The following is a 72,089-nucleotide window of genomic DNA, read 5'->3' as shown; positions in this document are numbered from 1 at the left end:
AATTTCCACATTGTCAGTGAGAGCTAGAAGTGAGACGAGGGGAAACTTCTTTATTCAGAGAGTTGTTAAGAATTGGAATGTGCTGCCAGGAAGGGTGGTGGAGATGGATTTTATAAGAGGTTTGAAAAGGGAGGTGATATACATATGAAAGTGACAAAAATTGAGCTGGAGAATAAGACTAGCTGGATAGCTCTTTCAGGAGCTGGTACAGACATGATGTATCTAATGGTGTCCTTCTGTACTTTAAAATGTTACGCCTCTGTGATTCTATATCAACCCTGTGCATCTGGAGAAATTGTGGCATATGCAGGCTACCCTGTTGTTTGTTGAGGATGGAGGACAGATGACCGACGTGTGGAAACTGGAATTATAGTTCTCTGACAGGGACCTGGAGGCCCTGGCTGCTGGGATTGTTCAGAAGAAGAACTTTGTCTTCCTGGAGGACCAGCCAAAGAAGCTGCAAAACTATGCATGCCTGCCTGGATAGAGATTGCTGCTCGAGTCAGTGCCATCTCAAGGAATGGAGAACCAAACTTCAGTGCCATAAGGTGGTGGATTACCTGCTCTGCTCTACCAGAATAAGTATTATATTCTACTACCTCAAATTCTCTTTATCTTTGCCATTGCATCCCACCTCCCACCAATGCTCATGCTCTGACAACCCACTGTTGCATGCAAAACATTTGCTCACTCCATTTCATTGCCCCAAGTCCTTCCACACCATTAACCTTACATCCTCTCCACATTGGCTCCTCACTCCCTCAAAAAACCTCAAACCACTTCCCCACATGCATCTGCACTAACATCTATGCCATCCACTTGTGTCTTACTCCTTCATACACAACCCCCATGTCAATGCACGAGAATATAGTCCATAACAGGGCAGAGTAATTTTGCATAGCTCAGAGGGCGGGCTGGCAATATTCACATCCTCACTCTATGTGAGGAGAGGATCATGCCCTCACAGGACAGAAGTGGTACTGTTTCTGTGGGGATGCAGAGACATCCATATCCAGCAAGTAAGTATCACTTGATGTTGAGCTGAAATACTGAAATTAACCAGGCAGTCAGTGTTATGCATCAGGCACAACTTGTGAACTGTGGCTGTGTGCATTCTGCCTATTGAGCCTCACAGGTACAGCCAGAATCCCGACAATAATCAATGTGGAGCCACCCATCTCCATTAGAGGACACATCCTCAGCCTCAGTGATGTAGGATGTGCTGGCCCTGATCGCTAACAAAGTGGAGTGATGCCAGCACTCCTGGGACACACTGGCCCTCCTGGGTCAGGCGCAGGAGCAATTTCCCGTCTGCCTCATGGACGGGTTGGTGTTTGGCATGGAGAGGTAGGCCTAACATGAAAATGGATTGCTGGAGAGATGTGCATAATTGCACTCCATCTCATCTGGCATTGCTCCTCAGGGATAAAGGCAGGGGGAGATTGGGGCAGAGAGCCTTAACTCTTATCCAGGTACCCTCCCCTCACAAGGAGATAATACAGAGGCAAGAGATAGCCATCTGAAAGAGGAGCCACACACACAGGGCACTCAACAGTTCCTATTCAGGAGTCTATAGTCTTGGCCAAGCCCTCCCACATGCTTAGCTCCTCTGATGCTTGGATATCTTGACTAAGAAAGGTCGGCCTGCCTCTGGCAAGAAGACCAGCTCATCCAGAACCAAATTCTCTTGGGATCACTCAAACAAACTGTCAAAGCCAATCCTCTGTGCTACAGAACAGGTTTCCTGCATCCCATCTGCAGATCAAGCCATCTCAAGCTCGGGACAGTACAGTGAGAGAGACAGGAGATATTACTTTTACTCAGAGTTTGGTGGGGATCACAGCTGACAATAACGGTAATATACTGTTTATAATGAATGTTTGTTATGCACTATTCATTGTCTCTGTACAGGGCCTAAATATGCCACTGCACTGTGTGACATCACTCATTGGGCAGTAAAAGGTACATTGTTGGGGGTCTATGATGAGCACCATTTACATTATTTGTGTCCCAGAGTATTAATGTGTGCACATGGCTCACCTCAACACATTAACCCCCACCTTCAACATATTCTACTTTTCATGACTGATTTATGTGGACTCAAAGGGCTGACCATAACCCACTTCCTCCTTGTAGGGCCACAGATGTAATTATGTAAATTATCTAAAGGCACAAATAGAAATAAAAAGGGCATGATTTAATTGCCACTAAAAAAAAGGCTGCATGTTGACTAGGACTGTGAACCGTAGATTCAAGCATGTTCAATGTTTAGAAAGGACAGACAAGAAGGAAAAGGAGATAGGAGTGCACTGTCAATGAGGGCTGGCATCAGGAAGTTAATAGGGGAGGATCTCAGATTGGATATGGAATCTATTTGGATGAAGCTAAGAAACACCAAGGGCTAGCAGGCATTGTGTAGAGTGAATTATAGGCCATTAAATAGTGGTGGTAGCCTGGGCCATTGTAGTAATCAGGAGATGAGAGAAGCATGTAGCATGTGCAATACAGAGATCATGGTTGATTTCAGTCTGTATTTGACTGGGTAAACCAATTGAGCAGTAATGTTGTGAAGTCTGAGTCTCTGGATTGTGAGAAGGGTTGTTTTCCAGAACAGTATTTGGAGGAGCCAACTAGAAGATATGCTATCTTACATCTAGCATTATAGAATGAAAACAAAACTTGATTAACAATCTTGTCGAAAAAGAACACTTATGGGTGAGTAGCCACAATATGATGGAATTTTACATTATATTTGAAAGTGAGGTATTCCATTCTGAAGCAAGGGAGTTAAGTTTAAATAAGGGAAATTATTATGAAGGCATGAGGCATAAATGCTGAGGTGAATTGGGAAAATATATTGAAAATTATGACTGTGTGTAGGCGATAAATAAGTCTTTAAAAAAATATTACTGCAAGACTTATAACAGCAATACAATCATTTGAGATGTAAAAACTTAGAAAAATTCAGTAATTGTGGTAAGCAAAGTAAGTTCAGGATTGTATAAGATTAAATGAAGGTCTTTAAAGTTTCCGGAAATAGCAATAATTCTGATGATAAGAATGTTTATGGAACAATGAGGACCACAAAACTGATAAGGAAAGGGAGAATGGAATATTAATACAATCTAGCAAAAACAAAGAACTGTAAAAACTTCTGGCTCCATTAAAGGTAAAGACAGGGAAAATTATAATGAAGAAGTTAAATGGTTACTTTATATTTGTTCCGACTGAGGAAAGAAAATCTCACAGAAGTCAAGTGGTTAGGGAGAATGAAAGAAGAGAGGGAGAGAAGATTCAGGCAAAAACAAAGCTCAGTGGCTCAGTGGTTAGCACTGCTGTCTCAAAGCACCAGGAGCTCAGGTTTGATCCCACCCTTGGGGCAACTATCTGTGTGGAGTTTGCACATTCTCCCCGTGCCTGCATGGGTTTCCTTTGGGTGCTCTGGTTTCCTCCCACAGTCCAAAGGTGTGCAGGGTAGGTGGATTGGCATGATAAATTGCCTATAGTGTTCAGGGATTTGTAAATTAGGTGAGTTATAGGGGAATGGGTCTGGGTGAGATATCTGTGGGTCAGTGTGGACTTGTTGGGCCAAAGGGCCTGTTTCCACAGATGGAGCAAAATGAGAGGTTACCCACTCTGGGACAATAAACAGATGTGCAGAATATTTCTTAAATGGTAGGAGGTTGGAAAGCCTCAATGTACAAAGGGACCTAGGTATCCTTGTGATAAGTCTCTGAAAAGATTCGGGAGCTGAGGTATTTTTGTTCCCCAACCAGTTCTGTTCTGCTCCTTGTGTTGTGTCAGTGGTATTGCTGCAGTGTTTGGGTGCTGTTGCCATAGTTGAAGAGTGAAAAGTGCATAGAGACAGAGAGAGGACGTCTTTAGTTGCAGTGGTACATAAGTCAGGATGAAATGGAATATCTGGAGTCCTGAGGGATTGCTTCAGTGTCAGTTATGGGATGCAGTGGATTGGTAGGTAGGAATTGTTATGTGAGTATGCATTAACGGAAGTTGATCAGTCTTGTAAGGTAATGAGACATCTTGTGCCACTGCTGATATGTTCATAGTTCAAGACTACTTCCTGGCGAGACGCTCCCACTCGAGGATGATCCTAAAGTGCTTCTTTCAGCTACTTGACCATGACGTCTCTCTTTCTGCTTGCCAGTGGCAGTTGTGCCTGTGGTTCACTTTACAATAATTCATATTCAGTGATGATTGTCAATCTCTTTATAGTGCCGTGTATAGCACACTGAGCAAATGGAGTGGTATGTAATTAATGCTATTGGGCCTCCTGTTGTATAAAGACCAAAAGCAGCATTTAGTGATGGAAATTGATAATGCTCAGCCATATGGTACAAACATGCAGGTAAGACATATAACATGCTTTTTGTTGTTTGAGCCATTTTTAAAACAGCATTTTAAGTGTGAATTATTGCAAATAAACATCCCTGATACTAAAAATCAATTACATGTAGTTCACAATAAGAATTTATGCCATCCAGCTGTGATGGTGCCATAAAGTTTTGAAATCTAAAATTTGAACATTCTCACTAATCACGATCTTTCTCTTTCTCTTTGTTTCTCCAACTCTCACCCTGATGAGACATTGAATTCACACACATCTGCTCTCATTTACAAATTCTTCTCAGTCCTTGTGGTGTTAATTTTAAAATGCGTCAATGTGATTGGTTAAGGAAGTATACAATTGCTTGTGCTGTTCATTCAAGGTCTTGCACGCTTGATTTCCCCGCTGTGATGTTTGTACTTTCAGCAACCTGGTATGCAAAACAAAAGATTAACATTTACAATGCAAAAGCAAATTTAACTAACACCAGATGCTTCTTGATGTTTTGGTATTGAAAGGTTATAACCCTATATAACCTAATCAACATTATAAACATTGAAACTAAGTTTAACAGTCTTTGAATAAACACAAATTCCTGTTCTAATTCCCTTCATAGAACGACCTTACCCTTGCTTGATTTTCATAATCTTTCACCTAGGCTTCAGGCATTTATCATACTTTTCTTTCCATGCAAAATTTCACAGCGGTAGATGATATTCTGCTGCTCTTTATTTAATTTAAATCGATTAAAGCCTTCATTAAATCAGCAAAAAAAAACAAAAAAACTTAACAGGAATGGATTTGTGACTGACATTGTGCACTATAACTTTAAGGCAGCAGGTTCAATTTATATTTCTACTTACTTTGAAGGAAAATGTGAAGGAAAGGGGATTTGAACCCAAATCTAAGGTTCTTCCTCTTTTAACATATGCGATTTATACAAAAAACTTAATCTATTACTTTCTTTAAGTTACATCTGTGGCATGAAAAAATACACATGTATCTTATAAACCATACAGCACAGCACAGCAGATTTAGGATTTAGTAGAGGTTATGGTTTCCATGGTTACACATTGGGGAATGTGAACTCTCTGAGATCGGCAGTAAAGAAATGAGGGAACATTCAAAATTTTTATCCGTACCTGCTTGCTTCCCTTCAGTGTTTAAAATTATTCCAAGAGCCTCTCTAGAATTTACGAGACTGAACACAGAAGTCTTCTGGTTAAGTAGATCAGCAGATGAGAAAGGGCAATTAATGCTGAAGGCAAGGAGGCTTAGCCATTGGCAGGTCAAGCTGGAAATTCAGACATATGTTATACATTATTTTCTGAATATTAACAATGAATGTTTGGATGCAGTGCATTCTGTTGTTTAGAAATGTCGCTGTGCTTAAGGCAAGTAAAGTTACCCACGTAATGTCAATGAGCTAACATGCCTGGCTTTAAATGGTCCTGAAGTGTATAACATGCTAAATGGGCCATAGAACAAGAATCATTTAAAATTTTCAGCACCTATTTAGAAAGTTGTGTAGATCCTTTTAGTGCCATCTCAAGATAGGCTCCTTTCGCTTGTAAATGTGCACACAGAATACAGAATAGAATAGGATATCCTTTACTGTCACTTGTATTCCTGTCTCAAACTACAGGAGTACAGTGAAATGTTTTTACACTGTTTGCCTTTTAATAGTACTATCTCAGGTACAAATACCTAAATAAAAATCTTACAGGGTAAAAAAATTGCTGTTATATGTAAGATAGCCCATTCATACGTACTCTAACCATTCGAAAGCCAATTGAACTCAGAGGGGGAACATCAAGAGCACAATGAAAATAATAAATTTAGCACAGAGGTAACAGAGCCTGTAACTGCCAGCCCCGGTCTCACCAGATGGTTCATTTTTGACAATTAGCTCCTGCATGAACAGCCTCTCCTCAGGCTTCCTCTGTACACAACTTCAGAACCAAAAACCACAGAGGCCGAACTGGGAACCGAGAACAGGGAAGCCAAGCCAAAGGTCTCGTGAGAACAAAAGACATCCAAGAGGGGGAAACCAACCAAGGAAATCTGAACACAAGTCATTCCAAACTGAGAACATCCACAATAAGACCCTTAACAACCAACACTGACCATCTAAACCATACACCAACAAAGCCAATCAATCACTGACTCCTACAAGTCCTCAGTCACAACCTGAAGTGAAAACCCACCCGCAAAACCCACCAAAAGTGAATAAAAGCAGTTACTCACCAGGTGAGTTCAAAGCCCACCTTATTGCATGAGCAGACTCAACTCAAGCTGAAAGATACATTCACACTCTGAAGTCTTCATCCAGGCTCTGGGTACGGCATGCCAGAAAAACCCTTGCGACTTCAAAATCATGTGCTGGGTGGTGAGCAGAACTCCTGAGACCCCAAATTTCTGATCTAGCTAGCAAGGATGGGGTAGCAGGTGATCTCAGTGTCTTGGGGCCCTATTGGTAGGAATTCTGATTATGTGTGTAAATTCAGATATTATTTGTTTTCTGTTTGTCAGTAAACAGTGTTGAACAGTGGTGATCCCTTCTTCATAGCTTATTTTAACTGCTTGCAAGTTCCTGTGTATTCATTGTATTAATTCTTAGAATTTACTGAGTTAATCATTTTTTGTACTACAATTGCTTTTCATATCTTAAGTAAATATAGATTATTTTGCCCTTAAACATCTGTCTAATGTCTCTTCATTCACGTCCCCTTAAGTAAGTCCAGTGTCCAGAACCAAGCGTCTGGGAGAAATTAGAACTGCTTAAAGATCAGGAAAATAGCTGATCACAAATTAGAACCCTACAGTAGTAGACACCAGGGAGGTTGGTAGAGGGGCAGCGACTGTGTACAAGCACTGTAGGGGAGAGGAGAGGATTATAGCTTTGCAATGGAGGCTATGAGGGGTCATGGAGAGGTGGGAATGGTATTGGGTGGCAAGGATTAATATGGATGTGATTTGAGTGTGTGTGGGTGAGGGCTGGAAGGCCGCTTAATTTTCACTGAACTGGACTTTCACATAATTGGATGATACCTGGGATTTTTAGCAATGCAAGGAGGGATCCGAATCTGGAAGTCACACTCTTGTTTCTAATAGTTCCTATTTACATAGTGGATGAAAGGGACTGTGATGTAAAGCACACAGGAAGCCAGACTTTGACCATTTAAACTCAAACCACAGAACTAGAAGGTCTGATTTTCAATCCACAAATTACTTCAAACATAACTTAAAGTTGGAAACCAAAACACTTAAGGCATCTGGCAAACTATTGAGATAACAAGGTGTAGAGATGGATGAAAACAACAGGCCAAGCAGCATCAGAGGAGCAGGACGTTTTGGGCATAGACCCTTCTTCAGAAATGGGGGAGGGGAAGGGGGTTCAGAAATAAGTAAGGAGAGAGGGGGATATGGATAAAACATGAATAGAGGAGAAGATAAGTGGAAAGGAGACAGATTGCTCAAAGAGGCAGGGATGGAGCCAGTAAAGGTGAGTGCAGATGGGGAGGTAGAGAGGAAATAGGTCAGTCCAGGGAGGACAGACAGGTCAAGGGGGCGGGATGAGGTTAGTAGGTAGGAGATTGGGGTGGATCTTGAGGTGGGAGGAAGGGATAGGTGGAAGGACAGGTTAGGAAGGTGGGGATGAGCTGGGCTGGTTTTGGGATGCAGTAGGGGGAGGGGAGATTTTGAAGCTTGTGAAGTCCACATTGACACCATTGGGCTGCAGGGTTCCCAAGCGGAATATGAGTTGCTGTTCCTGCAACCTTCGGTAGCATCATCATGGCACTACAGTAGGCCCAGGATGAACATGTCATCTGTGGAATGGGAGGGAGAGTTGAAATGGTTTGCGACTGGGAGGTGCAGATGTTTGGTGTGAACTGAGCGTAGTTCTTCTGCAAAGCAGTCCCCAAGCTCCGCTTGGTTTCCCTGATGTAGAAGAGGCCACAACGGGAACAGCGGATGCAGTGTACCACATTAGCAGATGTGCAGGTGAACATCTGCATGATGTGGAAAGTCTTCTTTGGGTCTGGGATGGGGATGAGGGGGAGGTGTAGGGGCAGGTGTGGCACTTCCTGTGGTTGCAAGGGAAAGTGCCGGGTGAGGGGGGCTGAAGGGGAGTGTGGAGCGGACAGGAGAGTCACAGAGAGAGTGGTCCCTCCAGACATTTGGAAATTGAGCAGTTTTTCTGCTGCCTCCGCCTCCGCGTTTACCTCTTCAACCGCGAGCTTACACTCCCTCTACTGACCCCTTCTCCCACCTCCAGCACTTCCCCTCCTCCTGGACACCACCCAAGGCCTCCTACCCTCCCTTGACCTCTTCATCACCAATTGCCATTGTGACAACAATCGCCTCAACTTCTCCACCCCTCTCACCCACTCCAACCTCTCCCACACGGAACGTGCAGCCCTCCGTTCCCTCTGCTCGCTGCGCTCCAATCCCAAACTCACCATAAAACCCGTGGACAAGGGAGGCGATGTTGTAGTATGGCACCCTGGCTTCTACATCACCGAGGCCAGACACCAACTGTCCAACTTCTGGAGGGACCACTCTCTTCCTGACTCACTTGTCCGTTCCACACTCCCCTCCAGCCCCACCATACACTTTTCTTTGCAACCGCAGGAAGTGCTGTCCCTACACCTCCCCCCTCACCCCCTACGCAGGCCCCAAGAAGACTTCCCAAATCAAGCTGATGTTCACCAGCACATCAGCTAAATGTGGTATCCTGTATCTGCTGTTCCTGCTGAGGCCTCACCTACATCGGAGAAACCAAGTGAAGGCTTGGGGATTGCTTTGCAGAACACTTACGCTCGGTTTGCACCAAACAACTGCAAGTCCCAGTCGCAAACCATTTCAACTCCCCCTCCCATTCCGCAGATGACATGTCCATCCTGGGCCTCCTGCAGTGTCACAATGATGCCATCCGAAGGTTGCAGGAACAGCATCTCATATTTCGCTTGGAAACCCTGCAGCCTGGTGGTATCAATGTGGACTTCACAAGCTTCAAATTCTCCCCTCCCTGTACTGCATCCCAAAACCAGCCCAGCTCATCCCCGACTCCCTAGCCTGTCCTTCCTCCCACCTGTCCCCTCCTCCCACCTCAAACCCCACTCCCATCTCCTACCTACTAACCTCATCCCGCCCCCTTGACCTGTCCATCCTCCCTGGGCTGACCTATCTCCTCCCTACCTCCCCACCTGCACTCACTTTTACTGGTTCCAACCCCACCTCTTTGACCAGTCTGTCTCCTCGCCACCAATCTTCTTCTCTATCCATCTTCTATCCGCCTCCCCCCTCTTCCTATTTATTTCAGATCCTCCTTCAACCTCCCCCATTTCTGAAGAAGGGCCTAGTCTGAAACGTCAGCCCTCCTGCTCCTCTGCTGCCGTTTGGCCTGCTGTGTTCATCCAGCTCTGCACCTTGTTTCACCAGATTCCCCAGCATCTGCAGCTCTTACTATTTCTGGTAAACTATTGGGGTGCCTTCTAATTTTTTCCTTTGCACTGACAGGATGTGAGAATCACTGGTTAGACCAGCTCCCAAATTATCCAGAGGGCAGCTAAGAGTCAATTACATTGCTGGGCAGTTCTGAAATCTCATGTATACTAGACCAGATAAGAACAGTGGATTTTGTCCTTAAAGGACATGATTGAACCAGATGAGGACAATGGTTGTCATTAGATTTTTAATTCCAGATTTTTATTGAATTCAAATTCCACCATCTACCATGGCAGGATTCAAACCTGGATCCACAGAACGTTACCTGGGTGCCTGGATTAATAACCTGGTCATAATATCACTAGGACAATGCCTCAACAAAAACAATTTAAGGTCTTTCTTTAAAAAAAACAAATCTGTGCTTGTAATTTCATTGTTTAATATTGACAGTGCTCTGGTTATGAGTTAGCATGGATTGGGCAGAGAGAGTGTGTGGGTGGGTGGGTGAAAGTTGAAGGATACAGTGCTTAAGTTCTCTTATAATGATTGGAGTGATGTTTCACAGCACTGTGGTGAGCCTTTCAAATCACTCACCTTGGTCCCCAGTGGCTACCCATGTACTCCTTCTGAGATCAAGTGACCTGACTGCAGCTTTAACTCTTTTTTCTTCAATAAGGCAGGATGACAAACATGGGAATTTTGCCAATTCATACCTCCTGTCTTGATGATGAAAATCAAACTCATTTTATTGTTTCTTATCCTCACCAAAGCACAGGAGCACTGAAGCAGCCTCCCTTGGCTGCCTGCAAATCTGCAAACTGTTTCCACGGTCGCCTGCCATGTTTCCTATTTTCGCCTGTCCTTCCAGAGCCAAGATCCAACCTTCTGGGGCATGACAGCTTTGCAAAATTGACTGACTCTGCTCCCAGATCTGGAGCAAAATTTGACACCTAAATGTTTAAACCGAATTTACAAAAGTAAAGAGATAAAAAGGTGTAGAGTTGGATGAACACAGCAGGTCAAGCAGCATCAGAGGAGCTGGAAGGCTGACGTTTCGGGCCTAGACCCTTCACTGTATTTAAGTGTGCACTACTTTTCTCTGGCTATAATCTTTGTTGTGCTACATATTCAACTTAATATTTAATCATCTTTTCCTTGTCACTGTATGAAATCTCAGATTCCCAAATCTGCTGTTTTCACGTTCCTTTCTTTCTCATTTCCAACACAAGTCATACTTTTTCTCTTCTCTTTTAAACTGATCTGTTTTGGCCTTTATATTCAGCTCTGCTCCCTCACAAGCAAATTAAACATTCTTGGTTTCCAACTTCACCAGCCCTGATATTTTTGGAACTGCATATACAACTGGTACCACACTCTGCTGGCCTTCAAGCTGTTTGTCTCTGGCGACAATTTCAATTTACTTTCTACTGGCACTTTAAGATCTGCCAGCTCTGTTTGTCATTAACACCATTAGCATCATGTTTGGTTTCATGACAGCAGCCTTAAGAAACGTGCATATGAGTGATCCCCTTGGACAGTCAAAAAGTATGATATGTGCCTAAATACACAGCAGAATACGCTGTGAACCAAAGTTAATGATTGGGCACTTAAGCATTCTCACACTCAAATACTATTTTCATTTTGCATATTGGCAAATTGATGTTTAACTTGTGGATTATTTTGTATATTTGGGGTGGCATGTTGGCACAATAGTTAGCACTGATGCTTCACAGCGGCAGGAACCTCCATTCCTGTTCCAGCAGCAGAAAGAGCGGGAGCTCTAACCGAAAAGGACTCTCTTTTGTTGTTAAAGTAAGGCTTTTCAATTTATATCCTTGTGTATTGTGTAATTGATTAAAAGTTTAATTGCTTAATTGAAAAAGAGTGTAACAGAGAAGTACTAGAAAGCATTTAATACATAAGTTGTAAAAGTTAACTAAATAAGTAGTAATGGCTGGACAGGTGATGTGCTCTAGCTGTATGATGTGGGAACTGGCTGATCCCATTGTGAACGGCAGCAAGTGTTGGTTGCTGGAAGAACTCCAGATCAGAATTAATGATCTGGAATCTGAGCTTCAAACTCTGCGGCACATCCGGGAGGGGGAGAGTTACCTGGACACTTTGTTTCAGGAGGCAGTCACACGCAGTAGATTAAATAACTCAAATTCAGAAAGTGTTCAGGGACAAGGTGTGACTGTAAGTGAGGCAGGGAGGGGGATTCAGAGTTCAGGAGTGCAGGAGGCTCGGCCCTTGACCTTGACCAACAGGTATGAGATTCTTACTCCCTGTATGGATGAGGAAAAGGGCTGTGGACAGGATGAGCCAGCTGACCACGGCACCGTGGTGCAGAAGCCATTCAAGAGCGGGGACCAAAAAAGACAGGTCGTTGTTCTAGGGGATTCTATTATTAGAGGGACTGATAGAATCCTATGCAAGCCGGATCGGGAGTCTCGCATGGTGTGTTGCCTGCCCAGTGCCAGGGTGCGGGACATCTCCGACCGGGTTGAAAGGATATTGGAGCGGGAGGGGGAGGATCCAGTTGTTGTTGTCCACATTGGGACTAACAACATAGGCAAAGCTCGGGTAGAGGACCTGTTCAGGGATTATCAAGCACTAGGAAAGAAATTGAAGTACAGGTCCTCAAGGGTCATAATCTCCGGATTACTGCCTGAGCCACGTGCCAATTGGCATAGGGAAAAGAAAGTTAGGGAAGTAAACACATGGCTAAGGGATTGGTGTGGGAAAGAGGGATTCCATTTCATGGGGCATTGGCATCAGTTTTGGAACTGGGGGCATCTGTACCATTGGGACAGTCTCCACCTGAACCGATCTGGAACCAGTGTTCTAGCGAAAAAGGTAAATAGGGTGGTCCATAGGACTTTAAACTTCTGAGTCAGGGGGAAGGGAAAGTGGAAGAGACAGGGAGTATGGAGTTAAATGGAAAGATAAGCAGCAGGATAGTATGTGTACAGATGGATTTAAGCTCGAGGCAGACGAGGAATACAGCAAAAAGGAAGGATAGCTTAAGACATCTCGGGATTTCCAACCTCTCTAATAATGATAAGGAAGTTAGCATCAAGGCTCTTTATCTAAATGCTCATTGTATTCGCAACAAAGTGGATGAATTAACAGCACAAATCCTCTTGAATGATTATGATGTGGTAGGCATCACAGAGACATGGTTGCAGGGAGTTCAGGGCTGGCAGTTAAACACCCAAGGATTCACAACTTATCGAAAAGACAGGGAGGTGGGCAGAGGGGGTGGGGTTGCCCTGTTAGTTAAGAATGAAATTAAATCCACGGCGCTGAATGACACAGGGTCAGAAGATGTGGAGTCTGTGTGGGTGGAATTGAGGAAGCACAAAGGCAAAAAAACTATAATGGGAGTTATGTACAGACCTCCGAACAGTGATCAGGAATAGGGGCACAAAATGCACTGAAAAATAGATAGGGCGTGTCGGAAAGGCAAGGTCACGGTGATCATGGGGGGCTTCAATATGCGGGTGGATTGGGTGAATAATGTTGCCGGTGGATCCAAAGAAAGAGAATTCATGGAATGTTTGCAGGATGGCTCTTTGGAACAACTTGTGATGGAGCCCACAAGGGAGCAGGCTATTCTGGACTTAGTGCTATGTAATGAGCCTGACCTTAAAAGACCTTAAAGTAAGGGAGCACTTAGGAGGCAGCGATCATAATATAATATGGTAGAGTTCCGTCTGCAGTTTGAAAGAGAGAAGGCAAAATCAGATGTAATGGTATTACAGTTAAATAAAGGTAATTACAGGGGCATGAGAGGGCAATTGACAAAAGTTGACTGGAAGCAGAGCCTAGTGGGGAAGACAGTAGAGCAACAATGGCAGGAGTTTCTGGGTGTAATTGAGGACACAGTACAGAGGTTCATCCCAAAGAAAAGACAGATTATCCGGGGTGGGATTAGACAGCCATGGCTGCCAAAGGAAGTCAGGAAATATATCAAAGAAAAAGAGACTGCCTACAAAGTGGCCAAGAGCACTAGGGAATCAGAAGATTGGGAAGGCTACAAAAACAAACCGAGTATAACAAGGAGAGAAATAAGGAAGGAGAAGATCATATATGAAGGTAGGCTAGGTAGTAATATTAGAAATGATAATAAAAGCTTCTTTCAATACATAAGAAACAAACGAGAGGCAAAAGTAGATATTGGGCCGTTCCAAATTGATGCTGGAAGTCTAGTGATAAGGAAATAGCTGAAGAACTTAATAAGTACTTTGCATCAGCCTTCACAGTGGAAGACATGAGTAGTAATGCAACAATAAAGGAGAGTCAAAGGGCAGAGTTGAGTATGGTAGGCATTACAAAAGAGAAAGTGCTAGAAAAGCTAAAAGGCCCAAAAATTGATAAATCTCCTGGCCCCGATGGGCTACATCCTAGAGTTCTGAGGGAGGTGGCTGAGGAAATAGCGGAGGCTTTGGTCGTGATCTTTCAAAAGTCACTGGAGTCAGGCAAAGTCCCAGATGATTGGAAAATTGCTGTTGTAACTCCTCTGTTGAAGAAAGGATCAAGGCAAAAGATGGAAAATTATAGGCCAATTAGCCTAACCTCAGTAGTTGGTAAAATTCTAGAATCCATTGTTAAGGATGAGATTTCTAAATTCCTGGAAGTGCAGGGTCAGATTCAAACAAGTCAGCATGGATTTAGTTCGGGGAGGTCATGACAGACAAAACTGTTAGAATTCTTTGAAGAGGTAACAAGTATGTTAGACCAAGGAAACCCAGTAGATGTTATCTATATAGACCTCCAAAAGGCCTTTTATACGGTGCATCACGGACAGCTGCTGAGCAAGGTGAGGGCTCATGGTGTTCGAGGTGAGCTACTGGCTTGGATTGCGGATGGCTGCCTGACAGAAGGCAGAGCGTTGGGATAAAAGGCTCTTTTTCAGAATGGCAACCGGTGACGAGTGGTATCCCGCAGGGTTCAGTGTTGGGGGCTGCAGCTGTACACCTTATACATTAATGATCTGGATGAAGGGACTGGGGGCATTCTGGCAAAGTTTGCCGATGATACAAAGATAGGTGGACAGGCAGATAGCTCTGAGGAGGTGGCAAAGCTGCAGAAAGATTGAGACAGTTTAGGAGAGTGTTCCAGGAAATGACTGATGAAATTCAATGTGAGTAAATGTGACTCCTTGCACTTTCGAAAAAAGAATACAGGCATGGACTATTTTCTAAATGGTGAGAAAATTTGCAAAGCAGAAGTACAAAGTGATCTGGGAGTGTTGGTCCAGGATTCTCTAAAGGTTAACTTGCAGGTAGAGTCCGTAATTAAGAAAGCGAATGTAATGTTGTCGTTTATAGAATAGAATAGAACATTACAGCACAGTACAGGCCCTTCGACCCTCGATGTTGTGCCGGCCTGTCATACCGATCTCAAGCCCATCTAACCTGCACTATTCCATGTATGTCCATATGCTTATCCAATGACGACGTAAATGTACTTAACGTTGACGAATCTACTACCGTTGCAGGCAAAGCAATTCATTCCATTGCTACTCTCTGAGTAAAGAAACCACCTCTGACATCTGTCATATATCTTTCACCCCTCAATTTAAAGCTATGTCCCCTTGTGCTCACCGTCACCATCCTCGGAAAAAGGCTCTCCCTATCCACCCTATCTAACCCTATGATTATTTTATATGTCTCAATTCAGTCACCTCTCAACCACCTTCACTCAAACGAAAACAGCCTCAAGTCCCTCAGCCTTTCCTCGTAAGACCTTCCCTCCATACCAGGCAACATCCCAGTAAATTTCCTCTGCACCCTTTCCAAACTTCCACATCCTTCTTACAATGCGGTGACCAGAACTGTACGCAATACTCCAAATGCGGCCGCACCAGAGTTTTGTACAGCTGCAGCATAACTTTTTGGTTCCGGAACTCGATCCTTCTATTAATAAAAGCTAAAACACTGTGTGCCTTCTTAACAGCCCTGTCAACCTGGGTGGCAACTTTCAAAGATCTGTGTACATGGACACCAAGATCTCTCTGCTCATCTACACTACCAAGAATCTTACCATTAGCCCTGTACTTTGCCTTCCAGTTACTCCTACCAAAGTGCATCACCTCACACTTGTCTGCATTAAACTCCATTTGCCACCTCTCAGCCCAGCTCTGCAGCTTATCTGTGTCTCTCTGCAACCTACAGCATCCTTCGTCACTATCCACAACTCCACCGACCTTAGTGTCGCCTGCAAATTTACTAACCCATCCTTCTACACCCTCATCCAGGTCATTTACAAAAATGACAAACAGCAGTGGACCCAACACTGACCCTTGCGGTACACCACTGGTCTCCAGGATGAACATTTCCCATCAACTACTACCCTCTGTCTTCTTTCAGCAAGCCAATTTCCGATCCAAACTGCTATATCTCCCACAATTCCATTCCTCCACATTTTGTACAATAGCCTACTGTGGGGAACCTTATTAAATACCTTGCTGAAATCCATATACACCACATCAACCGGTTTACTCTCATCTACCTGTTTTGTCACCTTCTGAAAGAACTCAATAAGGTTTGTGAGGCACGGCCTTCCCTTCACAAAACCATGCGGACTATCCCTAATCAATTTATCATTTTCTAGATGATTATAAATCCAATCCCTTGTAACCTTTTCCAACACTTTACCAAGAACTGAAATAAGGCTCACTGGTCTATAATTACCAGGTTTGTCTCTACTCCCCTTCTTGAACAGGGGAACCACATTTGCTATCCTCCCGTCGTCTGGCACTGTTCCTGTAGACAATGACAAGTTAAAGATCAATGCCAAAGGCTCGGCAATCTCCTCCCTGACTTCTCAGAGGATCCTAGGATAAATCCCATCTGGCCCAGGGGACTTATCTATCTTCATCCTCTGTAGGATTTTTAATACCTCTTCCTTGTGAACCTCAATCCCAACTAGTCTAGTAGCCTGTATCTCCGTATTCTCCTCGACAACATTGTCGTTTTCTAGAGTGGATACTGTTGAAAAATATTCATTTAGTGTTTCCCCTATCTCATCTGACTCCACACACAACTTCCCACTACTATCCTTGATTGGCCCATATCTTACTTTCGTCATTCTTTTATTCCTTCAATATCTTTGGAAAGCCTTAGGGTTTACCCTGATCCTATCCACCAACCACTTCTCATGTCTCCTTCTGGCTCTTCTGAGCTCTCTCTTTAGGTCTTTCCTGACTACCTCGTAGCGCTCAAGCACGCTAACTGAGCCTTCACATCTCATCCTAACATAAGCCTTGTTCTTCCTCTTGACCAGAGATTCCACCTCTGTCGTAAACCACGGCTCCCGCACTCTACAGCTTCCTCCCTGCCTGACATGTACATACTTATCTAGGACACACAGGAGCTTTTCCTTGAATAAGCTCCACATTTCTAATGTGCCCATCCCCTGCAGTTTCCTTCCCCATCCTATGCTCCTTAAATCTTGCCGAATCTCATCGGAATTGCCTTTCCCCCAGCTATGACTCTTGCACAGTGGTATACACCTATCCCTTTCCATTACTAAAGCAATCATAACAGAATTGTGATCGCTATCACCAAAGTGCTCACCTACGTCCAAATCTAACACCTGGCTGGGTTCATTACCCAGTACCAAATCTAATGTGGCTTCGCCCCTTGTTGGCCTATCTACATACTGTGTCAGGAAGCCCTCCTGCACACACTGGACAAAAACTGACCCTTCTATAGTACTCGAACTATTGTGTTCCCAGTCAATATTTGGAAAGTTGAAGTCCGCCATGACAACTACCCTGTCTCTCTCACTCCTATCGAGAATCATCTTTGCTATCCTTTCCTCTACATCTCTGGAGCTATTTGGAGGCCTATAGAAAACTCCCAACAGGGTGACCTCTCCTTTCCTGTTTCTAACCTCAGCCCATACTACCTCAGTTGACGAGTCCCCAAACATCTTTTCTGCAACTATAATACTGTCCTTGACCAACAATGCCACACCTCACCCCCTTCTACCATCTTCTCTGTTCTTACTGAAACATCTAAATCCCGGAACCTGCAACAACCATTCCTGTCCCTGCTCTAACCATGTCTCTGAAATGGCCACAACATCGAAGTCCCAGGTACGAACCTATGCTGCAAGTTCACCCACCTTATTCCGGATGCTCCTGTTGTTGAAGTAGACACACTTCAAACCAACTTCTTGCTTGCCGGTGCCATCTTGCGCCCCTGAAACTTTATTTCGGACGTCCCTACTCTCAACCTTTTCCATACTCGAACTATAATTTTGGTTCCCATCCCCCTGCTGAGTTAGTTTAAACCCACTCGAATAGCCTTAGCAAGTTTCCCCCCCAGGATATCAGGGTTCTCTCAAGAGGGTTGGAATTTAAAAGCAGCGATGTGCTTCAGAGGCTTTATAAAGCTCCAGTTCGGCCTCATTTAGAATACTGTGTCCAATTTTGGGCCCCACACCTCAGGAAGGACATACTAGCCCTGGAGCGTGTCCAGCGGAGGTTCACACGGATGATCCCTGGAATGGTAGGTTTAATGTATGATGAACGGCTGAGGATCCTGGGATTGTACTCATTAGAGTTTATAAAGGTGAGGGGAAATCTAATAGAAACTTAAAAGATAATGTGTGGTTTAGAAGGGGTGGACGCTAGGAAGTTGTTTGTGTTAGGCTGGGAGACTAGGACCCGTGGGCACAGTCTTAAAGTTAGAGGGGGTAAATTTAAAACTGAAATGAGACGACATTTCTGCAGCCAGAGAGTGGTGGGCTTGTGGAATTCATTGCCACGGAGTGCAGTGGAGGCCGGGACGTTGGATGCCTTCAAGGCAGAGATCGACAAATTCTTGATCTCAGAAGGAATCAAGGGCTATGGGGAGAGTGCAGGGAAGTGGAGTTGAAATGCCCATCAGCCATGATTTAAATGGCGGAGTGGATTTGATGGACTGAATGGCCTTACTTCACTCCGATGTCTTATGGTCTTATGGAACTTAGTTTTGATTCTCGCCTTGGGGGACTGCCTGTGTGGAGTTTGCACATTCTCCCTGTAAGTGTGTGGGTTTCCTTCATGTGCTCCAGTGTCCTCCCACAGTCCAAAGATGTGCAGGTGAGCTGTATTGTCTATGGCAAAAAATTGCCCTGTAGTGTCCAAGGAACTTTAGGTTCGTTAGGTTAGCCGTGATAAAACCACATATCGGTTACGGGGATGGGGTGGTGATGGGGATGGATGGGATGCTGTTTGGAGGGTCAGTGCAGACTCAGTGAGCCAAATGGCTTCTTCCTGCACTTTGACTCCAAATTAATTTAATCTTTGTACCTATCTGGCTGAAAGAAGCCCGATTCTGCTCTCTACTTTACTTTCATTATACTGCTAAGGCCTCCTTGTGAGTGAGCTATTATTTAACTTTTGCGCGCATCACTTGTATTGTAATTGTCTATCCTTCTGATTATGGGTGACTGGACCTGTAACATTGACTCTGCTTTCTCTCCACAAATGCTGCCAGACTTGCTGAGTTTCTCCAGCAATTTCTGTTTTGGTCCATTCCTCGTTGCCTTGTGAAAGTGTTGGGTTTTGCTTTTGAGTCTCCGTTGCTCGATAGAAGGGTGTCTTACTGGGTACAAGGAATTAACAATGTTGGCAATTGTCAAAAAGGCTTTTGTGGAAGTGATATCACACTTACATCACTTCAAATAAAAAGAGAAAACTTTTATCCCTGAAAGAAATGAAAACCCAGTTGAGTTTTAACAACAAAACAGCAACTTGATGATCACAGATACTGATGCAGATATTTTTCTTTCTAACATACAGGTTTTTAATAGAAATTCAAGTTCTCAAGTTGCCTTCATGAGTCTCATGACTATGTTGTATTATCTAGTTTGGTGGAAACTAGCCCAGTGTCTAAAATTTGGTCATTCTGGCTCTCTAGTCAACATGCCCAATAACCTCCCTTTCATTTAGACTGCCTGTTTCCAGCTCTGTAAAGTTAGAATGGGTCAGTTTCTCACAGAGTTTGGAAGACTTTGGGCACCTTTTTAGAAATGGCAAATGGGAACTGGATCTAGAAGTTCTAAATCCAAAGATGTGCAGGCTAAGTAGATTGGCCATGCTAAAAAAAAAACACATAGTGTCCAGGGATGTACAGGCTTGATGGATTAGCCTGGGAAATGCAGGGTTACGGGGGCAGGGCAGGGGTGCGGGGTCTGAGCGGGATACTCTTGGGAGGGTCAGTGCGGACTGGATGGGCAAATGGCCTGCTTCCACACTGTAGGGATTCTATGATTCCGCTCACGTTTAGGAAAGTTCCCATTTTTCCCAGTAAGGGAATGGAAGCTCAGCAAGAATAACAAAAACATAAGTTTTTCACCCTATCAATGCCCCTCATGATTTAGATTAGATTCTCTACAGTGTGGAAACAGGCCCTTTGGCCCAACAAGTCCACACCGCCCCTTGAAGCATCCCACCCAGAACCATCCCCCTATAACCCACTGACCCCTGAACACTACAGGCAATTTATCATGGTCAATCTACCTAGTCTGCACATCTTTGGACTGTGGGAGAAAACCCACGCAGACTCAGGGAGAATGTGAAGACTCTACGCAGACAGTTGCCTGAGGCTTGAATCGAACTGGCGTCCCTGGCCATATGAGGCTGCATTGCTAGCCACTGCACCACTGTGCTGCCTCAAAAACAAATTAATCAGTCTTTGATTAGATTAGATTCCCTAAAAAGTGTGGAAACAGACCCTTCGGTCCAACAAGTCCACACTGCCCCTTGAAGTTTCCCACCCAGACCCATCCCCCTATAACACACATACCCCTGAACACTCCGGGCAATTTAGCACGGCCGATTCACCTAGCCTGCACATCTTTGGACTGTGGGAGCTAACTAGAGCATCTGGAAGAAACCCACACAAACACAGGGAGAATGTGAAAACTCTACACAGACAGTCGCCTGAGGCTGGAATTGAACCTGGGTCCCTGGTGCTGTGAGGCTGCAGTGCTAACCACTGAGTCACCGTGCTGCCCCTAAAACCTCTATAAGGTCACCCCCTCAGCCTCTGTTGCTCCAGGGAAAAAAACCCTAGTCTATACAGTGTCTCCCAAAGCTCAAGTCCTCCAACCCTGGCAACATCCTCGTAAATCTTTTCTGAACCCTTTCAAGTTTCACAACATCCTTCCTATAGCAGGGAGGCCAGAACTGAATGTAGTATTCCAAAAGTGGCTTACCAATGTCCTATACAGCTGCAACATGTCCTCTCAACTCCTATACTCAATGCACTGACCAATAAAGACAAGCATACAAAATGCCTTCTTCATTGTTCTGTCTACCTGTGACTCCACTTTCAAGGAACTATGAACCAGCACTCCAAGGTCTTTTCACTCAGCAACACTCCCCAGGACGTTACCATAAAGTGTGAAAGTCCTGCCCTGATTGGTCTTTCTAAAATGCAGCACCTCATATTTATCTAAATTAAACTCCATCTGCCACTAGTTGACCCATTGGCCCATCTGATCAAGATCCCATTGTACTCTGAGATAACCTTCTTTGCTGACCACTACACCTCCAGTTTTGGTGTCATCTGCAAACTTATTAACCACACCTCCTACATTCACCTCCAAATCATTTATAGAAATGTAAAAAGCAGTGGACCCAGCACCGACCCTTGTCAAACATTGAGCTCAAATAGATATAATTTTAACAAAGGCTTTGTCATTCAGTATGCAAGTCACAAATTTGAAGAAAAGACATTAATGGTTATGAAGGGTGGGCAATGTGTGTAGAACTAACAAGCTTGTGAAGTTATTTAAGTCCCTAACATTTCTGAAAGTAAAGAAAAAGCGTGCTCAGTGAGATTTCAAAAATCATCTCAAACAATGGTCTCATTAATCTTCCAGATCTTTAAAGAAAATAAACAGAACAAAATTTACCTGTGTCAGTGAGACTTGAAGAAACTTTGGTTTACAAATAAAAAATGAAAGAACTGCGGATTCTGTAAATCAGGAACAAAAACAAAGTTGCTCGGAAAGCTCAGCAAGTCTGGCAGCATCTATGAAGCAGAAAACAAGAGTTAACATTTTGTGTCTTGTGACCCATCCACAGAACCGAAACAGCAAGCCCTTGTTCGCAACAGAGTTCAACTGTAAGATGACGATCTTTTCAAGTAAAGATCAAGATAATTGATTAAAAGCTATGGAACTTCAGCATTCAAGGGCCACCAGGCCCGAAATGTTAACTCTGTTTTCTCATCCACAGATGCTGCCAGACCTACTGAGCTTTTCCAGCAACTTTGCTTTTGTTCCTCGGTTTACAAATAGTTGGTTTCCGATATTACTCTAAGAGCATTCTGACTTAGACTGGTTAAATGAGTTTCCATTCTCATGCTAGCAATTTGGCTGCCTGTTTTCAGCTAACAATTATCCCCGCAGGAGTGTTGTAAATTCAGTTTGCTTGACAGATCAGAGGTAACTAAATGGTTAACAAAAGCAGAATTTGCTGGAAAAGCTCAACAGGACTGACAGCATCTGTGAAGAAAAAAATCAGAGTTAACATGTCGGATCCATTGAATACAAATCTGTTTGTTTAGATAAATGATTATCAATTGGGAAATTTCAAATTTTTGAAAGGGCTTTTTATGAATAGGAATATGTTTTATGGCGAGCAGTTTAATAGATATGTAGACCATTGTTTTGTTTTGTTTCAACATCACCAGTGTGATCTTTTCCTGTTGAATACTCTGTGAGTAGCATGGGGAGTTGACAAGGTCATGGTATGAGTGGCAGAGTTTCAACACTGAAATGGCATAGGAATTATAATGAGACATGGAAGTAAGTAGGGATGTATGGGTTAACACTGAGGATATGAAGGGCCATTTGGGTGGGTAGGCGTGAGTTGGCATGGAATCCAGTGGGAATTATGATGAGTTGGTGCAAGGCATAAGCTAACAAAGAGGATGAGGGAACATGAGTATGAGATGTGAAGGTTGGAACACCAAATAGCTAAAAAAACATCTGGATGAGATCCTAGGAAACTGAGATAGGCCTTTTTAACCACTGCTTCAGCACACAGCAACACTTTCATCCATTTTGAATCTGCATCCTGGAAAAACAGGCCTGATACAATCCCTCACTGATCCCCCACCCCTCCATGACTTCCCCATACTCAACCTCCAAAAACCTTTTCCCAAGGTGAGTACAGTGAGTTGGAAAATTTCCAGCAGTAAAGATTTGGCCCATTTTCCATTTTGAACACAAACATCAGCCAAAGGCTGCAGAAAGCCTTATCCATGCTTTTGTTATCATCATATTAACTACTAGAATGGATCCCTTCTTGCATTCCTCATTGATTTGATCTCATCCAAAACTCTGCTGCTTAGCAAGGCACATTCATCCATCTCTTTTTCTGCCTGCTCAACTAGGTATGCTCCATTTTCACTATTCCAAATTTAGAATTAACAAAGTTGTGTTCAAGTCTTTCCATTTTCTCAACCTTCCTTGTACCTACTTTCTTTTCCATCATACAACCCTCTGAAAAGATATATTTCCCTAGTTTTAGTCTCTTATGCATCCTTTCTTCACTTCAAAACTAGCCTTCAGCTTTTAAGACCCTGAAATCATGAATTCCTGCTATTGTTGAAAGCAAATCACAGAAAAAATGTGCATTCACTAGCACGATACATTATTGCTGGCTGTAAACAAGTCTGAAACCTTTCCCGTTGACCTGCATGTCAAAACTCTGACCAAAGCGACACTGAGGGCTGTCTGAAATCATGGGGCCTTTGGCAAAATTGCAATGGTTTATTTTGCTGCTGCCATTTGATAAACTACTTGCTCAGTTAAACAATGGCTTCTGTGATCACTGTCAATGCCTGGAGGATAGTCTTATGTTAGTTCTGACCTTCGTGACAGAATGATATGACACTGATGCAGAATATTATGTCTGTCAGCAGCACAGTGACTGTGGATGTCTGGATGAGGCCAACATCCCATCTGCCTTCACAGTTGATGTAACCAATCCTATTGCACTATTTTGAAGAAAAGCAGAGTGTTCTCTTGGTGTCCTGGTCAACATCAGTCCTTTAAACAGCATCACTCAAGTAGATATTCTAAATTGTTAGTTGAGGGAGCTTATGTGCAAATTAGCTGTTGTGTTTCCAACATTGCAGCAGTGACTACAAGACATATTTTTTGAGATGGACCACTGTTTTGTTGTAAAGCACAGCTACTATAATCATTCTTCAGTGTTCAACTAAAGGTTGGATCAGTATATCCTGTGTACAAATGGCAACATGGAGCATGTACTTCCTGTAACATCAGGCTAGACTGGTATCAACCCTTCTGGTCCTCCAACACAAAGGGACAGAGAACTGCCATGACCTCTTTGGAAATAAGAGAGGGTGAAGTGGGATCCATCCAGATATTAATATTTATTTCTCCTCAGCTGTCTGCAGTAAAAACACAACAAGTATCCAAATAAGTTGAGAATTAAGCTTCCTGTTGGCTCCTTGTAAAATACCTGCTGTCTACTGAGCTTTTAAAATCTACTTTGAGCTTTTAAGAGTTGCCTAGCAATACTAAGCCACCAATCTTTTTTATAATGCAGTACCATCTGATCTCTGTAGTGTTGCATCTAGCAAGTCAAAGATCTTTTTTTTTGATTCACGTGGTGTGATTGGCAAACAATGTGGATCAGGCAGTAAACTGCAAATAGGACATGTGACAGTACCATTATAACTGCTTTTAAGTACACAAGTGTGTTTTTGAGATGAGCATTTACACAAACTCTAGAAAATAGTCTGAAAAATTCAATGTTAAATGGAGTAGGAATCTGATGTAATAGATTGTTGACAGCACTTGCTTCCATTGAATCAAATGGTTTCAAAAAATGAAGCAAAGTTTACAGGAAAATGTAGCCTCAATGTTCTAATTGTGATCGACAACAGAATTAATAAGGCAATAATGACTATTCTCTTGGCTCTAATTTCATGAGTAAAGGTATGAAGGAGATGAAAGTTTTGAATAGATACCTACAACCCTTGTAAAGCTCTGTCAATAGAACTTAAAAGTATGTTCAGAGAGCAAGGTACACATTTATCTGTTAACTGTCATTGCTAAGAAAGTGATGCTTCATTATTTAATGAAAGTGCATAAATCCCAGTTCAATATATTGAGAAAAATTACTCATTATTGCGGGCAAGTGTTTTAAAAACAACATCTGCCATACAACACAAGGGAAGAACTAAAGCTGAAGTGAATTTGATCATTTATCTTATGATTGCAATGTGATTAATAAAATCTCAGGATAAAATTTAAATTAGATAGAAAAGGATAGAAACTAAGTATTCCAAGAGTTATGCAAAACATTGTGTTCACTCCATATAAAATAGTACTGTCAGCACAAGGGGAATAATTGGTTGGTGAGTAGGATGGGGTGAAATGACCAAATGAATCATTCAACACCCAGGTTCACTTTAACCATCAGGGAGTTTATTATTTTATACCAGCCCAGGGATGTCTCCACTGAAAAAGGGAAACGTGCAGCTTAAATTCAATTACTCAGCTCTTTATGGCTGGCTACCATATACCTACTCAACCAATAACCTGGGGATCTTCAAATCCTACGAATGCAACGTTCAGTACATAGTCAGGCCCTTCCCTTCTATCCTATGATGAATCCCAGACTTTGGACCAGCCTGGTACAGAGGCTTCTATCTGCATTTCTCAGGGCTGTACCTTATCTAGCTGTCAGTACATAAGCAGTTACATCTGTTTCTGTTCCACATTTCACAAGAACATTTGTATAATACCTTACCAAGGATATAGTCCATCTATGAAGACAGTTAGTTACTCTAGCTCATAGATTTACTTCAAACAGCAGACAATCAGAGCTGCAGTTTCAGTTAAAGATCCATCTCAGCCATTTTGTCAACTGATAACCCCTTTTAGCCATTTCATACTGTATCAACCATTGGCAGCTGCAATAAGTAGCTGTAGAGTTTTCATTATAGAGGATGTGGAGGTCATTGACTGGGTCAGCATTTGTTACCCATCCTTAATTGCCCTTGAGAAAATAATGGTGAGTTGCTTTCTTGAACCACCACAGTGTATGCACATCCACATTGCTGTTGGGCAGGGTATTCCATGACTTTGAACTAATGATCGTGACTTATTTGACGCTTTGTTTTATTTTTGTTCATTAAGAATCCAACAAATAGAGATGAGCCAGAAGACAAAAAGCTGTGACGTCCATGGTTTGCTTTTTGTAACACTTCATGTCATGCACAACCAAATGTGCAGGAAGTGCCTTGAGTTATACTTGCCTGAGGTCTGAATTTTGTAGGTTGAACAGAAGCTGACATCACTGTAGCTCAACCAGGAATATATAGCAATATTAATACATTTCTCTAAATAGAGCAATTTAGAGAAATTATCAATGGTTCTGTCTGTAATAATATATTTCTGGGTGTTGTCACACTACAAATTGACTATATGTAGGTAGAGGCATTGGGCAATTGACAGTCAGCCAAAAAATGCCAGGCAGGCTTTGCATCTGAGCACAGAAAAGGTCAGGAGTAAGGGCCCCTTGCAACATTGGGTGTTCTCACCTGCTAAGGAAGCTTATTTCCTTCACGCACACATTATTGGCATGATGTCTATGACCTCTTGAGAACTGAATCTTTGATTATCCAGTCTCATCTCACCTCTGGAGCTTCAAGTCTGTGCAGAGCAGGTTGCTGTCATTGTTGATTCTTACCCTGCTTCTCTTCATGGCCTTCTGGTCACCATCATCCCTATCTGACGTCCAGAGTAAGACATCATGTTGATCTGATATTTCACAGTTCCAGAGTAGAGAGCAGAATTACAAACATCTAAATTTGCCAAAATCATCTCCAGTGAATGTATCTTTTTGAACAAGGGGAAAGAAAGCAGCTGAGAGGTTTTAATGTTTATTGGGATGCTTTTCTTTTGTCAGTGTCCCCATGTGTGTGCTGCTTTCATATCTGCTTAACTGCTGCTTTATTTGCACAATGTTGTCAGTGGTGAGTTCCAATTGCATGGCGAAATTGCAATAGCAATATTAATACAGCAGCAATTTAGAGAAATTATCAATGTTTCTCTCTGGTTCACACATGGCCTAATATGATTCAGTTCAATGCAGAAGGCAAAGAGTTGCACCCAGCTTCATAACACATTATTAATCCCTCCCTTTTCAAGCCAGATATGATGCCAAACTCACCAATGTCTTCAAGCTAAGGTTCAACCTTTGTTTAAATATCCTGTCACAGACATTGAACAATCCAGGGTAAGTACATGCACTTACAGTAATGCATTTCAAAACCCAATTGATAGGTAGTTGCTCAGAATATTAAGAACTCCATATCTTGTTTCATGTTTCTCTCGAGAGTACCGTATGGGTTTATTTTTGATGAAGTCACAAAAATGAAAGTGGGTGATATTTTATAGTTTAGCTATTCTCTGGCACAGTCACAAAGTAGCCATGCTACCCATTCACAGTTAGCTAAAGGAGGTAAAAAAAATCACTGAAAGATTCAACACATTGTATATGGTGTCAGTTAAGTTGTGGGTACCAGATGGACAACCCCTGTTCACCACATTGACTTTTAATGGAGGAAAAATGACTGGTTATCATACTGAACAAGCTAGAATGGTGGCTAGAGCCAATCCCAGATGGAATTGAGCACAGGCTATTTGTATTTCTATGGACTCAGGAAGGGCATCTTCTTTCCCCTTAAAGATGTTGTAAAGACAAAATAAAACACCTAGGATGGAATGTTGAAAGGGCCTCAACAACATGGTCTATGGTGAGATTTATGGCAGAAAACTGCATGAAGGCTACCAAAGTCTATTTTGCATTTGGAACAGCCCACTGCAATTTTTTTTGTCTGTGCCAAGTGGTGAGGCAAGCTTCTTGCTAGGTAGTGGCAAAATGCCAATTAAGGATGATGATAGTTTATTAAAAACCTGTTAAGGACACAAAGTAGCTCATTAACTTTCAATCTTCTATCTTACCAAACACACTAAACAAGCTAAACATCCTGGTGTCAATGTCAGTACTTGTTAACTTAAGATTACTATTTGCTGAGAACAGCCCCTATGTTGCTCAGCACCAGACAGCATTTCAGGGCAGAATCCATTGGCACCAGCTGCACATAGCCCTTATACATGGAGATTGTATTCAAACATTTGCCAACCACTCAAGACCATCATGGCACCTCGCTGATCCAATTTCAGGCCATTTAGAAAGCACAGACTTGCATTGCAGTGTACATTAGTATTTAGCATTGAAAATCTATTCCAAGGACACTTCAGACACAATGACAGGCACCCGGCTCATCACAGGATCTGGCCACATCCCAGGGCTGCTCTCATGCTCTTATAGCACTCACTCACTTAGTGCCTACGTGATTGCTCATGGAACACATGCCTTGCAATACTATGGCTTCCAGTTAGAAAGTTGGTGCTTCAGAAAGGACTGAAAGCCATCAGTACTGCTATATTGTCATGTTTTTTTGTGCAGACAGAGAGTCAACCTGCTTCTCTTCTTGGTTAGTAGGGATCTATCTGGAGAGAAGAAATGGTTGAGGGAAGGAGAATTCTTGCTGAATGGAACACTGAGATGTCAACATAACATCTACTGCATGTTCCAACTGCCTTTGACCCTTCTCTAGGGTCAGTATAAGTCAGGGAAACTATTATTAGCCAGGGAGCTGCAAACCCAGCAGTCAGAGGTCTGGTCAGCTATGTCTAGAGGATGTTGGCACAGTGTGAGTGATAATGAGGGATATTTGGGCTCTGGGAGAACCACAGGCCACAGTAAGCTACATTCTTTGCCAACAGTTATCATTCTTTAGATGTGAATCACAGTGCAAAAATTACCGAGCCAACACCCCAGATGATGAGTCATTGTCAACTTGCTAGGCAAACAGTAGGATTTACATCTGCTGGGTGCTATGATACTTAAGGGGAAAATCCATACAGCAGCCTTTTGCAAGCTACGGCTACATTTTGTTTGCAATTGTTTCATTGTCCATTTGCAAAGCATGAAACAAAAATGTGCTTAGATTTCAAATGCTGGTCAAACGTGGTTTGCACCATCCTAATACTCCTTAGAAAATTGAACATTGCTGCTAACTTCAGTACCATTGAGATGCCAATGACTTAAAAAGAGTTTAATTCTGCCTACTATGGCCTTTAAGCATGCAATTGGAGATGGAGACCATCTGCCAGTAAGTTTGCTCTGTACTGAATGCAATGAAAAGTTGAATGTTAGATGTAGGTCTGGAGGGAAAGCAGGTTGCAAAGCATTTAGCAATCTGTCTTGATCTATTGTGACTCAGCTTCTGTGGCATTTTTACCAAGTTGGTGAACAAGTTGAGTGAATGATGGAAACATGGTCCTCATTATTGGGGGAACTTCCTGTCTTATTGTGTGGAGGAGTGTGTGCACCCATATCTGCAGGGTATGCCACCAGTGACTGCTTTTGGACCCAAGAACAACTTTTACTCCTTTGGCTCCCATTAGATGTTCTACTTCTCTGAGTATTCACCAAGCCCATGAAAATTTGTTTGGGCCTTTTTAGGGGTGACTGGATCAGCCACACGATATCTGATACAAATAAGCATCCCAACTTCCACTTCATTGTATTTGGAAATTACAGATGAAACCTGACATCATGATGTGAGCTTTGCCCCCACCAGGGTATTTGCATCTGATGTAGCAATGTTATGTCAGGAACGTAATAACTAGATGTTGGTAATGTGATACTGAATGATTCAGCTGATGTTCCTTACAGCTTCTGATATATACGTACATCACACTTCAGTATCTGGGGTAATATTAAAGTTATTAGGTACAATTAGCAGCTTCCATCACTATGCCTTGTTTTAAGTGGATTCCAGTTAAGGTGAAGTCTGAGGCCTTGATACATTCAGATTCCAGCTATGTTTCTGATGTAATACAGTGATGATATCATGAGCATGTCTCTTAAAAGTGCACTGCATTGTATTTGTGAGACATAACAAATCAGTCCTACAAATAGGGCACAAACTTACATTCATACAAACCTCATGGTGGGAAGAGGAACCCCATCCTATTTCTGTGATTTCCACATGAGATGTGGCCAGCAGTTATTGCACTTTCTTAAATGTCCTCGAGAAGGTGAGATACCTTCTTGAACTGCATGCAGTATTTATGGTAAAGGCACTGCCAAATTTGGAAATGAAGTTCCAGTACTTCAAATGACCATCTTGTCCTACACCTAAAGGGAAATTTTGCAAGAGCTAGTGTTCTCTTGTACCAGTCACCTTTGTTCTTCTAGGTTGTGGCTTAAGTAGGTATGACCGCGGCAGATGTTTGCAGCACAACTTGTAATTGGCATATTTGTTGCTAAGTTGCATAAAGGTGGAGGGGGTGGGGAGGTGGTAAATGTTTAAAGGCAGTGGATCAAAGGGGCTACATTTAAAGGCATGCCTTAAAAATTACATTAAGCATTTCTTGGTTACCAAGTGCAAAACTGTGAAGTGCATGCTACAGCTCGCCTGATTGTCAGCATCTGTCTGTCAGTTTTAAGGTGAAAAGCTCCCAAATAGTTCAAAAGTGTCCATACTTCAGCTTTATGCTTATAGTTTTTTTGCCAATGAAAATTTTTTAAAACTCTAGATAACAATGCTGTACATACTTTGCAAAATGACAACTTAACAGACCTCATAACCTATTTGTAAGATCCATATTTATTAGATATTTTACTCCATTTCATAGAAAAATGTATTTCAGAAAATCATATATTGGTTTCTAAAACAAATTAAGCAATAACATAGCTTGCACTTAAATGCCACAATGTCACAAAACAATGCTATATATTTGTGATAATTGGACATGTGGGAGATGATCCAGTACAAGCAGCCTTTATAATCAATGGCCCCAATACTAAGTCCCCTTCCACAATGAGGCCTGAAGGCACAGAGGGGTATTTTGTATGAAAGGAGATGTGTAAAATGTATCCTAACATAAAATATATGCATTTAAATTGTTTCAGTGGTGAGGGATAGCAGCATGTATGAGCCTGTGTTGGCATGATGCTTAAATAGCATTTTAAAATCAGACTGGGACGTGCAATTGGAAGCCTGATTTGGATTTTTTTGCATCAGATACAGGACACACAAACAAACCAGAACAGTTTAGACCATGTCAGTATTTACCATTTTTTGCTGCAAGGAGGTAAAATCTGTGGCTCCATGAATGTAGTGGTTGCTCCAGAACCCCAACTGGGACAAGAAAAACATGAGCTCTCCTTCAGTCCTTCCAAACTCTTTGTCACTCCCCAGAACTGATTAGTAGACTTTTCTGAAAAGTTAACATCCATCACAGGCCTCCAACTGATCTGCCGGATCTCTAGCCTCCTTGATTGGCAGAACCTTCCCTACCCATGGAGCTGCTGGTTTCCCACTCTCAAACATGACCAGCTCCTTTCATCCAGCCTCGACCACTGACCTCACCCTCAGTCCAGCTCACAACTCTCCCTCAGCCCTCCTTACTGGAGTTGTCTTCTATCCAGTCCGAACCTCTAGATTCATCCACTCCAAAGTCTCCTGAATGCTGAATGTCCCCTTATCTTGATCACAGATCATCACTCTTCCTTTTAAACTCAGGAAGTATACACTTAATTTACTCAGCCTCTCATCATTCGACAGCCTTCTCATCCCAGGGAACAATTTGATCAGCTTTGTCATTTCACCTCTAATACAAGTAGATCATACCTTAAATATGGCAGTCAAACTGCACACTGTATTCCAGAAGTGGTCTCATTGAGATCTGCATAACTGTGATAAGGCTTATTTATTCTTGTATTCAAATTCTCTGACAATAAAATTCTCAATATGCTATTTATCTTCCTAAAGGTTTTTATGTCTGTATACCTATATTGGGTATTTCTTGCATGCACACATGCTCGTTTGCTTGAACATCAGCATTTACGACTTTCATACCAAGCTGTACCATCTTGTCCCCACTCATCTGACGGGTTCACATGCACTCTCTTTGACTCTTGCATTTCCACTCAGCTTCGTATAATCAGGAAACCTAGATACATTACTGTCATTCGCTGTGGCCAAGTCATTCACATAGATTGTAAATAGCTGAGACGGCAGCACTAATGTTGTGACACTCCACTAGTTGCAGCCAGAAGACATGAACTTGCCATGTTTATCCCTACTCTCTGCTTCCTGGTCAATTAACTCATCTCTATCAATACTAATGCATTATCTTCAATTCCATACCTTTGTTGTGGCATCTTGTTGAAAGTCTTTTTAGAAATCCAAGTGTTCTAAAGTTTCTTGTTCCCTTTATATCATTTTTGTTACATTTTTGAATATTCTAATATATTTGTCAATTTACCTTCTGTAATACCGTAGTGATTTTGTCTGATCATACTGTGATGTTCTAAATGTATTGTTAAGGCTGTTAATGATAGATTCATAGTATTTTTCCAACAAATGATGCCAGGCTAATTGGCCTGTAGTTTTCTATTTTACTTCTCAGTTGTTTCTTCAATAACTACATCACATTTGCTAACTTCCAATCTGCTGTCAAAATCATAATCAGCACACCAAAGATCACTATACTTCTGGGTGTCTCTTTTAGAACCTGAGAATTGAAGAAGTCAGGTCTTGGAGATTTTTTGAATATTACCTTAAGTTACCCCAACAGCTTATCTCTGCTGGTATTAACTAACTTAAATTTCTCACTCTTATTAGCCCCCAGACTACACTCTATTTTTGGCAAGGAACTTAAGTATTCTGCTGCAATGACACTCACAGAATACTTGTTCAATATCTCTGCCATTTCATTTCATTTCTTGATCATGTTAAAGTTCTCACAATCTGTTCTTGATATCTCTAGTAATTCTTTTTATTTTCCTCCCTTTTTATTGATTATCTGGTAACTCTAACCAATGAGACAGTCTCAATCCTCAGACTTTTTACTGTTCTATCGCACATCACAAAACCTTTTCTTTTAATCAATTATTGTTGTTAACTTTCTCAGTAAGGTATGTGCATATTTAGTGTTGTCTTCGTTAATGGAAGAGATTTTTAATCAAGCATTTTGAAATTTTCCTTTAAATGCTTTGTATTGTTTAAAAACTTATTTCAATACCTTTTAATCTATTTACATCAAATTCAGCCAGCTCTTCCCTCGTGTTTATGTAATTGGCTTTATTTAAGATTCTTGTCTCTGAATGGAGTATTTTTTTCACCCAACAAAGTGGGATTTAATTGCACTATGATAACTACTTCCCAACTCATTTATTATGATTAAGTCCACCTCATCATGCAACACTGCATCTGAACAGTTATTATCAATAATTGCAAATGTATTTTCCTCCTTTAAAAGAACAGCTTCTAAACTGTCCAAGCGCTCTCTTCATGTTCTTGTCGACAATGAGCAAGCCAACCCAAACTGTCATTATCCATGCTGAAATGGTACAGTTCTGTTTCAAATCATAGACCTTCTTGAAACCATTCTGAAGGCCAATTGCAGTCTTTTTCATTTACTAGCAGCAACCTTCTAATAGCTATGCTGCAGCCAATAGGATCTGTCTATTCATTCTTCCTCGTTGAATGTGTCTGTATCTGTTACAAACCATTGAGCTATTTTCAGATGAAATGTGTTGGAAGATGATTAACCAGTCTAAATGGAGCACAAACAATGGATGAATTAATGACTGATGTCATGACTTGCATGTGTAAACGATACAGTAAGGGAGAGTTACATTGACTCAATCTTAGCCTCCTGTTCAGGCATATCAAAGTGTAGTAGCAGACTAGTTGAAATGGTTTGAGATTACTCTATGACATGGGAAAAGGATAACTCATGAGTATCTGGCAAGTGGTTTTGTTTTATTTCATTCCGAAGATAGAATAACTGGTGCTAGGTTCATGATATATAAAAGCAAAATGTGTCACAGCTGCAGCAAGTGGGAGTTAATGGATGCAATGTGATCCAACGTGAACATGCTTGTGGTCAATGTTTTGAGCTGTAGAAACTCAGCTCAGTAACTATGGGCTGGAGGCTAAGTTGCAGAAATAGTGATACATCAAATTGGTGAAAATGTTTACCAGGAAGAAGCCACAGTAATTTAGATTTTTTTCAGTTTTGTCAGTGGTCAAAGACAGGTGAGCATGACTAAGAAGCTAGTAAGGGGACTCAGAAGATAGGACAACAAGTAATCTCGGCCATTGAAATGATCTCAAATTTTGAGGTTTTCTGAATCTGATAGATGAAAGCAGAGTCTGCAATGTGAATAATCTCACTGACCATGGCACAGAAAACTATTCAAGTGATGGTAGTAAAAAAGACAGTGGAGTGTAAGTATAGGACAGTATTTTCAAGAGGTGTAATGCTGTCCTTCGCACTTATATAAAAAAAATTCAAAATGTTGTATTGTCTGATCCATTGCTGGGCTTAGAACATTGGCACAGAGCATCTGTACAGGGCTAGAGGGGAACTTAACGAGAAAGGATCCATTCATTATGGCCCTTGTTGGAGCCAATAACATAGGCAGGCCAAGGAGATAGGTCCTGCATAGTCAGTTTAAAAGGCCAGGAGCCAAGTTAAGTAGAACTTCAATGAAGTTAATTTCTGGAATAATACTTGAGCTGCATGCAAATTGATATGGAGCAAATAAGACTAGAGCAATGCATGCATGATTTAAAGACTGTAGCAGGAGTTGTTGGTTCTCATTCTTGGGAAACTAACAATGAGACTAGAAAAAGCAATAGTTGAGGGAATAGTCTACAACTGGACTGTCCTGGATCTAGAATTCTAATTAATTGCATACTGAGGAAAATGGCAAGGCCTTTAATTTTAAATAGTGTCATGTGATCAAACTTGGTAAGGTACAATAAATCGATAAGTAGAGTCAAGTCAATAGTGAAGATATGAGAAATTCTAAACCTTGACAAGAAGGGATAGAGAGTACAATATTAAGAGTAGGTCAACATAATGATCGTTGTTATAAGAAAATAAAAGGTTAGAGTGAATGATTTTGAATTGGAATGCACACTGCTTTTAGAACAAAACAAATGAACTAACTGTACTTATTTATTTACTTCTAGTTGAACTATACTTGCAGAGACAAATACAGAGACATGAATTCTGAAGGATATGGCAAATTTAGGAAGACAAAACTTGCAAAAAGATGGTTGTTAATCAATTAATGATAATAACAATGGATATGAGTTTGATTAATCTAAGATGTCGATGGTGTTTTGGGAGAGGTAAGAAAGTAGAAAGGCAAGAAATCACCTTGTGGGAGTAGTGTACCGGTGCCTAGAATTAAATCAGCTAGTACAGTGAAGGAGAAAGGAAGAATTACCTTGACCTTGTTTAGAGGGTGCAACAATAATTCTAGATTTTAACTTACGTAGACTGGAAAAAGATAGTCGAGATGAGGAATTCATAAAATGTTTGCTTCTGGGACATTCCTTACAGCAACATAGTGAAGATTCAACTGCAGATTTAATTAAACAATGAGAGAATTTTACTGAATGATTTGGTGAACGTGCCCCTAGTAGCAGTAGTCATAATTTGACTGAAGTTTGTATTCAGTTTGAGAAAGAAGAGATTTTTCCCAGGTCTAGACCATTAAACCTAAACATTATAAGGCAGGAAAGCAAATTAGCTAAAGTGTACTCTCAAATTATTCAGATTGTAACAATAGGGGTGCAATGCTGAACATTTAATGGAATATTTCAGAAACTGAATATATAAGTTCCATGAGAAACAAATTCCAGGGAGCAGAACTGCGTGCAGTTAACAAAAATGATTAGAGAGAGTATTTTTAAAAAGCAGCAAAGACTAGCTAAATGACTGATTTGAGGGAAAGATTAGGGTAGGTTAGAAAGTGAGCTAGAAATATAAAGATTGAGTTTCTATAATTTCTTTTTTTGAGAAAGGCGAATAAATATTACAGTAAGTTTTGATCCTTTAGTAGGTGAGCTTGGAGAATCAATGAAAAGTAAAGATATGTCAGATGATTTGAGGTGTTCTGTCAGTTCTGCTATTAAGATTAGATTACCTACAGTGTGGAAACAGGCCCTTCGGCCCAACAAGTCCACACCACCCCTTGAAGCATCCCACCTAGACCCATCCCCCTATAACCCACATACCCCTGAACACTACGGGCAATTTAGCATGGCTGATCCACCTTGCCTGCACATCTTTGGACTGTGGGAGGAAACCGGAGCACCCGGAAGAAACCCATGCAGACAAGGGGAGAATATGCAAACTCCACACAGTCGCCCGAGCCTAGAATTGAACTCGGGTCCCTGGCACTGTGAAGCTGCAGTACTAACCACTGAGTCACAGTGCTGCCCATTCAGTATCAATTTTCATTGTAAGGGATAGAAGTAACATCCCAAAAATAGCTGCCATTCAGGAAAGGGAAAAGTAGGAAAGAAAAATTATCACCAGGGAAGTGATGGTGAGCAAATTATCAGACCTGTGTGATTACACGTTCTCAGGTCCTGATGGGTTTCCTGTGGTTTTAAATTAAATTGTTAACGAGACAGTGAATGTTTCATTTCTAAATTTTTAAATTCCCTTTATTGGGGGAAAGTCCCATTTAGATTAGCAGATAACAAATGTGACTCAACTGTTCAAAAGACAGGCAAATAGAAAGTGACAAAGCTACAGACTAGTTGGCTTAACATCAATCATGGACAATGTATTGAAAGTTGAATAAGCCTTTGCATCAGTTTTCGCAGTAGAAGATACCAATTACTTACGAGAACTTCAATAGAGCCAGGGGACAGAGGCGATTGTAGTAACAATCACTACGGAGAAGGTGTTGAGAAATCTTAAAGTTTGAAAAGTGAATAAATCACCTGGACAAAATGGAGTGCAATTCAGGGTTGTGAAGGAGATGGATGAGAAGGTTATGGAGGCATTGGTATTGATCTTTCAGCAATTGTTGGAAGCACGGAGAATTCCAGAGGACTGAAAAATGGCTATTATAAACACACTTGTTAAAGAAGGGAGGGAGGGAAATGACTATAAGCTGGCTCGCTTGACCTCAGTCATTAGTAAGATTTTCGAGGCCATTATTAAGGATGAGTATGTGGAAATACATGGTAAAATAGGGCTGAATCAACTGGGCTTTGTCGTCAAGAGGTCATGCCAAACAAAACTATTAGAATTTTTTTAAGTAGTTAATAAACAAGTTAAATGAGAACCAGAAGGCTTTGACATAGTGCTGCTTGGAGGCTGCTAAATAAATAAGAGCTCATGGTGTTAAGGGCAAGGTACTGACATGAAAAGAGAATTGGCTGACTGGCAGAAAGCAGAGAAGCGGATAAAGAGATCTTTTTCAGGATAACAGCCAGTGACCAGTGGAGTTCTTCAGGGTTCATGTTGGAATAACAACTATTCACTTTATATATTAATGAGCTGGATGAAGGTAAGTAGGCATTGTGTCTAAATTCACAGGCATAGGTGGAGGAACAAGTTGTTTTGGGGGAATGGGGAGATGGCAGAAGAACTTAGACAGGCTAGGAGACTGGGCAAAATACAATGTCAGAAAATGTGAGGTTATGCACTTTGGTAGGAAGAATAGAAGTACAGGCTATTTTCTAAATGGGAAGAGGCTTCAGAAATCTGAAGCACAAAGGAATTTAAGATTCTTTAGTTGAACCTGCATGTTACCCATAAGAAGGCAAATGCAATATCAGTATTTACTTCAAGAGTGCTAGAATAGAATAGCAGAGATCTACAGCTGAGGCTATATAAGATTGTAGTCAGATGGCATTTAGAATATTGTGAGCAGTTTTGTGAAGTGTATTTGAGGAAGGACGTACTGTCCTCTGGAGAGGGTCCAGAGGAGGTAGACATGACTCTGGGGATGAAGAGCTTGTCATATGAGGAACAATTAAGGACTCTGGTGGAGAATCTTGAGGCCTGGATAGAATGGGCGTGGAAAACTGGTTGGAGAGACCACGACTCAAGCAGGATGAAGAGACAGCCCTTTAGAACTGAAATTAAAGGAGATTTCTTCAGTGACAGGGTGATGAATTTGTGGAACCCATTGCCATAGAAGGCAGTGAAGGCCAAGTCATTCTGTATATGTGAGACAAAGGATTTCTTGACTGGTATACTTGTCAAGGGTCACAGGGAGAAGGCAGGAGTTGAAATGCATCAGCCATGATCAAATGGCAGCACATTCTCTGGGCTGAATGGCCTAATTCTGCTCTCATACCTTTATGGCCTTAAGCTATTATTAAAGTTGTAGAGCAAAGCACTTAGAAAAATTCGAGATAATGAGGTAGAGTCAACATGGTTTTTGTGAAAGCACATTGTTTAACCAATTCATTTAAGTTGCTTGAATAAATATGTTGTGAATAAAGGGGTATCAGTGGATAAACAGTTCTTATTTCGTCTGAAGCCAATTTATAGAGTACCAGATCAAAAGTGGCCGCAGAAAACAATGCTCAATTACTGCAGACCAAAATGCAGGCGAAGGAGGGTCTAGGCCCGAAACATCAGCCTTCCTGCTCATCTGATGCTGCTTGGCCTGCTGTGTTCACCCAGCTCTACACCACATTATATCTATGGTCGACACTTCTGTTTGAGTTGTAATAGGCAGTGTTTGTGCACGTTGTTTCAGCCTTGCTCAATAACCTTTTATTGCTTCCAGTGAATACATATGTACCACATTCCTAGAGATAATGGGAATTGCAGATACTGGAAAATCTGAGATTACAAAGTATGGAGCTGCATGAACACAGCAGGCCAAGCAGCATCTTAGGAGCACAAAAGCTTACGTTTCGGGCCTCGACCCTTTAGGGTCGAGGTCCGAAATGTTAGCTTTTGTGTTCCTAAGATACTGCTTGGCCTGCTGTATTCATCCAACTCCACACTTCGTTATCTCTGTAACAAATTCCCAGCCTGGCTGAATGGTAAATTGGTCGTCAGTATAATTTTAAACGCAGGATTGTTTAGCAAGCATTAGCTAATTTCAGAATAACATCTAGATATTGAACGCTGAGTGAAGCTTTAGACATAAGATTGCTGGGTATGTTCATTCCTTTGCTTGTGAGCAACTTAAAGGCTATGCTGTTTAATATAATCTACCAGTCCTTGGAACATATGGTCTACATTCCAAGATAATAAAATGCAGGGGTATGCTGTGTTCATCCAGCCTCACATTTTATTATCTTGAATTCTCCAGCATCTGCAGTTCCCATTATCTCTGGTCTACATTCCAACCTTATTCTCAGTGATAAAGTTCTGTTCTATCTAATGATCATTGTAAAGTTTTTAAAAAATGGTTTATGGACATATGACTAGAAGCTGGAGTACGCCACTTAGCACCTCAAGCCTGCTCTGCCATTCAATAAATTGTGGTTGATCTAGTTTCTTTATATTCCCAACTAGCCCCAAAACTAGCTTTCACTTGTTACTAATGAGTTAGATGAAGGTGACAAAGGATAGGTTTAAAGTAAGTTGTGAAGAGGACATTGAAGCAAGAAAAGGATGTAGATGAAATGAGAGAGTAAAAAAAAATGAAAATTTCTACTCTGCAAGAAAGAAAATAAAGCATGTAATTATAATGTTGAGTATTTGCAGAACTTTAAGATTCAGAGGGCTCTGTGTGTTTTTGTGTATAACTTGAAGTTTGGAATGCAGATGCAGCAAATAATTAGGAAAGCCATTAGAAAGACACCATTTGCTGCTCATATTTGCTAGAGTTCAGAAGTGTAAGAAACAACTTGATTGAAACACAAGATCAAGCAGCCTTGACAGGATGCAGGATGAAGAGGTGTTTCTTGTGGGGGGATATATGTAAGAACTAGAGGTCACCCATTTAAGACTCCACTTTCCAGTTAAAGGAAATATGGTTTCAGAAAGCTAAAAGATCTGTGCTTTCACATTTTCCAGAGTAACAGGGTTTTTATTTATGCATGATGTGCTCATGTGCCTACCAGAGTAACCATACTACTAGCAGACCACATCACCACTGGCTGCCTTTTTAATTTGTTATTGCGGATGACTGTTGCAAAATGAAGTCATCATGACTGTCTGGCAAGATATCAGACATTGAGCTGCAATGATTCTCTGCTGGTGGTTCCATACGAGCTGTATACTGAAAGTGTGGAATTCTTTTTGGTTCCAGTATGGTGTGGAGTGAGTGCATGGTGCCTACAAATCTTGCCGTCGACAGCTCTCTACACCCTTGAGAAGGCTGCAACTATACCAATGCAATGCATTCATTCTATCTGCTTTCCTCTGGCAGGAGGGAATAAAGTGTGGTTAGCTCTGTTTAAGTACAGAACTGTAGTGGCCTGCCTTACACAACCATGGACAGGAAGCTGGAAATGTTGCGGCTATCTCTAACTTCAGCCTGAAAGCAGCCACAAAAATAACCATGGTGATCATCATTACTTTCATAACTACTGACAATGGAATCCTCACTCTGCTCCGAGACAGTCGTTATGCCTTCAGCAGGTGTAGGAAGGCCATCCTGAAGCACAGCGCTCCTTCTGAGGTTCAAGTGAGTAAACTTCCTGTGGAAGTCAGATTGTGTGAAAATTAACAGATTCCCAACCCTGATAACATTTCAAGTATGAATTACTCTTAGTGCTCAAAGAAGAGTCGCATTGGACTCCAAGGAAGGTTTGAATTATAAAGTAAGGCTGGGTTTTTTTTCACTGGAGCGTAGGAGGCTGCAAGGTGAACTTTATAGAGGTTTATAAAATCTTGAAGCGTATGGATAGGGTTAATGGTACATCCCTTTTCCCTACGATGGGCAATTTCAAGATGAGGGGCATATTTAAGGTGAGGAGAGATATTTTTTAAAAATGAGGGGCAAATTGTTTTTCCACATGCAAACTACCCCTGTGTAATGAACATATTGAGGAAGTGGTGAATGTGGGCACAGTTACAACATTTAAAAGAGATTTGGAAAAGTGTATGAATAGGAAATATTTGGAGGGATATGGGCCAGGAGCAAGCAGGTGAGGCTAGTTTAGTTTGTAATTTTGTTTGGCATGGGCTGATTGGGCCAAGGGGTTTGTTTCTGTGCTGTATGACTTTCACTTGACAAATACAGCTAGACCTACTACTGTTTTTATTTCAGATTTCCAGCATCTCTAGTGTTTGGTTTCTTCAATAAAAAAAATGTAATACTGCAACAACCATGCTCAAAAGGGAAACATGAGACTTACACGTGACACCTTTTTAAATGATTAAAATGACAATAAATTGGCTCCCATGTTGTGTTTTTTTTCTAGATAAAGAACTGTGCTATCTTCTGTATCCCAAGAATACCTGGAAGAAATTGCACAACATATTGAGCCAGGTGTCAAACCGCCTTGTTGAAACCGAAAATAGTCATTATGCAAATAGTAACGGCAGCCTTAATGTCTGTTTTAGGATTCTCTTGGAAATTCTGTATAAATTCTGCTAAGCTTTGGGAGTTCTTGTCAAAAAGGCTTGGGAAGCAGGGCCAAGGAGATGGAGGTGGGGAAAGCGGGATGGTATGGGAGAGGGGAATGAGTAAGGAAAACACAAATCAAACCATCTGTCCGCAGAGCTACATTTTGTGCTTCTGATCAGAACAGAACAGGACGTACAAAGCCTCGAGACTTCAAAACGGCCCCAAAGCATGCTGATATTTCTCTGCAGAAATGCTATTTTTGAGCTGATGCCCCTGGTATACAAGGCAATTCTGGATTTGCTGCACATTAAACATACTCGAGGCAAGTTTGTAGAGTTCATCTCCCATCCATTGCACTCCGAGCTAACCACACAGGACTCAAAATACATTACTCAGTGGGGAGGCTTTGGAAATTACTAATCTGAATATGAGGCCCACAAGCAATAATCACAAACAACTTCTTAAGTCAAGAATGCCAGAGGGAGATGAAATAAATAATAGTTCAGTGCAGCAGTATGTAATACATAGAAAAAGAATTCAACATTTAAACAGTCGACTTAGGCACTGAAAGAGAAAATTACTTTTGTGTCCGAATAATGGTTTCACAAATTAATTGCAGAAAATGTATTAAGCACAAATAATTACTCCAATCATAGGGAATACTCTGTTTGAGTTTATATGTTACTACCTCTGATTTAGCCAGATCTTTCCTGCATAAAAACACTTTTGCTTACTTTCAAAAACAATTGTGCTTTGTTCATGTGGATAGTCGAAACTGTGCAAATGGATAATTTTGTTGCTTTCAATTTCCTAACCTTGCTCAATAGACTAGGTGATTTAAACGTACAGGATCTGAATAATTAGACTAAGAAATAATGAAGAACAGTCTTTTCTGTTCAGCTGCTGGCCTAGATATCAGGTCAGTCGCCCCCAAAGTGTACACAAATTAATTTGTACTGTTCTGTGACAACCGGTGAAAGGAAATATTTACAACTTTAAATTTATACTTCAAGTTTTAATCCAGTTTAAAGTTAAAGATCTCCAAAGACAGCATCTGAAGATGGCATTTAAATATGGTATCCTGCAAAATAAAGTTGAACACTCCATTAACCTGTCACTGTAACACTCAGGAGATAGCAAGCTTTTATTTGTAGGCTTGTTATTTTCTTAATTAGCTCTTTGATTGTACAGAGTTTAAGTATTGCTGAAAAATAGGACATGCTGTCAAAGTGTTTTGTCTTGCTCTCATCAGGAAATTTGCAAGAATGGCAACTTAAAAAGACAATGATTATTTATATGGCATGCGAAAAAGGGTTCTGGTTGGTTAGCAAGTGGAATCTCATCTATGATGTGACCATAGAGAATACACCTGGGTACAGTTACTCCAAAGCTTGTGTTAAAGCTCAAATCAAGCAAACCTTGACAGTTTATTTTTTTCCTTAATTACTAAGAATTCCCAGAAATTATATCATGGGAAGAAGGCCTTTTTGATTTAATCAGTCTGCATTTATATTTATCCTTTTTTTAATACGTGTAATTATCTCATTACCCATGTTGTTTCCATTCTTTCAGCTGTTAGCAACTAATGGTAAAGTTAAGTATTGAAGTGGATTCTGCAATTAAAGCCTATTCTAGTAAATTCTACAACCTTGTATTATTGCGTGAAATAAAATGCAAAGTTCTTGCCTAAAATCTCATGCATATTGTTACATTTATTTCTCATTTGTTCAAACCCAATTAATCAATTTCCCTCTATCCTTCAAATTACTCAATTATTTTCTGTATTTATATAAATAACCACATGTTTACCAAAAATTGCTTTGTTAGTTTCTCACGCTATGTTTTTCGCCCATGATTTTTCCATTATTACATCCTAGTGAATCTATTCGACATTCTTCTTACTGCTTCAACACTCATAGGTCTGCTGTCCAAAATTTGTGTTTCAAATCTCATCTTTCAAAGGCTTCATAACAATTCACTATTCCATCTTAATCTTTATATTCCGAAATACAAGCTGTAAATTCCATTAGTTTTCATCTGGTGTTATCCATTTGAAGTGTTGCTGTTAAGATTGTTTGAATACCCAAAATCCATCTGCTGTTCCACATCCCAATCTGCTCTGCATTCAGAGAATAATCACTGCTTTTTGTTAATCACATCACATTTACTGACATAGAATTCCAGATGCCACATTTTAGCCTAACTCCACCGCATCAGCAATGAACCGTTTGCAGATTCCTTTGGGCCTCAGGGTTATTTATTATCCCTCCTATTTTGCCATCTTCTGCAAATATGGACAACACACGTTCTAGCCTTTGATCCAAATTTTCAAACCGAGAAGGCATGAGAACAGCACCATGTAAGAAATCATTGCTAACTTCCAGCCAAGCTGAAAGAGTGCCCTTTACACCTTCACATTGATCCACACTTCTAGCCAGCTTTAATCCCATTTGTTACCCTTATCCAATTAAAATTTCTTTAATCTTCTCCATAGCCTCCTGTGCTGTATATTGTCAAAGCCTTTCTGAAAATCTATAAATACCACGTTTGTTGCATCAATCAAATCTGGCAGCTGAAGGAATTCTAACTAGTTTGTCAAGTGCAATTTTCTTTTCCAAAATCTGCATCGACTGCTTCTGTTTTCTTCATACTTATAATTTCATCCAAAATATTACCTGCCATAGGCAATAAATATTCTAGCCACTGAGTCCAGAGATCTGAGTACATAATGGAGGATGACAAGACAGCATAATGCTGAAGGGATATTGCACCATTGGAGGTGTAGTCTTGCTGATGACAAATTAAGACACTTGGCCATATTTCTCTTCCCACATGTAGCTGTATTTTATCAGGCAGGACTTTAAAGATGGGAAACAGGACCTGAGTCCAGAATTAGGACCTCTGTTGCTATTGATGGAAATTTTTGGCATTGTGCGAATGTTGGTGAGATGAGAAGGGATCTTAAGCCAGCATGCTGATGCCTCAATTCCATTGCAAACTTTATTTCAGACCTATTGCAATGTTCAAGGCTTGGAGCTGATTTTTGGAATGTGACATAATTCCATAAGACCACAAGAGATAGGAGTGGAAGTAAGGCCATTCAGTCCATCAAGTCCACTCCGGCATTTAAATTATGGCTGATGGGCATTTTAACTCCACTTCCCTGCACTCTCTCCATAGCCCTTGATTCCTTGTGAGATCAAGAATTTATCGATCTCTGCCTTGAAGGCATTAAACGTCCCGGCCTCCACTGCACTCTGTGGCAATGAATTCCACAGGCCCATCACTCTCTGGCTGAAGAAATGTCTCCTCATTTCTGTTTTAAATTTACCCTCTCTAATTCTAAGGCTGCGCCCACGGGTCCTAGTCTCTCTGCCTAACGGAAACAACTTCCCAGCATCCACCCTTTCTAAGCCATACATTATCTTGTAAGTTTCTATCAGATCTTCCCTCAACCTTCTAAACTCCAAAGAATACAATGAATCCACACTAGATGCCATAAGATACAACCTATATTATGGAGTTAGGTCTCATTGAAAAAGAGACAGAAGAGTTTCTGGTACCCTTGCTTTTGTCAGTCCATGATTTCTCTCTCATTTTTTCCAAAGACTGTGTTTTCTAAATTAGCATTTTATTTCTGAGGCAGATGGTTTCACACATTCCATGAGGGTTGACTGGGCTTGTCAGCTGATCACAGCAGCCACTTCAGGTCAGCAGTACCTTTTTTAAAATTAATTTCAGTCAATGAAATTCTCCAGTATTAAAGCCAAGTGACACAGTTTGAATATTGATAGTTCATTCTCAAGTAATTGAAATAACATAAAGCTTTCTTCGAGCCTTTACCCCTCAAACAGACTTATTACATCCATACTCTCTCCATGCCACCTCATATCATGTATCTACACTCAAAATGCCTCATGCCCTGCATGCTCCTGCATACACCTTCCATAACACCTCATTCCTTGCACGCCAATTTGTAATACTGTTCCCATTCCTGAGACATTTCATATTCTCTACGCCAACCTATGCCAGTGGCTATAAAATTATGCCAACTTATCGCCAACACATTTCTTTACACTTACAGCTGCCATACCAACTCTCCCAGGGTCCAGCTTGGAAGGAGCTTGGGATGCATGCTGTGATTAAATATATTTTGCTTCAAATATCTATTGCAGCCTTCATTATGAACACTCAGTCTTAAAATATACATGAAAATCTTGTCCTCAACTGCATATTGCCTTCTAATTAAAAACAATCCATGAAGTGCATAATCCCTTTTAATACAAACATAGGAATTCCCACCTCAATATCCAATATCAGAAGTCTATAAGCACTTGAATCTGGAGGTGAGACTCGGGATTTGTGGTACCTTCCACCAATCTCCAAAGAACATAAAACAAAAACCCAGGCCCAGGTGTTTAAAACACATGGTATGTCACATTGGCAGACTTCTGACAACCATTTTTGCAAAGAAAGGGGAAAATATGTCCAGTGCTCATGCCAAACCCACCCCTATTTTATTTCACTCGGAGGTGCAGCTGGAAGACTGCAAACAATTTGTTTAAAATGTGAAATCAGGCAGAACCAGTCTTGCATGTACTTGATAGTGAGCCAATGAGCTCAGCAGGGAATTCACGTAGACCTCCAGACCATTGACAGTTTGATCATGAGGTCCAAACCCCAAAATGGCCCTGGCCCACCTTCCATTGTCAGTACCTGGGGAGTATAATTTACCTATTGTTCATCTAAATAGTTAAAAGCTGTCCCCTTGTTCCATTTCCTATCAAATCCTAATAATATTAACATACTATTAACTTTATGTATTCCTGTAGGTCGAGACAATCTTCCTGTTAAACAGTTGCAAGTGTAATGCAGGATTACAGATTAATTTTGGGTTGAATATAATTGGAATAGGTGCTTGTGTTGACCATGATGAAGGATGCAATAGATTATGTTTTCATTCTTATCATCTGGTGTTAGTGTCAAATAATTTCTTGTTTGTATATATCATGAAACAAATAACTGAACAACAACAATTTGCATTTATGTAACTTTTTACCATGGTAAAATGATTCAAAGTACTTTATGGGACAAAATTTGATGTCGATGCTTTAGGAGATATTTGACAGGCTTATCAAAAATTTGGTCAAACATGTGGGTTTCAACCAGCATCTTATGAGAGGAGAGAGAGAGGCCAAGAACCTGAACAGTTTCAGAAGTGAAATGCATAACCAAGGTCCTTGCTGCAGAAGGTAAGATCACTGATATCAGAGCAATTGAATTCAGGGTTGCATGAGATTGGAGCAGCACTGATTGCTCGGACAGTTGTGTGCTTGGAATACAGCACAAAGATAATAATAGGCAAGGCAAGGGAGGAACTTAAAACCAAGTATGAAAGTTTTAAGCTCAAGGTGTCCCTGAACCAGCAGGCGAGTCAGCAAAGGATGATGGGTAAATGGGCTTGGTGTGAGTAAGCATACAAGCAGCAGACATTTTTGACCCTAAGTTCATAGAGAGTTGAATTTCTCAGTCAGGTTGTTCTTGGAATTGTCAAGTTTGAAGGTATCAGTACATGTGGATTTCAAAAACAGATGGACTAAGTTCAGCAATGTTACACAGATGAAAGTAAGAGTATGTGGTTAAATGCCAACCAAGCTTGTAAACTATTTTGTACTGTCACAGAAAGTTACCAAGGAGAAATATAGATGAGGAAGAGAGTTTGTAGAAAAGTTTGAAACTAATGGTTGCAATAATAAGAAGCCTGTTGAAATATTGTTGACCTGAAATGTTAACTTTGTTTATTTTCCAAAGATGTGTCATAACCACATTATCAGTCTAATTTGTTCTTCTCTAATTTCCAGCACCTGCCATATTTTGCCTTTGTGTTACAATAACATACCTTTTACCTGACAGTCTAGGAGCAAAACTCCCACTCTTTGCATTTGTAACATTAAACCGTAAACCTTTTGAAACAGTTCTTAATATTTTGATGCAAAGATAAATTCTCTCTTCACTAAATTCCACTCCATTGATGTCAGTTTAAAAACTTTTCTATAACTGAAGTATTTCAAATGATTCAGGAGGAAATAAAATGTAGAATGCCATATATTCCTAAGTGTAAACTTATTGAACTGAGACCAGTCATGCAAATTATTCCATAGTTGTCCCAAATGACAATTCTCATGAGAAGGTAAGCTCGTGTCTCAGTAACATATCATTCTTGTAAAGTTTCAATCCACCTGTAGCAAATGCAGATTAACCAAACATTTGGGAATTCTTTTCTTTTTGTAACAAACATCATATGTGATACAGTCATGAGGTTTCACTTCGCTGTAACTATTAATAGAGGGATGAAATTTTCTTGTTGATAATTATAGTTGAATCTGGCGCTGCCTAACTAAATTCAGAATGCAGAAATCGCTGTCAGACAGTTTTGTTTGCATTCTAGTCAAGTTTATCTCTGGCAATATCTTACTCCCTTCAAGAAATTTGAAATATTCCATTTATTTAAACAAATAACATACACACCACAAGTCTGATAGAGAATGTGCTATAATTAATCTTAAAAATGCTGTTCTCCCCCACTGTCAAAGCAAGAATGCTTGCCAATTTTGAAGGTCATTATAGCGTGAAACCAAAAAAAACCTTATTTGGTCCTATTCTGTATGAGTATCCTGAAATACCCATCTACTTTCTGTATCAGTTGAAGGGTGAAAACAGCTTAATGAGAGTGTTCAGCAGATTGGTTAACATCTGCAAGAGAATAAGTATTAACATTTCTGGAGTGGTCCTCCAAATGCCAAGGTCAGGCTGTTAAAATCTTTTCCTAAGATGACTAAAAAATGAAGGAACACAAGTGAAGATCAAGAATTTAAACACGTCAAAATTCAACAGACTCAATGATTTCAATACTCTCATGACTTTCCTGGCACCCCAAAGACCATTTTCCATAAACTATAGCTCATCAAAAAAAATTCGACCTATCGCTCTTATGCAGTGAAATGGCAGATACTTATTCACTTTTTTCTTGCTGATCCACATTACTCCCATGTCCCTAGCACCACTTCAACATTACAGTTCTCATTCGAGGGATAAATCTCTTCATGGTCTATCCACTCCACAGATTTATAATCTTCCCCAACTCAACAGTCATACAAGAACCCACAACCAAGAACATTACATTGCTTCAACATTAGCCTCAAGTGCAAGCCCATTAGATTTGCACAAATATTTTTTGGATGCTTTAAACAAACTAGACATAAGCACTTGAACTTCCTCCCTAAAGTGCCCTGTAGGAAATCTTATAGGGCTTGAGCAACATGGCCTGTGGCGAGATTTGTGGTGCAAGAAGCCCAGCAAGGTCTACCTCAACATCAGGAATGACTTGCTGCCTTTTTAATACTTTTGCCAAGCATTGAGCAAAATTTCTCATTAGGCGGGGAGAATTGCCAAATAAAAGGGATGATAGCTTATTAAGCACTTGATTAACATCACAGTTTAGCTATGGTATTTAGCTTCCAATCTTCCCAGATGCACCGAACAAGCCAGACATTTGGAATTCTCAACATGAAGTCAGAGAGCAAATTGGCGACCTAAGCTCATTGCTGGATGCAAGTATCCTTCATGTGGCTCTACATTAAACAGGGTAAAGCCAGGGAACAATCTATAGCCACCAGCAACATGCACCCCTCATCCATGGACATTGTCGTCTCACAATTGTCAACCCATCTTGATCCTCATAGCACATCTCCAATTCATTTCATGGAAACATAGAGTCATAGAGTAATACAGCAAGGAAATAAGCCCTTTGGATCAAACTTGTCCATGCTGATCATGGTACCCACTCAGCTAGTTCCAACTGCCCCCTTTTGGTCCATATCCCTTCCCTTCCATGTAGCCATCCAAATGTGTTTTTTTTTAATGTTGTTATCGTGCCTGCTTCAACTACTTTCTCTGGCAACCCATTCTAAATATGCAGCACCCTCTGTATGAAGAAGTTGCTCCTCAGGTCCTTCTTAAGTCTTTCCCTTCTCACCTTAAACCTGTGCCCTCTAGTTTTCAATTTTCCACCCTGAAAAAGACTATATGTGTACCTCCTATCTATGCCTCTCATGATCTTATACACCTCAAAAGGTCACCTCTCAATCTCCGATGTTCCAAGGAATAAAGTCCTATTTTGCCTACCTCTCCCTATAACTCAGGCCTACTAGTCCTGGCAACATCTTCATAAATCTTCTTTGCACACTTTCAAGTTTAATAACGTCTTTCCTGTAGCAGGCTGACCAAAACTGTACACAATGACTCCATGTGCAACCTCACCAATGACTTATAAAACTGTAACACACTGTGCCAATTCCGGTACTCAATATTTGGACCGATAAATGCCAGCATGCCAAATGCCTTCTTCGCCACCCTCTCTACGTCGCTTTCAATGAACTACGTACTTGTACTCCATGTCCCTCTGTTCCACAACACTCCTTAGGGCAGTACCATTTATTGTATGAGTCCTACCTTGTTTTGACGTTTCAAGGTAAAACATATCACCTTATCTCTATTGAATTGTACTTGCCAATCCTCAGCCCACTTCCCCACCTGATCAAGGTCAGACTGTAATTTTTGTTAACCTTCCTTGTTATCAACAATACCATCTAATTTTGTATCGTCTGCAAACTTAATAATCATGCCTTGTACATTCACATCCAGATCATTTACATGAAAAATAAATAGCAAAGTTCCCAGCACCAAGCAATGTGGCACACCACTAGTCACAGGCCTCCAGTGCGAGAAACAACCTTCAACCGTCACCCTCTGCTTTCTGCCATCGAGCCAATTTTGAATCCAATTAGCTAACTCTTCTTGAATCCCATGCAACCTGACCTTCATGTCTAGCCTGCCTTATGGAGCCTTGTCAAAGGTCTTACTGAAGCCCATACAGACAACATCCGCTGACCTACCCTCATCTATCCTCTTGGTTACCTCTTCAAAAAACTCTAAAGGGTTTATCAGACATGACTTCTCACACACAAATCCATGCTGGCTATCTCTAATCAGACCTTGACTATCCCAATATTGGTTGATCCTGTCCCTCAGTATCCTCTTCAATAACTAGCCTACCATTGACGTCAGGCTCACTGACCTGTAGGTCCTTGTCTTGTCTTTGCTATCTTTCTTAAACAATGAAACAACATTAACCACCCTTCAGTCTTCCAGAGATTCACCAGTGACTAAGACGAAGCAAAAATCTCTGCAAGGTCCTCTGCAATTTCTTGCCTAGCCTCTGACAATGTCCGAAGGTGGACGTGATCAGGCCCAGGGGAATTAGCCACATTAATGTAACCTGAGGTTGCAAATACCACCTCTCTGGTATTATGTTTGTGGTCCAAAACATTCCGACTTGTTTTCCTTATTTCCTTAGAATCCATGATTCTATTCAGAGTATACACTGAGGAGAAATATTCATTAAAAATTTCCCACATTTCCTGTGGCTCCACACATTGATGTCCATGCTGATCTTTAAGGAACCTATTCTCTCCCTAGCTACTCTCTTAATCTTAATATAACTATAGAACCTCTTGGGTTTGTCTGCCAGATCTATCTCTTACCCTTGTTTTGCTCTCCTGATTTCCCTCGCAAGCATGTTCCTACTCTTTTTATAATCATCTAGGGATTTACTTGAGCCTGATAGCTTAAACCCAATGTATTCTTTCTTATTTTTCCCATCCAGAGCTTCAATATCCCTCGTCAGCCAGGGATTCCTAATCCTGCCAGTTTTTATCTTCACATACTGTCCCTGGGCTCTTGAGATCACACTTTTAAAAGTTTCCCATTTGCCAATTGTTCCATTTCCTTCAAACAGACTCACCCAATTGACCACTGCCAGATCCTGCTAAAGGCCCCCAAATTGATCTTGCTCCAGTTTAGTACCTTAACCTGTGGACCTGTCCTGTCTTTTACCGTGACTATGTTAAAACAAAGAGAGTTATGGTCCCTGGATCCAACGTGCTCTCCAACTGACACTTCAGTCACTTGCCCCACCTCAGTTCCCAAGAGGAGGTCCAGTGCTGCATCCTTCCAAGTAGCGCCTGCTACATATAGCTTTAGGAAACTTTATTGGACACATTTGACAAATTGTCTCTGACCAGGCCTTTTGTACTTTAGGTGGCCCAGTCAATACAGGAAAAATTGAAATCTCCAACCAATACTATGCCGTGATACCTATGGAACCCTGCAATCTCTCTATACATCTGGTCCTCGAGTACCCATTGGCTATTTGGGGGTCTACAATACAGTTCCAACAGAGTGTCCATCCACTTCCTGTTTGTAAGTCCTAACAATATCACCTCATTTGATGACCCCTTAAGCACTGTTGCTACGTCCTCCCTTATTAAAAGGGCAGTTCCCTCTCCTAGCTCACTTGTAATTCTGTCAGACCTGTACCTTCTGTATCTTGGAACATTGAGATGCCAGTCTCGCCCTTCTCTCAGCTGTGTTTCTGTTATGGTTATAATATCCCTTTACTCAGAACCAACCCATGCTTTGAACTCAGATCTCTTATCAGTCAGGCCTCATGCTTTGAAATAAATGCACTTTAAACCAGATTTTTTTTCCACTCTTTACTGTGCCCCTGGCTATCCAGTAAATGTAGTAAACTTGCTCTCAATGGCTAATGTGTTTTCCCCTGACTTCTCAATGACCTCTCTCTTGCCCAGAGTCCCAATCCACCTGCCAAACTAATTTAAACCCCCCTGGGTAACACTAACGAATCTCCTCACAAAGATATTGGAACCCCTCTGGTTCAACTGCAACCCATGCCACTTGTACAGATCACCTCTACCCAGAAGACACCCCACTGATCCAAGAACTGAAAACTGTGCCCCCTATACCAGCTCCTGAGCCACACATTCATTTGGCCTATCTTTCTATTTCTATCCTCACTGGCACATGGCATTAGGAGAAATCTGGAGATCACTACCCTTGAGGTCCTGCTTCTTAATTTCTTACCTAACTCCCCAAACTCAATTCACAGAACCCCGCTTCTTTGTCTACTTATGTTATTTGTACCGGTGTGCACAATGACCTCTGTCTGTTCACCGTGCCCCTTCAGAATGTTCTGCAATCGCTCAGAAACTTCCTTGATCCTGGCACTCAGGAGGCAACACACCATCCTGGTTTCCCTTCTGCAGCCACAAAATCTCCTGTCTGTCCCCCTCACAATCGAGACTCCGATCAGTATCGCTCTGTCTGACTGCACCCCTTCCCTCTGAGTATCAGAGCTGGTCACAGTGCCACAGGCCTGACTGCTGCTCCTGGCCCCTGAAAGTTCATTCCCAACAGTATTGAAAGCAATATACCTGTTATTGAAGGGAATGACCTCAAGGGAACCCTGCACCATCTGCCTTCCTCTTTTACCTCTTCCGGTAGTCACCCTGCTACACCCTGCACCTTAAGAGTGACCACTTCACTTCAGCTCTTACCAACGATGTTCTTCGCACCCCGGATGTTCCAGAGTATATTCGAGTTCTTGCTCCAGTTCTCTAAAGTGGTCAGTCAGGAGCTAAAGCCGGGTGCACTTCTCACAGGTGTAGCAACCAGGGACACTGGCAGTCTCCCTGATCCCCCACATCCTGCAAGAGGAACATGCCACTGCTTTACCTCCCATCTCCTTCAGTCTAGACAAAACGCAACCTAAAGAGACCTTATCTGCACCCCTACTCAATCTTCTCACATTGAAACTTCTTGAGAAAAGGCCTCAGCATTTCCACTTGAATACTGGCACATTCTGTTAATGGCTGCACCTTTGTACATCTTTATTTTGACAGTCAAAGATCGCCTTTTACTTTCGGTCAGAGGAAGAGGAAGGGAAGGAAACAGCAATGGAGTGTTTCCGGTTTAGCCACACCTTGACACCAGGTTCTCTCTGACGTTCTGTACAGTCATGATGACTGTGAAAATGTCTCCCAGAATTCCACTGTGATGACTCTCAGCCACCCTCTGATGTACTACCCTTCTCTGCCATATCAGGGTGGGTGTCCTGTGGAAATCCCCAGATTTGCTCCGGTTTCAGGATTCTGAGGCAACACAGACTTGTACTGCAGGCATACATGCAACTAATATTGAAGAGTTTTTGCAAAGATAACTTGTGTGCAAGGCTGGGTACCCAGCTCATTCATTGGAGTATCAGGTTACATTCTCTCTTAGCACTCACTTAACACCTGCCTGCATGATCACAGCATTCACAACTTGCCTTGCCATGCCATGCTGTGGTTGTTAGCACTTTGACCAGAAGCAAAGCATTGATGAGCTCTTTTGCACAGACATACAGACAGGCTGCTTGACATGCTTTCAAATAGGGATCTCAGTGAGGAGGGTAAGAAAATGTTGCTTCACAGCACTCAGAGGCATCAGGTTAAGATCTAAAATGTGTCTTGGCTGCCTGCATGACAAACACAACATAAGTTTATTCAACATAATCGCCTGTTTGGAAAGTGAGTGGGGCTTAATCTTCGATACGCTCAACAAGGGAGGAGTGAAACAGTTTAAAGATGATAACTGTACAATCAGTCATGGGTTCCTTTCACACATAGTGACTTGGGCACAGTCAGTCATCCACTCAGGCTGCTCCATGGTCAGGGGATATGTCTGGCTACAATCCTGTAGGACCAGCACGTAACAGGATGTGGAAGCTTTGGAAAGGGTGCAGAGGAGATTTACCAGGATGTTGCCTGGTATGGAGGGAAGGTCTTACGAGGAAAGGCTTAGGGACTTGAGGCTGTTTTCATTAGAGAGAAGAAGGTTGAGAGGTGACTTGATTGAGACATATAAAATAATCAGAGGGTTAGATAGGGTGGATAGGAAGAGCCTTTTTCCTAGGATGGTGACGGCGAACACGAGGGAGCATAGCTTTAAATAGAGGGGTGAAAGATATAGGACAGATGTCAGAGGTAGTTTCTTTACTCAGAGAGTAGCAAGGGTATGGAACACTTTGCCTGCAACAGTAGCAGATTCGCCAACTTTAAGTACATTTAAGTCGTCATTGAGCAATCATATGGACGTACATGAATTAGTGTAGGTTAGATGGGCTTCAGATTGGTATGACTGGTCAGCACAACATTGAGGGCCGAAGGGCCTGCACTGTGCTGGAATGTTCTATGTTCTATGTTATATGTTCTATGTAACAGTCAAGGGAATTACAAACGCTCAGTGGACAAGCTGCAAACCCAGAGGTCAGGGGCCTAGTCTGTCATGCCCAGGCAATACTTACTGAAATTGATCAAAAGTCGAGGGTGGACAAGGTACCAGGGTTCCAAGCATTGGTCATTAAAGAGGATACCAGGTAGGATGGGGGAATCTGTCGGGTGGGTGGGAGAATTCATTGCCAATAAGACTCAGGGAGTCCAGTCTGGGTGTAGCGAAAGCAAATGCATGTGGAGAATGAGACCAAGAAGAATGATAGTCAAAATTCAAGATGTCAGACGGGTAGGCTATTTGTTCATGGTAGGCCATGGGATCAGGGAGTTAGTGGCTGTGATGGAGGATTATTTAATGGATAAGAACCAGAAAGTTGATTTGAATGGGATATTTTAAGTTGGCTGCCATAAGGCATAGGTTAAATGAGTGGGCAACAAGATATATCAGAATGTGAGGAAATGTGAGGTCATTCACTTTGTTAGTAAGAAAGGAAAAGCAGACACTTCTATTTGCATGAAAATTGTAAATATTGCTGCTCAGAGAAAGCTGAATATACTTTTTTGAAGAACACAAAAGAGTTTGTATCCAGGCACAGCAAACAATTAGGAAGGCAAATGGCATCCTGAAATTTATTGCAAAGTATGAGAATAAAGAATTTTTGCTATAATTACATCGAGTTGAGAGATCACACCTGGAATACCGTGTGTAGTTATTGTCTCCATATTTAAGGAAGACTACACTTGAATTGTAGAACAAAGGCTAAGTAAGTTAGTCCCTGAGCTTAAGTCCCTGAATTTGTCTGTTGGTGATCGGCTGAGTGAATTGGGTCTACTCTGGAGTTAAAAAGAATATGAGGTCATCTCACTGAAAAATTCAAGCGTTTCAAGGAGCTTGGCAGGGTATTAACAGAAATGTCCCCACAGTTTCAGGTTCAGAAGCTGATTATTTAGGGCTGAGATGAGCAGAAATTTCTTCACTGAAAGGGTTGTGAATTTGGCATCAATTAATCTATTTAAGGCTCAGGTAGGTTAGTTATTGGTTTCTCAGTGAGTCAGGGAACATGGGGAGCAGGTGGGAAAGAGGATTTGAAGCCCAAGGTCGGCCACGATCACGCTGAATGTGGAGCCAGCTTGACAGTCTTTAGGGCCTTCTCCTGCTTCTGTTCCTTATGTCCTTATGTACAATGTGCTCCTTCAGTTGAAGGAGTGCTACTGATCGAAGATGGCAGAGGTTAATGAGCAACCTACAAAGAGCATAAAAGTGATTTGTCAAACAGTGAAAGCTCATTGTACTTGCAAGTAACACAAATGAAACAGTACAGGTACCAGTTGGTATCCTGGGCTAAGAATGCACTGCGGCCAATTTTCTGCCAATTGTTTATTTTCTAAAGTTAAGGCAGAGGAGACAATGGCAGAAGCCCATGTCAGTGTCTGTACCTCATTGTCAGTTAAACTTATATAATTACTGGTTATGGAGGCATGTATAGGGCAAGGCAGAATTTTTAACATGGAATTGGCTAAATTGTATAAACAATATTCTTCAATGGAGGAAAATATAATTTAAAAGTTGCGTTCCTGCCTCTATAAAAACAAAAGTAAAAATACCCTGACATATTTACTGAAACAGCTTTGAGTGGGCTTTTCACGTACTACTGGTGAAAGGGTCACAGGCTGTTATGGAATGTTTGAATTTGTACCTATAAGGTGTGCTACTTGAGGTAAAGAAGGTCAAATTGTTAATTTAAGCTGACTCTTGACCATTTCAGGCCAGGATAGTTCAAAGTACCACATTTTAATATTAATTCTGGAGTTGCATGTAGGTAAAGCTGTGTCAAGACAGAAGATTTCTGTAAATCATATCAGTGAATCAGATGACAATCAATGATGGTCAGTAAGGAGACGAGATTTGAATTTATAGCCATTATGATGGTGACAATTAAACCCAAGTCCCCAAAGAGTTGTCCTGACCTCTGGATGACCAGTTCTGTGACATTGCCACCGTATAACCATTGCTCCTTAAACTCTTACAACTACTTTGAAATTTATTCAATGGTGGAAAATGAGAGACAATTCAGCAGCTGGCCTTATCTTTGTTTAGACTTCTATTCTATTTGAAGTCACTGGAATGAAAACATGAAAAAGAGACACAACCTACTGCTGATATTTTCAACAAAATACTCTGTCAAAATAACCAGTTTGCTCTGAGTTTGAAATTGACTCTTTGTCCAGTTTTCTTCCTGACCTATGCCATCAGATAGACAGTTGAGGTTCGAACCATCTCTGTCTGGAATAATCTGTATCTCAGCCAATTTTGTTCTTTAGCAATGTTACAATTCTGTCAAAGAATTATTTTTGCATTTTGAGCAGCTTTTGGACTGCAGTGGTTTATATACTTCTTAACTGCATTGCAGGCAAGTTAATACGGGAGGGTGGAATATTGGGTGGGGGTTGGTGAGGAAAGTCAGCATGTTTGGGAGGGGTTAAAATAGGCGTACCTATTTTTCTAATCAACCCTTTCAGAGATGTTATTACCCACCAGAGGGGGTGGGACTTGAGCACAGGGCTCCTGGTCCAGGGCTCTTGGTCCACCATAAAAGAACTCTAAGGAGTTAGTGTAAAGTGAGGGCTTGAATTTGTTTCAGGTGAGCACTGTGGAGAGTCAAGAATTGGAGATGTAGATTATCATTTGGCCTTCAGGATATGGTTCCCATTCTCTTGAAAGTAACTTCAAGTTGTGAGGTTCCATGAATGTTTGCAGCTGAAGCTATTCAGTGCCATGTGCTCATGTCTGAAGTATGGTTCAGAATTGCCTCCTAGACCTAATGACATCGGTAGATATAAACTTAGGTGGAATAATAAGGACGCTAACTATTTACAGCTCCAGTACAATTGACAGGACTTGAATGTTGGTAAAAAGGGTTGCTGAGTAAATAAAAACTGAGTTCTGAGGAAGGGTCACCCCAGTCGAAATGTTAACTCTGATTTCTCTTCACAGTTGCTGCCAGACCTGTTGAGCCTTTCCAGCAATTTCTGTTTTTGTTTTGTTGCTGAGTGAAGCCTTTTTAAATTGCTCTGCTGTCACCTTCCTGCTCTGGAGAGTAGACAGAAATGTTTCTTGCCAGTCCGAGTAGAACACTACAATATTTTATTATTTCCTTGAATGATTTATATTTCATTGTTTGGGCTGCGTGGTTCAAAATTCTTTCTGCTTTATTGATTACCCTGTGCATTGGTTGGACATGTTTTATATGTGTTGGCAGTAGGAATGAGGAATGGCATTATTGCTACCTGGCACAATGTTAAAGGAGCTGCTGAACAGAGACACTTGAGGATCCATGTGCAGAAATACTTGCAGATAACAGAGCAAATTGAGAAGGCTTTTAAAAATAATGCGGAATCAGGGTAAGCCTAAATTTCTTTTTCAAAAATACATTCCAGGGATGTGAGTGTTGCTGGTTGGGCCAGCATTTATTGAATTGCATTGGAATCTGTGTATTTCACTTCAGAAATGATGGCAAAGTTTTTTTTTTGGGCTGCATTTTGCAGGATGACGAAGGTGTGGATTCTTCACCACCGAAGCAAGCCTCAGATATATTGAAGAAGTAATGTTACTTATCATAACATCAGGTGTGGCAAGATTATTTCTGTTTTTATATGTGCATCATCTTGCTGGCAACTACAAAAAGAAGCCACACTTGGCACCTTCCACCCTTGCTCCAGTCAGAAAGTTGGCTGGAAAGGAAGAAGCCTGCTCCTTACCATAATACACTGCAGGCTGGTCAAATTGGTTGAGAGTTGAACTTCTATACATCACATTAAGGAGGCTGTACCCTCCAAGGATGCAGCCTATCAGATTGTCCTTCAGCTCCTGCAGCCCTGAAACTCCCACAGATCAGTCGTGGGAGCAACTGGGGCTGCAGGAAGAAGCTTAAAGAAGGCGGAGGCTGCAGGGAAGAGGTAAGTCAGGGATTTTAGGGTGGTGAGTGATCCTAGGGCCCAGGGAGGTGGAAGGGAAGGAGTGGAAGTCTGTGTTTTGGAGGGGAGCTGGTGTGGTAGGAAGTGGGGGTGCTGGATAATGGCCAGATCTCATGGAATATGTGACATCTAGCTACAACTGGAACTCATACTTAGCCAGCAAGGTTCCAGAAATGTTTTCAACTATCCACCTCTACGCATACTTAAATCTGGTCAGCAAGAATCTTTTATTCAGGCACACATATCTGTCACTGTCCAACCTTAATACAACATCCCAACTTGATGAGGGGGTGTGGGATGGCGGATGGGGGGAAGTGGCATTGACAGCTTGGGAGAAGAATGCCTTCAATGTTGGCAGATCAGCTCCAAATCAAATGACCCCTTCCTTCCGGTTTTGACCCTCTCAGTCATAAAAGAATGAACCGCCCACACCCAACCGCCTGCCTACAAAGGTTGTATTATTGCATGGGAAGTGTATTATCCTGAAAAATAAGCTTGCTAACAAGCCAAGTTGATCTTTTAGTTATTTATTTACATATGGTGTGTGGGGAAACACTGCTAATTTCAGCATACATCTACTTGCTGTATTTTAGGGGATGCACAAGTAAATTTGCTATCTGACACATTTTGCAAACCACACATCCTTTGTTGTCTGCCTTATTCCCATTGAAAGCAGTTTCACCAGTGTATCTAATATCCAACCCTTACACTGAATGCAGAGAAGATTTGCACATGATCAGTGAGGAAATTTCATTATTTGGGTTATTGGATAAGCTAGAGATATTTTCCTCTTGTAAAAGAGGTGACTTGATGGAGATGTTTAAGATCTCTAAGATTTTTCCTCGAGTAAATAAGAAACAAACCCTTTGTTCAATGGCTGAGGAATTGATACATTTAAGGATATAGATTTAAGGCAATTCACAAAAAAAATTAGAACTGACAAGAGGAAACAAAACATTATGCAGTGGATTGATATGATCAGGAATGCACTGCCAGTCGTGGTGATTATTTATTACAGTTTCCAGCAAGATGATGCACATATAAAACCAGAAATAGTTTGACTGTACCTGATGTTCTGATAAATGACATTCTTTCCTCTATGTACTGGTAGCTCACTTCATGCACAGATTCATATGCTTCCACTTGTCAGATGGACTGGCCACAGAGAGAAAAATGGGAGGGGATACCTGCAGATCCATAACAGAGCTGCCCAGATGTCCTTCCAATTTGAATAGCTGACTCAAAAAAATTGGACAGACCCATGTACAACTAAATCATGTTTCCAAACAAATTCTTTTCTCTGCTTCTTAGAGATGCTGAATGCCTAAACAGTTATAAAAAGCAAAGATTACTGGAAAAGATCAGCAGGTCCAGCAGCTTCTATGGAGGGAGGTGATAGTTAACATTTTGGGTCAAGTGACCCTTCCTCAGAACCTCACTCGACCCAAAACATTAACTGTGGTTTCTCCCCAACGATGCTGCCAGACCTGCTGAGTTTTTCCAGTTTTTCTGTTCTTGCTGTTGATTTGCAGCAATTACAGTTCTTTTGTTTTTATTTAAACACAAAAATCTGCCCTGTGTTTCTTCATTAGATTTGGATACAGTTAATGACGGTGTGGGCCTTGCAATGTCAGCTGTTGAGAGCTGAACTCTTGTGCACAAGATCTGTGTTTTGATCTCGCCTCTTGTTAGGTGTTCAGTCTGAGGTCTCTGTCTCAAAGAAACATTGTCATTCTTGATCATATTATATTATAAAGGAAAAGCATTGAACCAATGCTTCCACCTTACAAAACATATTTTCTACTCTCTCGTACAAGGTACAACTTACAGCAGTCAGTGTGCAACGGTTCGGTCTGTTCACCCAGCTACTGCGCAAAGACCAATGGCAACCTAGAGGTGAAGATTAATTGAAACAAGTTATAAAGCTAATGAGGTCCTTGTGAAATTTGACTATCGACCCTTATACAAATGGGAAAGCACAATTTTCCACATTTTAATCTTTGGGATGCAGCAAACAGAAGAAAAGTAATGATGAAATCTGCTTGAATTGCAATAAAATGAAACTCTGTGTCGCATAACATGCTGTGGGAAGGTGTTGCAGGCTGCAAAGTCATGATCGAAATTGGCAGAATGCTGAGCTCCTAACCTTTGGGCACCTTGGGAATCATGCTGTCATCAACCAAGTTGGTAGGATGAAGTAGAGCATAGTTAGATTTCGTAACTGCTCCTGAGTTGCTAATCCTTGCCAAGCTGACAGAAAATGCATATGTTGCTTTATTGTTTAAAAAGAAATCAGAAAGTGCATTCTTTCTGGGTTTTCAATGGGAAACAATAACAAACATGCATGAATAGGCAATGAGATGTGAACCCCGCATGTTCGAGTTAAGGTGCAGAAAGTGTGAGAGTCAAGATGCTCCGGCAAAAAGGAACAAAGCATCATTCAACAATTCCAGGCTTTCTATTCGCTGTTTATGCAGCTTCAGTGGCAGTTTTCTGGGAGCAGTTCCCTTGCCTTTTTCCTTGGGAATGGTAAATAATTTCAGCAATACATGAACAATGCTTTTTTTAAATTCCTTCACAAGATTTAGTTCTGACTTGGAAAGGCCAACATTTATTGCTAATCTTAAAGTATGTTTGAGAATGTGCTAGGAAGCTACCTTCTAGATGTAGCCTACAGATAGTTTGAAGTGTGGGGTGGGTAGGGGGAGGAAGGTGGTGGAAGAGACAGTATGTAAACCCGTAGTACTGTTTGGGCTGAACTGAGTTTCATTGGCTGTTCCAGAATTTATTGCCCATCACTAGTTGTCATTCTACCTATCTCTATTGTGGTTGCCTTCTTGAACCAGTGCAGCCCATTTGATGTAGGTAAATGCACAAACTCAAAGAACACCATTAAAACAGGGTGGAAAAAAATGGGCAAAAGCATTTTTCTATCGCTATTGACCAAAATATCAACTAAATTGAAGAAGGATACTAAATCATTTAGCGCTCACTATCAGAATGTGATTTCACTATCAAAAGATAGTGAACATTATGTACCTGTACTAATGCTACATTTTTGCCTCTGAATGTCCTAATGAGCCTCTTGACTGTTATGGATTTTACAAAATCCCGGAATCAAGTTGTTAGGAAGGCAATTGCAATCAACAAAGTACTTGATACTGGCTGACACCTGTCAATGTTAGTTGAAAGTCCTCGTATTACCATGAGGTAATGTAAGTATATAAGTTGGGGAGAAAATGCAGTCTGCTACATTAGAAGTCCTAAAATTATTATCCCATCTCAGGTAAGCCTCCATGCAGGGAAGCAACTTCATCCTTCACTTGGGTTAGTTGGTAAGTGGGTGGAGGCAATTAATCTGGGGGCAGGGTGGTAGGTGGAGATGCCACCACCACCTCACTGCAGACCTAATGTTAGTCTGAGAATGGGTTGGCATTGTACTTCCAAGTGAGGCCCTTTAGATTAGATTCCCTACAGTGTGGAAACAGGCCCTTCGGCCCAACAAGTCTACACTGCCCCTTGGAGCATCCCACCCAGACCCATCCCCCTATAACCCACACACCCCTGAACACTACGGGCAATTTAGCATGGCCAATCCACCTAGCCTGCACATCTTTGGATTGTGGGAGGAAACCGGAGCACCCAGAGGAAACCCACGCAGATACGGGGAGAATGTGCAAACTCTGCACAGACAGTTGCCTAAGGCTAAAATCGAACCTGGGTCAGTGGTGCTGTGAGGCTGCAGTGCTAACCACTGAGCCACCGTGCCGCCCCAAAAAGGGGGAAATTAACTTGTTGCTAATAGTATTAACCCAGAGGTGGCCAACACAGAGTGTGCAACAAGCAAACCTCATGGAGAGTTGCTGACAGACTTCTTGGGAGTGTGAGGAAGTGCCTCATTTAAACACAATCAAACAATTTGGATCTGACCTAGGAAAAGTGCTGTGTTGACAGTCAGGCCCTGCTCTTGCTGCAGAACTCACTTTCTCATGACCCCGAGACCATGTTCCCCCTCCTGAGTTGCAGCAGTGCTGAACATTCTATACAGTTACTTCTTCGACTCCTGCATTTCTTGGATCTGCCTTCTACGTTGAAACCATATTTCAATTTTCTTCCTAACTTCAATTCATACTTGTTTCCTTTCTAAAATAGAATATTCTACTTTCCTCACTAATTCATCACTTTATGTAAATCTATTCACCTCAATTTTCTTTCCATTGCCCCAAACTTTACACAATCATGCTCCAAACAAAGAAAAACATTCTAGGGGCAATGTCAGGACAATTCCATACTGGTCCCAGTATGAGTCCCAAAAATAAAATTAATCATAAGATACTCATAAATAATTCATTAATTGCTCGAGATCTGGCTCCAAAAATTCTTCCATCTACACGAATAGCATAATAAACCCTCCCAAAGGGAACTGGCATCCTGGATTCTGGATGCATCTCTGTCCTCTGGATGATATAATCCCAATTCCAGTCAGATTGTTTCCTTTTTCAGTGTCTAAATTAGAGTATCAACGCAAACAAATAAAAAAGAACGCATGCCCACCAAGTTTCATGCTACTTGCAAAAAATTGCAATTCCAAGAGCCACAGTGTGATCAGAATCTAATGTGTGTATCCTTCTTTGTGTGATCAACAATAGCTTTGATGTGAATGTCTCATTTTGTGGGAGTTTTAAATTAACACATCCTTGCAGAAATTATTGAAGTGGGTTGCACTGCTATTCTCATTTGAAATAAACTAAGATTGAGCAGAATACAAAACCAGCGTTATGCCCAATCCCATCAGTTTCCTGAGGGGAAAGTTAGATGAAAACTAGCCTCGTTGTCTGATTAAGTAATGAAAATGAGGAGCCATAAAGGCTGGTGGTGTTAAGGGTGGAGGGTCATAAGGGAAAGAGATACTGACACACTAAGGGATGATGGAAAGAGATAATTACGTTCCCAGCTGAGGAGACAACAAAGCAATAAAGTATGAAACTGCTGCAGAGAATGAGTATAAGAAAATCTGTGAATAACTGTAGAAGAAAAACCATAAAATAAATCTTTTTGTAATTTAATTTTGGAATTAAAAATTTCTTCTTTTCTAAATCTGTTCCTTACAATGTTTATGGAGAAACAAATTGATTATGATGAAAGACTGACCAAACAGTGTCCTAAGGCAATCTCAAATCGGCATTTTACAGCAGCATAAAGTTCCGCTCCAAATTTCAAAGGTTATTGCCGTAATAATTCTTACCTTTATCATCATGAAGTGCACCTGTGTTCAAGTTTATTCTTTCTGAACAGAGGTTTTCAGTGACTCCTTTACATTGTATCCACAGGATCTGATGTTGCCTTCTAAGTACACCATCTATGCTGTCATTTGGAGTAACTACAATCGACAAATTATGAGTTAAGTAAAGTTTTGAAAATATTTCAGGCAGGCCATTATGCAATCAAAAGTCAAACATCATATCAATCAGGAATTTGAACACTATCCTTATTCGAAGGTGAATTGCAATCATTCGCACCTTGTGCTAAAATATCATTTAAGTACATGTTAATATGGGTTGCAAAGGTGGATGTAAGTAAGTACAAAGAGGAGCATCAAGTTGTTTGAATAGCTGAGCAATGTTATTGGTTGTACGCAAGAAAAAAATTCAAATAACATGAAGTCAGTTTTAGAGCATTTATTTGTCAAACAATATATTTACAAATGAGAATTTTTAGACCTAAATAATGACGGTCACATGAGATGCTATAGAACCTGTAATTCAACATATTTGCATCAATGGACAGTTAAATGTTGTTGTCTGAGCTTCTACAAAAGAAACTATAAACGAACATTTAAAAAGTGCAAATTTTCCTCGTCAATCTGGAGAGTATCTGCATCAAGTGAATTTGATCACCCAATTGTGCTACTATTGGACTGTATTCATGGAACTTATTCATCCACTTAACAGTTGCTATACATGAAAAGTAATTTATTTGGTGAAAGCACAATATAAATGAAATCATTATAAATTTACAGTATTGACATTGATACCTGAGCTTCCAAATGTTTGGTCTGGAACACAAAATAGCACATGAGTATAGAGGAGCTAGAACTGGAAAGTTGGTACTGGAAATTTGATTGAGGTAGGTAAGAGGCAGCTTCAATCAGAATCTAACCACGCTACATCAAATATAGGAATGCTTGTGCTGATGCTAGGGTTAAATGTATGATAGCTAAATTGGCTAATGCACAAGACAGGCAGGAAGGTAAGTTGTCAAGAAGACAAAAATAAAACTCAGAAAGAAAAAAATAGAGAGAGCTGTTCCAATTAGCAGCTGATACCGGGACTGGAGGTCACAGATTTAAGGCTTTGAGCGAGAGATAAAGGGATTGTGAGAAATAATATATTTAACCAATGATTGCTATTAAATTGGAATGCTGTACCTAGGAGGGTGGTGAAAATGGAGATTATCAATGATTTAAAAATAAATTGCACTTTCACTTGAAATAGATTAGAGGTTGAATGGATTAAATCAGATTAACTGGGTTAGTCAGCAAACAATTCATCATGAACTAGATGGGCCAAATGACCCATGTCTGAGCTGTAATGTCCTGATATGACGAACCTAAAACAAAAAAAATTGATATCTTAAGTGAATGGGAAAAGATGCAGAAGATGGAACATAATGCGAATAAAATGAACTTGTCTGGTAGGAAGAATAGAAATGCAAGATTTTATTAAATAGGAAAAGAAATAGAACTCTTCAGCAGAGAGAGACTGGTGTTTCCTGGTATATGAATCGCAGAACAATTTAGTATGCAGGCACAAGAAGTGGTTCAAAAGCCAAATGGAATATTGGCATTCACCAGGAAGAGTGTAAAATATGTGGTTGAATTTTACAGCCTCAGTGAGACCACATTTGGAACACTATGTACAATTTGGGTCTCCTTACTAAAATAAAGGAGATATTTGCAAGAGAAGCATTTCAGAAAACAACAAAAAAAAAATCACTTGATTAATTTCTATGATGAATGGGCTAGCTTATGAGGCAAGACTGAGCAGCTTGGACATATGCTCATTAGAGTTGAGGAATGAGAAACATTAAGGCCCCAAGGGGACTTGGCAAGTGGATGCTGAGAAGATGGTTTCCCTCATTGGGAAAAATAGGGCTAGGAGAAACAAATTTAAAAAGAAAATATCTCTACTTAAGACTGATGTGGAGATCTTTTCTCTCTCACAGGCTCATTAGTTGGCAGATTTCTTTTTCTTAGAGAAGAGTGTAGGCTGTTCATATTCAGAAACATATTTAATTAATGATATTAGTTAACATATTTGAGTTAAATTGATGTTAGATCAACAAGGAGTTAAAGAATTACAGAGCAAGGGAAAATGAAAAACTGAGACCACTGAGACCAGATCAGCCGTGATCTTATTCAATGATGGACCAAGCTTGAAAGGTCAAATAGCCTGTTGACCCTCATTCCACCAGAAACAGATATAGTAGACAGATTTTCAGTCTTAAATCCAATCAATTTTGTCATGTTAAATTGATGCCTGCACTTCCAATTTGGAGCACAACATTCCAACAAATATCAACCCTTTAACTTGCAAAGCTAAATATGTTTAGCAGCAAGAAGGATACCCTGACTAGTTTTTTTTCAACGGGGCCATCAATTGCTTTCAGATTAGTTGCTGATTGATCTCTACTGGCTCTTATCATGATTGGAGAAGTGTTTTGTCTGTTTCAAGAGTAGTTGAATTTTGCTAATGTCTGCAGGATTGATTAGGTTTGAGGATGCTTTCTGATTTAAAAGATTCTGCACAAATCACTTTCTGGGGACATGTTTCATCATAGACTTGAACATGATAAGGGAAATGAACAGAGGGGTCACAGAGGAGGAGTTCCAGGGCAAGGTCTGGAGAAAGGGTCTCACCTGGAAACCATAACAGCTCAGGCACCACTTCTTCCACCTGACCCTCAGTGAGGAACAATGTATCAGATCTCTACTATACTGAGAAGGTGTCCGCTGAAATCTACCACTCACTGAACCCACATAAACAGCCTCACACAGGAATGACAATGTTGCTAGTGAAGGTGACCACAGTGTTAGCCGTTTATGTCTCTGGCTCCTTCCAAGCTGGAACAAGAAATGGTGTTCACCATTACTGCAGTTGGTTGAGGCAGTTACAGTTAGTCCAGCATCCTTGACTTCTCATTCACAGAGAGGTTATGGAGGGTCCATATGTCAAGAAAATTGACTATATTTGCCTTACATGAAGGGAGGTTGGTAGTGTGAGCACATGTATTGCAGTCGTTCCTATCACACCGTTAATTGTACACACACCATTTTACTGAGCTGTAAGTTAACTTGAAGAGATACAGTACCTGCAATGGAGTTCATTTCCTCACTATCAGGGTGTGTGACCATACGTGTTCTCACTTTGGTTAATTCCCAGGATGCCAATAGCAATCACCCATTCTGTGTCAGAACACTGCGCCAGCCACGTTTGAGATAGCATGACAAACTTGAGGCTGCTTGCAGAACACGATAGACTCCTCCGTTGACCAGGTGACACAAGACACATGGTACGCTGTCCATGTGCAGAGCAATGAAAGCCACACTGCTAAAGGAAGCATAATTTAGTTGTCCATTGAGGTTCTTAAGCAATGCTTTTGCCATTCGGTGTATTCTGGAGGAGCCCCACAGACCTCAGTGGATTTTTCAGTCAAGATTTATCACGATCAGTTACATACTACACAACCTCATCATCCAGGGGTCACAGAATTTGCCACTTAAATAATAATGGCTGAGAAGGACGACGAATAAAAGGAGGAGGAAGAGAAAGATGAGATGCAAAGGACAATATTAATTCTGGCTCAGCAGCTTGAAACAGTGAACTTAGTTCCAATTCATCATTGGCCATTGGATCCACAACTTATATTTCCTGTGTTATTGGCCATTAGAGTGTTTCTTGGTCAGATGAATGCCTCTGTAAGGCAAGCATTCCTAACCAAAGTTATAAACTAATGCCTGTACTTTCATTTTAAAGTTCAACACTCGAGCAAATGCCCTCCTTTTATTCTTATGAAACTAAAAATTTGTTTAGCTGGAAGAACGATACCCATCTGACCAGTGTTTTTATTTTTTTGAAAGCGATCATCAACTACTTTCAGGTTAGCTACTGATTGATATTTATCGGTTTTATCATAATTGGAGAAGGATGCATACAATGTCAACTACTTCAATGTGTGAATCCCCTCAATGTTTGTATCTCATGTGTCTTTGCCTGTTTTAGTGCTTCCAAACACTGCTACTCCAGGAATTGTTGTATGATTTGTTTTTGGTACAGCTCCTCCAATTCTGAATGATGCCCTAGACATTAATGAGGAGGACATTGGTGGATGGACTGTATAGGATGTGCTTGTGTTATGTTCAGTGTTTTGGCCAATGTTGAGTATCATATTTACTTGTTAATTAGCATTTCTGAAAGCACTTGATACAAGTAAATGGCTTGCATGATGTTTCAGAGGAAATCTGAAGTAATTTGCAGGCCAGATTGTGTTAAGACAACAAATCTGTTAAAGGACATCAATAAATCACAAATTCATATGACAATCCAACAGTTTCACACTCACTATTTATAAATACTAGCATTTTATTCCATATTTAATCAAATTTAAACTACACAGATGCAGTAGTAGGGTTTGAACTCATATGCCTGTAACACTTGTTCTCACCTCTGGATGATAGGCCCTGTATCAGAACTTGTGCTTCATTACCAGTGTGGGAGTATTAATAGCTATCCGTCTGTCTTTTCTCTTCTCTTCACTCCCAAAGATTGGACCATGGACCTCTATTGGATTGGTCTAAACTTAGGAGCAAAGTACTGCAGTGGTTTGCCATTACCTTCTGTAGGATGGCCAAATGAGAAATTCTCTCACTTTAACCACCAGTATCAAGTACATTGAAAAGGATTTGCATGGTGATAAACAACCTGTTTGACTGTATAAAAATCTTACATTTCAATGTTATTTGTGATTCAAACCTGGAACGTCTGTCCTGGAGGGAGGGACACTACCATTGAACCAATAGACTTCCCGTACCATTTTTCACCATGGGCTTTTCTTTAAAAACAAAAGTCATGTATTACAAGCTATAAACTGATTATACTCTTGGCCTTTGGGTCAATGTTTCATCTGCAGTTCCCTTTACAGTGCAAGAAGAGGCCCATTATTATTACTTAATTATAAACTTGTCTTTAAAGTAACAGATTAAATTTCTCTCCTCCAGTTTCTAATTTTGATACAATATTTATGATTTTATTACTAGTTGTGGAAATATACATTGAAATACAGATATCAACAGTTTAGAACCCTTTTTTGACTTCTGAAGTTAGATTTCCTCTCAGCGCAGGTTCACTGCTGTGACTGGTTTGGCTCCAAATTTTGATCATAGAGTCAGTCACATAGAGGGAAACAGACATTTTCTTATTCATGTGCTTATCTAAACATCTTAAATGTTGTAACTGTACCTGCATCTCTCACTTCCTTTGAAAATTCATTCCACACATGAACCACTCTCTGTGTAAAATGATGCTCTGCCTCCATGTAATTTTTAAATAGTTTTCCTCTCACCTTAAAAATATGCCCCAGATTTGAAACATCCCACCCTAGGGAAAAGGCACCTGCCATTTATCTTATCTATACCCCTCATGATTTTCTAAACCTCTTTAAGGTCACCTCTCAACCTCCTAAACGCCAGTGAAAAATTCCGAGTCTATCCATCCTCTCCTTTAACTCAAATTGTCCATTCCCAGCAACATTCTCTGCAAAGTCTCCAGCTTAATAATATCCTTCCTCTGACTGGGAGCCCAGAGCTGGACACAGTACTCCAGAAGAGGCTTCATCAATTTTCTGTTCAACCTCAACATAACATCTGTCATGACATTTTGCTACAGCAGAGTTTATTAAGTAGCAGAGGGCAGATAAATGACAGTTATAGTGAATTGCCAGATTAATATTCCATTTTAGCTCAAACTATATTTTGCAGATTTGATTATGTTAGTTGTCAGGTTTACTGAGCTGATGATCCGCTTCAAACTTACATATATAAAAAAATGCCCCTTCCATTACCGGGTGAGATAGGACACATTCTGGGGCACACTGCATTTTGGATGATGTTATTTGTTATTAGAGCCCAGAATCATTGAATGGATCAATGAAGAACAGGACAAAAGAATTGCATTTGGAGAGGGCAATAGATGAATTTCTAGATGCTCCCTGGATGAAGTTCGTGTCTGACACTGTTCATGAGAAAATGCAAGTACAAAGGCACAAGCTAAAAATATTAAGAACTTTTCTGCAAGTTTACAAGCAGCAACACTTGGGAGCTGCTAGCCAATTCAACAGACTCCCAAGTTAAGTGGGAGTGTTAATTATCCCAAACAATCAAGGTTCAAATGATTGAGATCTTCTATGGTGGGGAGTAAAGTTCTGTGAAAGGCTCTTATAGCAAAGTAGCAGTGTCGGTACCTCAGGGTTAGGAAGACTGTGTTCAAGTCCCTCCAGCTCCAAGGATGTTTAATAACATCTCTGAATTGGTTGATTAAAAAATGTACAACAAGAAAGTACCCGTGGTACCTTCAAGGATGAATATTAATCAGTAGAGTTTCTTGCCCCTTTTTTTGTTCCTACTTATCTGAAGCTGTATTACCATGGTCCTTTTCTTGAAAACAAAAATTGCTTTTTGATAATTAGTATTTTGACAAACTATAGAATGTAGTGTAGAAGATAAAAACTTTGTCTCCCACTGTGCGAATTGGCCAGACTTAGCAAATGTACAGTGTAGACAAGTGCCATTCTCAATGTGACAGGTCAAAAGCATATCTTCTTGTGGTAGTACTTGGTCTGTATGACTGGGGGCAAAGTGAAGCAATGTTATTCCTGACAAATAGAAAAAATTCACAACTTCTTGATGGCAGCCACTTTTTAAGATTCCTGCTGTGAATACTGAATAAAGCATTAGATCAGCTTAGTGGATTTTTTTCTACTTTGTTCATGGATGTGGATGTCACTGGCTGGACCAGCATTTATTGCTAATTCCGAACTGCCTTAAGAATCAATCACATTGCTGTGGGTCTGGAGTCACATGCAGGCCAAACCAGGCAAGGATGTCAGATTTCCTTCCCAAAAGGCCATTTGTGACCCTGATGGGTCTCCTCCCAACACAATCAGCAATTGTTTCATAGACATCATTGGACTCCTACTTCTAGATTACTTTGAATTCAGATTACACCATCCACCACGGCGGGATTCAAAGCCAGGTCCGCAGTGCATTGCATGGTTTTCGGGATTGAAGATTCAGTGAAGATAGTACTAGGTAATTGCCTGCCTGAGGAACTGTCATGGCTGACAAAAAAAAGCTTCAAATTACATAGTGCATTGAAAGTTTAAAAAAAGCATGTTTCAAAGGAGTAGCAGAAAACAAAACACAATACCAAACCACATAAGTTCTTCAGAAAATGAAGAAAGGTCCAGACCTGAAAAGTTAGCTTTCCTGCTCCTCTGATGCTGCCTGGGCCTGCTGTGTTCACCCAGCTCTACACCTTGTTATCTCTTAACCAAGCAGACTGACTTAATCTCTGACCGTTGTCAGGGAGATAGATGGATTCCGTAGCTAGGGCACAGAGTTGGACAGCGGGAAAATTTCTGCTGGTTCAATACTAAATGTCGATCTGGTGCTTCTGCAAAAGATTGACCTTTACTCCGAACAAACACCACCTACAAGCATCTAATGATGACTAGTCAAAATACAGAAGGGTGATAGAGTGCTTGGTGGCGTGGTACAATGAAAACAAACTGTCTCTCAACATTGGCAAAACTAAATAACTAATCACCGACTTCATAAAGAAAGGAGGAGAACATGCCCCCACCTACATCAACAGAACTGAGGTTGAGAGAGTGAAGAGCATCAAGTTCCTTGGAGTGACAATGACCAATGTCCTGTCCTGGACTTCCCATACAAATGAGACAGTCAAGAAGGCACAACAATGCCTCTAATCCCTCAGGTGACTCAAGAAATTTGGCATGTCCATGAGGTCCCTCACCAACCTCTACAGATGCACCATTGAATGCATATTGTCCAAGCTCATAATGGCCTGGCATGGCAACTGCTCTGCTCACGACTGTAAGAAACTACAGAAGGTATTGTGCGCAGCCCAGACATCGCGGAAGTTGACCTTCCATTCATGAACTTTACTTACACAACTTGTTGCCGTAGAAAGGCTGTCAACATCGTCAAAGACCTATAGTACCCTGGGAATGACATCTTACAACTTTTTCTGTCAAGCAGAAGATACAGAAGTCTGAACACATGCACAAGCAGGTTCAGGAACAGCTTCTTTCCAACTGTTAGCAGACTGTTAAATAGACTCGAGCCTCAAATAATATAACCTGCAATGTAACCTGAATGGCTCTAAGCTTTTTTGATCTGTACTGCCTTTGCTTCCTGTGATCTGCCTGTATAGCTCGTAAACAAAGCTTTTCACTGTATTTCAGTACACGTGGCAGTGAATTAATCAATCAATCAGTCACTCAAGCAATCAATACCTAATATGGCTCATGGCAGTGATATCCCAGAGGTTGGGATATTTAAGTAAGATTTATGGTGGCTGATCCACCAGATTCAGAGCAATGTTTCCTTGAGGGA

This window comes from Stegostoma tigrinum, chromosome 1 (assembly GCF_030684315.1).
Source record: "Stegostoma tigrinum isolate sSteTig4 chromosome 1, sSteTig4.hap1, whole genome shotgun sequence".
NCBI lineage: Eukaryota > Metazoa > Chordata > Chondrichthyes > Orectolobiformes > Stegostomatidae > Stegostoma > Stegostoma tigrinum.
The sequence above is the reverse complement of the archived record's forward strand: the minus strand, read 5'-3'. Positions refer to the sequence as shown.